General features: G+C 42.8%; 1 protein-coding gene and 1 non-coding gene across 2 annotated transcripts; both read right to left on the bottom strand.

The window, feature by feature from the left end:
- Positions 1 to 5,426: 5,426 nt before the first annotated feature.
- Positions 5,427 to 52,065, bottom strand: dkk2 (dickkopf WNT signaling pathway inhibitor 2). The gene is made up of 4 exons (XM_072583904.1): positions 51,717 to 52,065; positions 27,391 to 27,544; positions 14,501 to 14,650; positions 5,427 to 10,663 (listed from the first exon to the last, which is right to left on the bottom strand). The coding sequence occupies exons 1-4, from the start codon at positions 51,915 to 51,917 to the stop codon at positions 10,425 to 10,427; spliced, it is 744 nt and encodes a 247-aa protein (XP_072440005.1). The 5' UTR covers positions 51,918 to 52,065; the 3' UTR covers positions 5,427 to 10,424.
- A 3,180-nt stretch (positions 52,066 to 55,245) lies between these two features.
- Positions 55,246 to 55,319, bottom strand: trnai-aau (transfer RNA isoleucine (anticodon AAU)). Its single transcript has one exon. It is a non-coding gene; the product is annotated as a tRNA-Ile (tRNA).
- Between the last annotated feature and the right edge of the window lie 5,412 nt (positions 55,320 to 60,731).

The raw sequence follows: 60,731 nt of genomic DNA on the forward strand, positions 1-60,731 counted from the left end.
GTGCTCCGGTTTCCTCCCACAGTCCAAAGATGTGCAGGTCAGGTGAATTGGCCATGCTAAATTGCCCATAATGTTAGGTGCATTAGTCAGAGGGAAATGGGTCTGGGTGGGTTACTGTTCGGAAGGTCGGTTGGACTGGTTGGGCTGAAGGGCTTGTTTCCACACTGTAGGTAATCTTTAAAAAAAAACTTGATCATGGCTGATCATCCGACTCAATACCCTGCTCCCACTTTCTCCCCTTTGACCCCTTTAGCCCTCAGAACAGTTTCTAACTCTTTCTTGAAAACATTGAATGTTTTGGCCTCAACTGCTCTCTGGATGAATCCGAGACCTCTGAATGTCTACTCCATCACCCTGAGGCCTTCAAAATATTCTGACCGCCCCAAAGGGCCATCACATGATCTGTTAGGAACCTACATACCTTGCCACCCCCAACAAAATAAAGCTGCTAGTATCCAGTGTGAAATGACATAGGGTTTGCAGCACTAAATGAGGCCATTCAGCCCAGCTGGTCTGTGAATGTAGGAGCTAGGAGCAGCAGGATGCCATTCAGTCCCTTGAGACTGCTGTGTCAGCCAGTAAGTGTTTTGAATTTTATATTCCCCTCCCCGCTGATATCCTTCGATTCTTCACCTCACACGAGCCTCTTCGTCTCTGTCTTCAATGTATTCCTTCCTAGGCCCAGAGTTCTAAAGTCATTCGGAGAGAAAAATAAATTCCCCTCAAATTCTCCTGAAAGGGCCTCAGATTTTCAAACGGTGTCTCGTTCTGGATTCAGCCCAAGAGCAAACGTCCTTTCTATTCCCACCTTGACATGACTTTGCTGGATTACACTTTTCAATTAAGTCCCCCCTCACCCATGTAAACTCCCTTCTCTACCTTGGAATTCCACTTAAGTAATACTCTGTGCTTTCATTCTTTTCACCAAAGTCAACAGCTTCACGTCTTTCCACATTACACTTTACCTGACAAAAGTTTTGCCAATTCACTCAACCAGTCTCTAATCATCTGCAAGCTCCTTATGATCTCTCTACAACATGCTTTCCTACCTACCTTTGTATCATCTGTAAATTGAACTACCATACTTACCTCATTGAAGTCATTGATACAGATTGTAACAAGTTGAGACCTCAGCACCAACGCCTGCAGGATTCCATTCGTCGCTTACTGCCAATCAGACAGGGTCCCATTTAGACAGCCTCTGTTTCCTGCCAAAGAACCATGAAATTTTACAGCCCAGGAGCAGGCCCTTCGGCCCTGCAAGCCTGAGCCAATCCAAATCTACTGTCTAAACCCATCGCCCAATTCCTAAGCATCTGTATCCCTCTGCTCCCCACCTACTCGTGCATCTGTCCAGATGCACCTTAAATGAATCTACCGTGCCTGCGTCTACTACCTCTGCTGGTAACGCATTCCAAGCACCTACCACCCTCTGTGTAAAGTACTTTCCGCGTGTATCTCCCTTAAACTTTTCACCTCTTACCTTGAACGTGTAACCCCTCATTACTGAATCCCTCACCCTGGGAAACGAGCCAGCCAATCTTCTGTCTGTGCTCTGATGTTACCCCCCTACACCATAAGCTTCCTTTTGTGAGTGACCAAGCTGGTATTTAGGCCTCATTAAAGTCTCCTCAGCACTCAACTTCATCCAAATGCTCTCAGACTATAAAACCATAAGAAATAAGAACAGGAATAGACCATTCAGCCCCTCAAACCTGTTCCACTATTTAGTAGGATCATGGCTGATGAGACACTCTTTGCATCCACTTTCCTGTCCTATCCCTGTAACCCTTCATTCCTCTACTGATCAAGAATCTATCTATCTCAGTCTTAATTGTATAAACCAACTCTGCCCCCTCTGCTCTCTGTGCTAAGGAGTTCCAAAGACTCACAACCCCCTTGCCCTCCTGTACCCTTCAAAATGAGCCTCTCATTCCCACAATCATCTTGTCCCTTTCCACCACCAAACCTGAGGCCGAAGGATATTTTGTAAGTATGTCATCCACAAAACTTCTTTTGACTGCACAAATTATTTCTAACGCTCACCTTAAGGGTTTGTGTATTGCTGTTTTTCCAGCTAATCTTTATTCAGGGTTATTCAGGGCATTGCAACCATGTGAATGCTTGATCTTATATAAGCCCTCAGGGAGAGGCAGAGTGATTGTACATTCTGTTCTGTACAAATATAAGTCTATTTCGGGAGTGGATCAAAGGTGGGGCAGAATATTCCAAGTGGAGGATTGGGTAAGTTGGTGAAGGGCATTGGCTGAGAATCTTGCTCCATTTATGGGAGCAACTCCCCACAAGATGAGACCTGGCCCAATCTCAGCTACCATATTTCAAAAGACAAGCTTCTACAATGACCTGAGAAATGTTTTTCTTTATTTCAATGCCTCAGCATGGACACACATGTGCTAATTGTCACTGAGTGAGTTCAGTGAGTTCAGGCTGAGTCAGATTAGAAGGATTTACATACAGAATCCAGGCTGAGACTTGAGTACAGCACTGGGATTCAATACTGGGGGAGTGCAACATGGCCAGTGTGCTTTCTTTAAAGCAAGATGTTAAACCAGTCTGCTCTTTCAGGTGCTTGTAAAAGATCCCATAACAAAATGTTAGCAAGAGGAAAGAGGAATTCTCCTGAGTTTTTTTGACAATTGATAATAATTTCATGGTAACTGAGATTAGACTAGTTATGCTGGAGCGTCAGAGACTGAGGACTGACCTTATAAGATGTTTATTGAATCATGAGGGGCACAGACAGGGTGAATTGCCAAGCTGTTTTACCCCTGCATAGGGGAGTTCAAAACTGGAGGGAATAGGTTGAAGGTGACTGGGGATCTAAGGGGTAATGTTTTCATGCAGAGGTCGTGCGTGTAAGGAATGAGCTGCCAGAGGAAGTGGTGGAGGCTGGTACAATTACAGCATTTAAAAGGCACCTGGATGGGGACATGAATAGGAAGGGTTTAGAGGGATATGGGCCAAATTCTGGCACATGGGACTAGATTAATTGAAGATATCTTGTCACCATGGCCGAGTTGGACCGAAGGGTTTGTTACCGTGCTGTACATCTCTATGACTCTATGAATTCCTGCTTTTACTAATTGAATTTAAATTCCACCAACTGCCATGAGGGGCTTGGACCTATGTCAGTTTCAGGAGCACAATCACCTTCGAGGAGGTGGTAACAATGGCAATTTCTCCCATGGTTAATGTCCTCCCAAGCATTCACCTTGATTGGTGATTTACTTGTCTGATAACGATACCCCAGTCTACCATCACAGCTCGGAAAGGTTTGACACTGACCTCTTTGGTGCTAAAAGCACCAATGTTGCTGATGTCACAGGGAACAACTATTGCTGTTCCACTCCAATTTCTATCCTTGCCTTTCCTAACACTTACGGCAATGTAAAGTTACTGATTCCAGTCCTTTCTGGAGAAAAAGCAAGGACCTTTCGGTGTTTAAAGGAGTAGCACTAGTGGACTTGCTGGAAAGATCAGGTCATGTGGTAAATTAAGATTTCACACTGCTACAAAATAAATCTCAGGAGCAAAGAATTTAATGTTCCATTTTCTGCTTTTTAGAGAACTAAGAGTTCTCACTCATTGAGAGACCTGTAAACTATACCTATATTGAAAACAGAAACTGATACCTTTATTTCATGGGATCTTAACCTGGCTAGACCCTCTTCTAATGTGTTGTAAAATGGGAGACAACACTCACTCAGCAAGTAAACAGATAGCTGATAAAAAGGCTCTGTTAAATGGATAAATAAGCAGTTTAAAGGTATTAGCATGGCGCTTGACAGATGGCAGTGATTTGGAAACATCCACAAGGTACAGATGGCTTTGTGATCTATGATTACTAAACTTTTAGAAAATCCTTTTAATGTGTGATTTAAGTTGTCATTGTCACCATTATTGCTTTGATGGTTAATTTGATCAAACTCATAATCCCTAACAGTTGAGCTTCGACATCAGAAGAAAAATTCCCTTTAATCCATGAACATCTCAAGATTTCTAGTTATTTGTTTACCTCATAGTTAATAAATACTAGGACCTCCCAATAGAGCCTCAGTGATTTTCTTAATGCAATTTACTATCACAGCCTATATTTCCAGAAACTGTTAAGAAGATATGACAAGAAAAAGCTTTCTGAAAGTTGTTTATTAACTTCTTGTGGGCTGGTTCCATTTTTACTGCTTTTGTATATTCTTTTTCAGCGTGTTGTTCTAACCATAAGTAAATCTGACGAAGCAATTTAGCCAGATTTGGTCACATAATTATAGCTCTATGCAGGCTTTTGGTTTTCTATCTTCTGAAATGTTGGAAGAATGTAAAAGTATTTAATACATTTTCAATTTATGATTCATTAGAATTTGGGTTTAGATGTTTAGACCTATGAGAAATTAACCTCCAGTAATTACAAACACAAGTTCCAATTTGGGCTCAGCTGGAGTGCGATTGATCATTCAGTGAGGAAGCATGACCTCCTTTCAAATTATTGCCATGAAATCTTAAATCCATTCAATTTTCAGCCACAATTTTGTAACTTCTTTACAATGCAGCTGGGAGCTTCATGTGTCAGTTTCTGTTTTCATCACAGTACAGTTTACAGGTTTCTCAATGAGTGAGAACTCAGTTCTCTAAATAAGAGCATTTTCCTCTGTGTCATGTCATATGAAGTTCCCAACACTCATGAAAAGCTTGGTTGGAAGCATGCCTCCAATGAGTCTTCCATGTGAGAGTCTTTAAAATTCTCAAGCTAGATACTTTGAGGCCATTTCTGGGATGTTAGATTAGATTAGATTAGATTACTTACAGTGTGGAAACAGGCCCTTCGGCCCAACAAGTCCACACTGACCCGCCGAAGCACAACCCACCCATACCCCTACATTTACCCCTTTACCTAACACTACGGGCAATTTAGCATGGCCAATTCACCTGACCTGCACATCTTTGGACTGTGGGAGGAAACCCACGCAGACACGGAGAGAATGTGCAAACTCCACACAGTCACTGAACATAATTGTTTTGCTGGCCATACTTTGAACTCTACCAACTTTAATTCGGTCCATTCCATTTTGTCAATCTTCTTTTGTCACCACTGACTACAGTTTTGTGCTCCCCAATTTAGTATCCACATTGGGGGTAGGGGGGGTTGTCTAGCTCAGTTGGCTGAACAACTGGTTAGCAATGCTAACAACAGGTTCAATTCCCAAACTGATTGAGGTTTCCATTCAGGTTACACCTTCTTAACCTTATCCTTTGCCTGAGGTGTGGTGATCCACTACCAGTCATCTCTCTCTCTCTCTCTAACACAAGAGCAATCCTACGGTCCAAGATGACTTTAGATGCATTAAGATATAATAGTTCCTTTTCATAGCAACTAAAGAAATGTGTTATGTAAAAAGCAAAAAGCATAGTTGATGAACAATCATGATTTACTTTATTTAAAAAATTATGAATTGTCATATGTAAAATAAATCATTCTGAATACATGTAAAACTGCACTATACAAAAAATCGTTATTCATTCTAAAATTTGGAAAAATACAATAATTGAATATAATCAATTCCTGTTGAATGATATTAACAGCTCTTGAATGCAACACTGACAACGAATGTAAGAATTCTACAGCAAGACAGTTTGATTACGTTTTTTCAATGTTCAAATACCTTTGATGATTGAATTCAGTAAAATATTAAGATTTCTTCAATCCTCTGAAATCTGTGATGACTGCTTAAGAAAGTAAGTGCAAAACTTTAAGGATATTCTCTGATTATAATGGCTACTTTTTAAGCAATTAAGAAATTGGGCAATGAGATAACAGTTTTCATTTAACTTTGTTCAGCAAACTATGATTAATTGTTGCCACAAAGTGAATAAAAAACTAAAAGCTTTATTATAACATGCACTTGGTACTTCACCCACTAATTCTCCTGCTCTGAAATCTTTGCTTATGCGAACAAGTGTAATCTGATAATTTATTCATCTGCAATTCTACATCCCTGACAACTGTAACATCACTGAAATCAAGCTGGTGTTTATCATTTCCTAACTCTTCCTCACTTGTAATGGGCCAATTTTCCTTTAGAGTGGGACAACAGGGTGTTGTACCTGCATACTTTACTCAAAATAATAGTCAGTGGGATGCAGCAGAGATGAATCAAAGTCCTCTGGAAGAGTCAGATCTAGTTTGTACACATACAGGTCCCAAACCAGCTTGGAAACCCATGCCTGCACCCATTCAACCTATGGATGTCTGTATTACATTGACATAGTGCCATCTCTGAGTAACATACCGCAGACTGACTAATCACAAAGTTAATCATTATATCATCGACAGCACTGCTGTAGCTATTAGGAAATTAACTGCTGAAATGATTACAATGAAAATAATCTCATCAAGGGATACAGGTGAAGATAGATAAACAGTAAGAACAAAATTCAAGTGATTAATAAACAATTTGAACTCTTTTTTTAATGAGATGATTTTCTAGTAAACACTCCCATTATTCTCTACAACATGCTTTCAAATATTGTTTTGCTATTCATTCTTCTGTACTCACTGTTGTTATGTGTTAGAGTGAGAAGGGAAAACTAAAATAGCCTTCTTTATGTTACATCTATCGGAGAAAGCATTTTTCATCAATAATACATACTTCATTGCGCCCTTTATGTGCTTTAAACCCTCAGGGTGTCCTCCTATTAACAATATATTTTGATATTTGTAGGGAACTCTTAAACAAAACAAAAGCAAGTTACATGCAGTCGCAGCAAACCTGAACTGAGCATGCACTGCTAAAAAAGGAACTGGCTTGATTTTATTTCTTTAAGAAGGCCCCAAGTTTTGGCTTACAATACTGTACATAAAATCCTGTACAAATTTACATTGCCAAGGTTCAGCCGTCACTTACAGGTTTCATTTTTGCTTCTCTGTCTTGATAACACAGCCTGCGCCCTTTTCTATTTTTAGATTATAAATCGTGACTGACACCCGTCTTTTTTTTTCTTTGCTAAACCTGGCTCTTAAAATTTCACCCACTGCCCCGAACTGTAAGCATTGTGACAATTCCTCCTGTTGCATTAAAAAAAAGCTCCATATTCCCTGGCTACCGCAGGGGTGAAGTTACATTAAACATTAGCAGGTGTGTGCATATGATTGTATCTGTGAAGTCTAACTAGGTTATCTGATCCCAAGTCAACACCATTAGGGGAGGTTTCTATTCCCAGTACCTGCCAGTAATGTACACTTCAGACATACGGACCCTGATCCTGCATTCATTAATTTTATTACAGGAATTGTGCAAATTCCTGATATGTACTTATATCGTATGTTGGCATTCTTAAATGGAAAGTCTATTTTAAGATAACTTGGAGGCAACATTACTAATGCTGCATGGGGCTCCATGTATTCCTGATGAAGGGCCTTTGCCCGAAATGTCAATTTTACTGCTCCTTGGATGCTGCCTGAACTGCTGTGCTCTTCCAGCATATTCTAATCTAGATTCTGGTTTCCAGCATCTCCAGTCATTGTTTTTACCTGGCAGCTCACTTTCACAACAGAACTGAAAATGGAAAAGAAAATTTGGAATGGTGCATAATGGATTTCCGCTTTCCTAGCATCCCAGTTCTGCTACAGAAGAAAGCAATATTTTCTTTTTAGAGTTGTCATTCGTTTTATTGTGCGTTATTCTGCTTGTAACCGTTTTGTCTGTCTGAAACGATCAGGTCAAAATCTCGAAGGTTTCATGATGAAGATGCCAACATGAGTGCAAATTATGTTGCTGCTCTGTTGAATTGAAAATATTGAGATCAAATAGAACCTGCAGGAACAGAGGATGACTGAGGCCTTTTGAAAGATCAACCCCACTAACCTCCCTTGTCACTTCTCTTTCAACCCTTTCTGCCTCCAGGTAACACAACTGTTTCAAAGGGCTTGATCTGATTTTTAACATGTGCCCCATGTTAGTTGAATCGTTCACGTTGAACAAGAGGTAAGAATTGGAAAACAGATCAGTATAAACAGAATCACATGGCACAGAAGCTTTGTAAAAGCTATTCAAATAGATCAACTCATGCTGCTCGTTCCTCAGAGTTCTGCAAGACTTTCGATTTCAATTACGTATCCAGTTACCTTTTGAAGTTATTATTGAATCTTCTTTCAACATCCTTTCAGAAAATGCGTTCCAGATCATAACAACTAACTGTGTAAAATAATTTCACCTCATCTCCTTCCTCGTTCTTTTATCAATTACCTCCATCTGCATCTTCTGGTTGTCAATAGTGGAAATAATTTCTCCCTCTGTAGTCCACTTCTTAAATTTGAGACTATCTTTTAACCACTCCCTTAACGTTTTCTGCGCTAAGGAGAAAGATCATCTCTGGAATTCCACTGAAGCAGTTGAGGCTACCTCGTTGCATGTTTTTAAAGCAAAGATAGATAGATTTTGAACAGTAAAGGGATTAAGGCAAGTAAGTGGAGCTGAGTTCATGAAAAGATCAGCCATGATCTTATTAAACTGCAGAGCCGCCTCGACGGGCCAAGTGGCCTACTCCTGCTCCTAGTTCTTATCTTCTTATATTCGTATTACAGTGGGACTAGTGTCTCTACAGAATTGAAGTTGCTTATCACTGGGAGCATCTTTTTCAATGTCCTCTGCGCCCTTTCCAAGGTTTTAACATCTTTCCAAAATGATGTTGCCCAGAATGGGACACAATTCTTCAACTGGAAGTTAAGCCAGTGTTTTCTTAAAATTTTGCCATAAGTTTGTTTCTTTTGTACCCTGTGACTCTATTTATAAAGCCAAGGATCCCTTTTTATTTCAATATCCTTGTCAAATTATTTGGCCATATCCTAGAATCTGTGCCTGTGACCCTTTAGATCTCTGTAACATTTCTCCTCAGTCTTCATTCCAGAATACATTACTTCACTGCATTAAACTTGATTAAACATTTGTCCATCCTACCAATCTGTCTGTCTGCTCTGAGTCTGTCACCATCTCCTTCCCAGTATTTTAACCCATTTTACATAAATCTGTACAATATAAAGTAATGACAGATTTACTACAGCACAAAATAACATATGCCACCTTCAAATTGACCACAATGCCTTTCTTTACTTTGTTTTGCAAAATATATTCATTAGTTTAAGCATCATGGAAGAGAAATAAAGACTTTTATGGGAGGCTGAAAAAAGAATTTGATTAACAGGCCCTTTAGCCCATTTCAGTCAACATGACAAGACCTAATAACTTCAACCATGTAGTTAGTGATTAATTCAAAATGGCCTTCTCACATTTTGGTTGGCGTTATGTTAATGATACGTTAATATTTATTCCTAGTTGAGCTAAGTTAGCATATACTGTCCTCTAATTGTTTTTTTATTTTGTGGCATCATTGCTACCTTTTGTGAGACTTGTGAATTAATTCCGTGAACAACTGTGGGAATCCCAGGCTATTAAACAGAAATAGTGAGTACACTGAGGTACACAGCAGTCATGATCTGATTAAATGGTAAAGGAGGTGAAGGGGTTGAATGGTCGATTCCTCTTCCTATATTCCTCATGTCTGTGTTTGTCAATTATGTCACTGACAATGGAACTGTAAATTAACTTATATTTTCATGGTCTGGTATACACTGTCACTGTTGTAAGACATACACTGAATTATAAGCAGAGCGTTTCACTGTGTAATATTAACAATTACAGATCATACAGTTGAAATGAACACCATTTTGGGGCAACACCATTGACGAGTGGCTGATCTTCTCCAGTATGCTAGGAAAACAAAATGTGAGATGCAGATCAAAGGGACTGCAGTGGTTACAGAAGAAGGCTGAACCATTGCAGAGCTTGTGGTAGTCAATATACAGATGGCATTGCACTGATCACAAGAAGAAATCGTTCAAAATGCCAGTGTAGAACCAGTGAGGCAAGAGTGTGGAAAGACATTTGCAGAGACTTACTTTGTGTTATAATTATTTGAATCAAAAACTTGAATACCTTCAATGCCTCAATACCTTCACCACTGACTGAAACAGTTCAAAACTACCATCAGCTCAAGGAGCAGCTAGGGAGGGGCTAAAAACGGCCACCTTTTCTGCAACGCCTACATCCTGAGAATTATGCTTTTTCATATACTTTATAAATGGAATAGTAAATGAAAGACTAAACTCAACACTCCCCACTAAGGTTTCTGACTGTCTTCAATTAATTTGGATGTGCTAGGCTATCATAGAATGATCAGAATGGATGTGCTGTGGTCTTCAGACCTGGTGCTCTATGTTCTTTTGCAATAAGCATGGATGAACTCTGGTGAGAGAAATGGCACTTTAACAAATCCTGTATTATTTACACAATGTGCTCCGACAAAAGCACCTTGCTTCACAGTCTCAGGGCCACAGTGGAATCCCGACATACTCAGATTTTCTGGCAGATGTGCAACCTTGATTTGGCCTCTTTCCAGACTTTACAGGCTAGTCCTTTTGCACAGTCACAGCGTTGGAAAAGCTCCAAACCATGCGAACCCTTCCTCTTCTGCTTTGTACATACTTCCCCTTGGCGGAGGACTGGCTTACAGATCTTGGTCCAAAAGTGGCGAGCACAGCAGAACCCTTCTGCGCAGTCTGAGGAGCGCAAACACGAGTCCCCTTCGTGACCTGCGTAATAAGAATAACAACCAATGTGCACTTATTTGGCATCTTTAATATTGGAAAAGCAAAGCTTGGCCACATACATGAATAGAGTCAAGAGTGTGGTGCTGGAAAAGCTCAGCAGGTCAGGCAGCATCCAAAGAGCAGGATAATTGACATTTCGGGCAAAAGCCCTTCATCAGGAATTTCCTGCTCCTCAGATGCTGTCTGACCTGCTGTGCTTTTCCAGCACCACCCTCTTGACTCTAATCTCCAGTATCTGTAGCCTTCACTTTTGCCACAAACATGAATAGACAATTAGCACCAAAGAACCAAAAGGTGATATCTGCAGGGTTGGACCCAGTACTTTTTTTTTTATTTGTGTGACATGGACATGGCTGGATGGCCAGTGGTCAAAGAGCTTGAATGCGAAGGAGACTGTAAGGGGTTTAAGAAGTGAACTCCATAGCTTAGCAGCAGGTGTGGGACAACAATGTTGCCAATCCTGGGAGGAGAGGTGGGAATGCATCGGAGGTTAGGTTTGGGCAAATGGCTGACTGATCTCAGATATCTACCTCATCTGAAGTGTGGTCACCCCAGGGGAGTGAGATGGAAAGGGGGTATCGATAATAAAATGTTTCTCTGGCAGATAATGGGTGTTTATTGTTGTTGATAGTGCTTTGCATGGTCTTTTGGAAGGCCATGCATCCCACATCAATTGCATTACCCTAATCAGCTCTTCCTGTAACTTCATCAAAAATGTCAATTGAGTTAGTTGAATATGGTTTGTCTTTAACAAATCTTCTCTGGCTTTCTTTCATTGGCCAACTGACTGTTAACTTAATCCCAGGGTAAGTTATCCTTACACCCACTTTTGAACAATAATATAACATTTGCAATTCTCCAGGTATCTGGAAGTACCTAGTGAGGTGTTGGAGGACTGGAGGGTGGCTAATGCGTTGTCTTCTGCCTGGGAGTTATAGACATGTGAGCCTGACATTGGCGGTAGGTAAGCTGTCAGAGGTGATTATGAATGATAGGATTTACATGCATTTGGAGAGGCAAGGACTAATTAGGGATAGTCAGCATGGTTTTGTTTGAGGGAAACTGTGTCTCATAAATTTGATTGAGTCTTTTGAGGAAGTAACTAAAAGGATTGATGAGGGTAAAGCAGTAGATGTTGTTTACACAGACTTTAGTAAACCGTTTGATTAAGTAGACCAATTAGTAAAGTTCGATCACATGGGATTCAGAGGGAGCTTGCCAATTGGATACAAAATTGACTTAACAGTAGGAGTCAGGAATCCTGATGAAGGGCTTATGCCTGAAATGTCGACTCTCCTGCTCCTCAGATGCTGCCTGACCTGCTGTGCTTTTCCAGCACCACACTTTTTGATTCTGACTCTCCAGCATCTGCAGGCCTCACTTTCTCCTAGCTGATGGTAGGAAACAGAGGGTGGTGGCGTTTTTCAGACTGGAGGCCTGTGACCAGTAGTACTTTTGTTAGTCATTTGTATAAACAGTTTGGATGAGAATATCGGAAGCTGGTTAGTGAGTTTGCAGATGACACCAACATTGGTGGTGTACTTGAAAGTGAAGAAGGTTATCTAAGATTATAAAGAGACTTTGATCAATTAGGTCAATGGACTGAGGAGTGGCAGATAGAGTTTAATTTGGATAAATGCAAGGTAGTGCATTTTGGTAAAACAAACAAGGGTAGACCTTATGCAATTAATGGTAGGGCCCTGGGTAGTGTTGCAGAACAGACAGACATATGGGTTCAGGTACTTAATTCTTTTTTAAATTTACATCACAGGTAAACAGGGTGCTTAAGAAGGCATTTAGCTTGCTTGCCCTCATTGCTCAGGCCTTTGAGTATAGGAGTTGGCACGCCATGTTGAGATTGTACTAGATATTGGTGAGACTTCTTGAGTACTGTGTGCAGTTCTGATTGCCCTGCTATAGAAAGGATATTATTAAATTGGAGAGGATTTGGAAAAGATTTACCATGACGTTTCAGGGAATGGAGGGTTTGAGTTATAAAAATAGGCTGGATAGGGTGGGACTTTTCTCACTAGATTGTTGGTGTCTGAGGGGTGACCTTAGAAAGGTTTATAAAATCAGGAGGAGCATGGTTAAGGTGAACATAGAGGGTCTTTCCCCACAGCATGGGGCAATTCAAAATTAGGACAAAATCTTAACTGTCTCGAAATAGGATTATTAAAGTACTGAAACGCACGACCACATCAATGAAGAATCAAAAACAGCAGTTAATAATAGGGGGATGAACAAAGCTGGGGCAAAGAAGTGGGTTAAAAGTCTCTCTCTGCAATGCAGCGGTAGGAACGTGTGAGAAGGGAACTGGAGAGAGTTGGAAAGTCAAAGACACAGCCAATAACAGCAAAGTGTTAGATTAGGCAGGGCACCTCCAAGAGAGAAATGTCATAGGAACGTGGAGCTCATAGGTGATTGTAAACTAGGAGGGAGTTCCACAGATAGGAGGGATTTGAACATAAAAATGAACTTTAAATTGAAGGCATTGAGGATGTAGATCAGGTAAGACAGGAAAAAATGAGTCTCTATCACTTGATCTGGGATGGAAGCAGAGGTAGGGAAGCACAGAAAAGGAGAGGTACATTGAAGTGGTGAAGTCTGGAGTTGACAAAGGCAAGGGTGAGTGTTTCAGTCATAGGACCAAGTGCTGGTACAAAGCTGAAATGAGTTGGTCCTTATGAATGAAAGAATATGTGTCAGAAACTCAGCTGAGGGTCAAATAGGAGGGTGAGGTTGGAGGAAGCTTGGTTGAGCTGGTTAACTCTTCCCCCAACAACACTTTTCAACACAAACTTTGGAAAACTGCTGCTGACCATTGCACTGGTGTGCAGTACTCCACCAATGCGAATCAGCGAATCGATCAGTCTGCGTTGATCATTTTCATCTAAACTCTTCAGGAAATGATCAACAGTAGCTGAGCAAGTCTTTCATTTGCTGGATTTAAATTTAAAGCTTGAGTATGTAAATAAAGAAATTGGAAACCAGGAGTCTAAATCTAACAATGCTGGCAAAAGCTTGACATCTGAATTCTTCTAATACGTGAACACATTTGACCAGATTGGGAGGAACAAGTGGCTTCTTCTGAGGTTCCCTTGGAGTTTTGACAAGCTTGTCACCAAGCCAAACATCCTTGCTATTTCACTTATTGTTATTCATGGAAGCCACTAATGGCCCAGTGCGTGACTGCTGCAACTTAACAGAGCAATAGGAGAACAGAACTATATTAGCAATGTACAGGGGAACCTGCCAAGTGTAGATTATGGGGTTGAAGAAAAAGTCTTTGGGTTGACTGAAAACCATTGCAAAAACCCACAATTATCTTTGGCTAGATTCAGCCTCAGGCACCTTCATTACCCTTCAGAAGTTGCTGTCGTGAATTTCAAGGGCTGTACTAAATGTACAGATGAAAAATGTTATTCTCATCCTTTCCTCTATTTCCCCCCAGCTTACCTCAGAGTGCCTGAGTCAGAATATACTGTAAGTGACACTGTATCATACAGAATGATTTGATCCAAAGATATACTGGTTAGGTGGATTAGCCATGGGAAGTGCAGGGCTACAGGGATAGGGTAGAGGGGGAGGGTCTGAGTGGCAAGTTCTTCAGAGGGTTGATATGGACTCAATGGGCTGAAGGGCCTGCTTCCACACCGTAGGGATTCTATGATTACTACATGGGCAGCACAAAGCAGCTGGTATTGGGTTCTAGATCTGACTGAAGTCGTTCTCACTCCACATTATTGCTGGAGATGGTAAGGTGTGATATTTTCCCACATGTTGCTGATTCTGCTGAAAGATGATGGTGCCACTAACCTTTCTCCCGTGATGGTTTCGCCTGTGTGTTTCCCACAATCTGCCAATATGTGCCCTTGGATCCATGGTGGGTTCCCTTCTTGGTGTGCTCTTGTATGTCCCCGGGGAGGGTTCTGCGACTGGTGCCTTCAAGAAGTGGTACACAGATACCTGAGGGAAAGGATAACAATAGCTGCAACTACATCAGGCATTACACACTCATGGTTAAAGATTAGCTGCAATTAATTGATCAAGGTGGAGGAGGGCAGATTTAGCTTTAACTTGTCCGATTTGCACAGAAGTGTCTCTCAGTCTCTTACACCTTCAGCACAAGAATACTTAATTCCCTATATCTGCTGCATGGTAGATTGTTAATGCTTCCTCTGTGGATATTTGCACATGTATCTATCTGTACTTGTAGACATGCATGTGGGTGTTTAAATACACTTGTATGTGAGTATGTGTGTGTATCTGTGTTTATGTGTCTCTGAATTTGTGTGTTCATTTGTGTGTGTGTGTGTTTGCATTTATGTATTTAATTATTTGTGTCTGATTGTGTGTGTGAATTTGTGTCTCTGTTTGTGTCTGTGTTTGTATGTGGCTGATTGATTGATTGTGTCAGAGGGGGATAATACTTAGTCACATCAAGAACATGCATGTGACGCCTTTTATCATCGGGGTGGGGGAACATGGTTTGTGCTCCAACTGCCATTCAGTTCTGGCTGACCAGGAAACCTTTCCTCTTTTAGCGCCTACCAATGGAGCATTAGAAAGGGTAACAGTTTGATAACCAACATGTCTGGTTGTGTTATGTCAAAACAGAGTTAGTGTTTCAGGTTTTCAACTACAACTGGAAAGAGTTACAGACTTGGGAATTTGTAATCCAGTGCAGAGAGTGGGATGGGAGACATGGAAACAACAGAAGGGAAGATCTGTGATCGGATGGGAGGCAGGAAAAGGCAAAGAGTTGGTGGGAATGGGAAAAGTTATAAAACAAAAGGTGGGTCAAATGGGAATGACATTGACTGCTGCTTGAAAAGCTGGGATCAGAGGTTGTGGTGTGCTGTTATTTTCTAAACAACCTGCTCATGTCAGTTATTGCTAATCATTGGAATGCTGGGGCTTGGACCCAGGCTCAAGGTTAGAGTGGTGCTGGAAAAGCACAGCAGATCAGGCAGCATCTGAGGAGTAGGAAACTCAATGTTTCGGGCAAGAGCCCTTCATCAGAACCCAGGCTGCCTAGATGAGAGGTGGAGACACTATCAGCGCACCCTAAAACCCTCACTAAAGTTGTTGAATGCAATGTGAAATCTGGGAGGTTGCAAACTACTAATTTTGTGCTAATTGGTCTGTTCCTTGAACCTGCATTGAGGAACAGTGTAGCAAGCAACAATTGGAGAGATCAGAATGGGAGGGGTTGCAGGATTAAGATTTAAACACATCTGGGTACATGTCCTTATGTGTACGTATATCTGTATAGCTGTGATTAAGGACGTGTGCGTGTGTACCTGCACAGTTCAGGAGTGGTTGTAATAAGGAAGCAAGGGACAAAAAAATTGCTGGGGATGAAGAGGAGAGGCTGACAGCTCACCAAGAAAGGTCAGCAATATCAGGCCTGCCTTGCAGCTATAATGCATCGTGGTTGGGCTAAACTGATGGATTTTGGGACTTCTGCTCTGCAGTGGGAGGAAGTCTCACTTATTGAACAGGGCTCATGCCCGAAACGTCAATTCTCCTGCTCCTTGGATGCTGCCTGACCTGCTGCGCTTTTCCAGCAACACATTTTCAGCTCACTTATTGAACAGCCAAGCAATCTGATTGGCTACTCCTGCAGTCCCAACAGTGCCAAAGCTCCGTAGTGGATGCTGTCGGAATTACAGATTGTATCCATCTTCAGCGGCTCAGTGGGATAACTTTCAACTCCAAGTCAGAAGCTTAGATGCTTCAATTTGGAACAGTAAGTGCATACAGTCAGTTCTTCTCTCATTCAACAATTGCCTTCTTGTGCAACTCCACATTATAGAAAAATCAGGTTTTAGGAACAGCACTTAAAGTGTTGACGCTGTAATTGCACTAAACGCTCGCACTTTAGAAACAGCGTCCCCGATTTGTGAATCGCTTTACAGCAAATTTGCATTCACAAAATGCAATGTAATGTAGGTCATCTCTCCAGTCAACACAGAAGGACTGACATCTTTTTGATGAGATGTTAAAATCAGTCCCCATCAGCACTCTCAATCCAAAGCAGAAGACAACATCTCCATGGAGACCTGGCCAACATTAATTCTACACAAACATCACTGAAACGATTTGTATTACTGTTTGTTAGATCTTGCTGTGTAAAAGTTGACAGCCACAACATTCAGTTGGCTGGAAGATTCTGAGCTTGTTAAAGGCACTAACTCAAAAGAAGTTCTTGCTTTATCTTCAACAAGTAGGTACTAGTTACAGTTAAGAATGTGGTGCTGGAACATCGATTCTCCTGCTCCTCAGATGCTGCCTGACCTGCTGGGCTTTTCCAGCACCACACTCTCGACTCTGATCTCCAGCAATGCAGTCCTCACTTTCTTCTAGTTACAGTTAAGATTTCTTTTCACTAAGTAGAATGGAATGATTATGTGGGAGTCACAAATCATAAGACATCAGCTGGTAGAAGTCCCTTGAGAATCTTACACAACTGGCCTGAACAATAATAACGTGAGAAGTTCTTATCATTAAATAAATGCTGTATCTCCCTCTCTTTTCCAGTGGCTCTCACAGTTCCATAGCATCGGTAGGATCTGAGTAAGCTTCTCAATCATATTCTATTGAAATAAATTACATCAATCAAAACTATGCAACTTGTCCAAATTTGCACTATTTGAGTATGCCTGACCTTTTTAATGGTTGTTGCTACTGCAAATTATGCTTTTTTTAGATTTTGATTTTGAGTTGATTTACTATTGTCACATGTACTGAGATATGGTGAAATGTATTGTTTTGCATGTTAACCAGACAAATCATACAATAGCGTAATCGAACAGAATGCAGAATATAATGTTACAGCTATAGAGAAGGTGCAGAGAAAGATCAACTCTAATACATGAGAGGTCTGTTCATAAATCTGATAACAGTGGATAAGGAGCTGTTCTTGAATCTGTTGGTATGTGTTTCCAAACTTTTGTATCTTCTGCCCGATGGGACTCTTGCTCCAAAAAGTTCAATTCTAAAGATATATACAGAACTAGTTCAGATTCCCGATGTATAAAGTTGTCCTGCCATCAGTATGGTCATGAAATAAAAAGAAATAATGCCTCCATGTTCTTTTAACAAAACGTAACCATAGCTTCTGTTAAAATCATGTTTGCCAAAATGGTGTACAAAATAAATAAAATGCAGATGTTTGTTTAGGAGCTTGATCTAAATGGGATACAAAGTGGCACAGGGCCATGCATTGGAACTTGGCAAGTTGAAGAATTTGCTTCAAAACTGGTTCGATGGGTCAAATGGCCTCATTCTATATCGCAATGTCAACAATTCTAAATGATTTTCCAGAGCACAAAATGACTTAGTCCTTGATTCCAGTCCATTGGTTAAGTTGAGGTTCGTGTTTTATGAGGTCACATGACTTCAGACTTGCTGCTTCCAGACATAAAACGAAGAAGAAGATCAGGGGCAGGCTGTGGTGGGCTGTGCACTGTGTGTCAACTCTTAGATGACATTGGTTAGAGCGACATGAAGTCACAAGGCAACGTGGTTGCAATGATTACAAAATAAATTACAAAGCAGGGTGGTTTTGGTACTGGTACTGTGTGGCACACAATTTCCCAGGAGAAATAAAACAGTAACAAACCAACAATAGTTTAAAATAAACACACTGGTGATACTGGAGCTCCATTTTGAGTTATGCAAGATACTTTGGACTCTTGTGTACCATTTGCATGTTTTACTGTTCTTTTCCCTTCTGAGAAGGATTTATGCACCCAGTGTCACTATCATGAACTCCTGAACTTGGAAACGGAGTAGTTAAACATCAAACGCACATCCAAAGAGCAGGTTCTGAAATCGCTCTGTGTTTAAAAGCTCATTAAGGGGCATTGGTCTCAGGAGGTAACACTGGAACAGACAATGACAAACCACTCCATTTTCTATACTCTCTGAATTCAATGGAAATCTGAACTGAGAGTCATAGTCATAGACTCATATAGCATAGAAACAGACGCATCGATCCAACCAATTCACGTTAATCATGTTCCCAAACTAAACTAGTCCCATCTGCCTGTATTTGGCCCATGTCCCTCCAAACCTTTCCTATTCATGTACTCTTTTAAATGTTGTGACTGTACCTGCATCCATCAATCCATAAGGCAGTTCATTCCACACATTAACCACTCTCTGTGTAAAATGTTGCCTCTCACAAACTTTTAAAATCTTTCTCCTCTCACCTTAAATGTATGTCCTCTAGTTTTGAACTCTCCCATCCTAGGGAAAAGGCCCTTTCCACTCTGCTTATCTCCACTCCTCATGATTTTATAAACCTCGATAAAGTCACCCCTCAAGCTCCTACGCTCCAGTGAAAACATCCCAGTCTATTTTTATATCTCAGCCCCTCCATTCCTAGCAACATCCTGGTAAATCTTTTCTGAACCCTCTCCAGTTTAATAATATTCTTCTTAGAACTGCACTCAGTACTGTAGAAGATGCCTCACCAATGTCCTGTCCAACCTCAACACACCATCCGTAGACTGTCGAATTACTATAATCTTGTGTTACCTATTCCCCTACTATTCTTTTCTATTAGACTGTTTTCCTATTAAATGGATCAGACTAGATGAAACTGATGATAAATGCAATGTACTCACACTTATTCAAAGTAAGCTTAACATCAACATTCTGAATTTCAATCCCAAAGTTCATATCCTGAGGTTACTTTGTGTCTTCCAAACAGACCTCTCTCTGCAGTTTTGAGTTTCTGGGCAGCTCTCCGCGACCTCAAAATAGAGAAACCTGAACCAGGTGTAGGGATTTGCATTGAATCCCAAATACTAAGGTCCAACCTGGCATTCATTAGACTGCTTTGGACAAACCTGGAATCAGATGTGTTGCCTTTTCAGCTATACAGGGTCAAATTTGATTTGGGGCGGGGATGGGAGGAGATGTGACTCCAACACAATTGCCGCAGAGAATTTGAAACTTATTTTAATTCCCAGTGTGTTAGTTGGTTAACACCCAGAAGACAGGGAGCTGAGATTATAGGATCTTATATTTAGTTTGGACAAACTTAACTAGTTGAATGACATAACGGTCCATCCCGGGCTTCAATTATTTACTCTCTACATTAATGACTTGAAGAAGGGAGGAGAGTGTAATGTATCCAAATTTGCTGACGATATAAAAATAGGTGGGAGGGTATGTTGTGAACATAAAGAATCTGGAAGGGGATGTCGGTTGGTTGAGTGAGTGGGCAAAATCTTGCCAGATGGAGTGTAATGTAGGAATTGTGAGGTCATTTACTTTGGTGGGAAGGATCCGAAGCCAGACTATCATTTAAACAGAGAGAGACCCCATAAAGGTCCAGCACAGAGGGATCAGGGTGCTCTTGTGCATGAAACACAAAATGTTAGCATGCAGGCACAGCAAGTAATTAAAAAGGCGAACAAAATTTTGGCCTTTTTTGCTATAGTTTAAAAAGACCAGTCTTTTTCAAGCTGTGCAGGGTGTTTATATGGCAGCACCGGGAGTACTGTGTACAGTTTTGGCCCCTGTATTTAAAAAAAGGATTTACTGGTATTGGATGTAGTGCCAAAGAGATTCACTAGAATCATCGAATTCCTTCAGTGTGGAAGGAGACCATTCGGCCAATTAAGTCCACACTGATCCTCCAAAAAGCACCTCACTCTACTCTACCCCCATAACCCTGCATTTGCCATGGCTAACCCACCTAGCCTGCACATCCCTGGACAATTTAGCATGGCCTATCCACTTAACTTGGACTGTGGGAGGAAACTGGAGCACCTGCCGGAAAACCTACACAGACACAGGGAGAATATGCAAACTCTACACAGACAGTTGCCCAAGGCTGGAATCAAACCCAGGTGTCTGACACTGTGAGGCATCAGTGCTAACCACTGAGCCACTGTGCCACTCTAAGGCTGATCCCTAGGATAAAGGGCTTGACTTATCAAGAATGGCTAAACATGTTTGACCTTGATTCATTAGAGTTTAGTAGAACAAAGTGTGATCTTATTGAAAATGCAAGATTCTGAGGGAGTTTGACAGGGTCGATGTTGAGGAAATCTTTCCACAGTGGGGTCATGTGGAACTTGGGAACATAGTTACAGATCACAGGGACACTCATTTAAATCAGCGATGCAAAGAAATGCCCTCTGAGGAGGGAGTTAGATTTTTAAAACATTGAAGAGTTGAGGCCTGATCTGATAGAATGCTGGGTAGGCTTGTGCAGATGGATGTGATATTCCTGCTCCTAATACTCACGCGTAAATATTTCTCATTGCCACACAAAATTACTCCATTTGTTTTTAAAGTTTCTCCATTTTCGATCTATTATGGTATGAAAAGAAATCAGTTCAAGGAAACACCCATCAGCCTCCTGCCCAAAACAGCAACTGTCCAACATGACAACAGCTATATTTGAGAAATATAGCTGCTCCCACGCTATTTATAATTGCCAAGCTTTCCATCGTATTAAAAAGTCCTGGCCTAGTTCATGGTTGTTTTTTTATTTGATCGATGGCCATTCCATAGGTGAGGTTTTTGGAAGGATGTACAAGTCTCTTTAACCCTGCTACTCATAACACTGGTGGTTCATCTAGCATTGCCAAGTGTATCTGTGAAACCTCTGATAGGTTCTGACACATGGGTTCCTACGTTGAGGGCTACCAGTCTGCTCCATCTGTGCAATTTTTTGGCCTTTTATTTCCTGGCTTATTTTCTTTTAATGCACTCAGGAATTTCCTGGCTCCTATTCCCCTTTGAACATTAATCCTATCCCATATGAATCATCCTGTCCACTCATCATCCAATTACTCTCTCAAAGTTCATCAGCTTTGTTCACCTCACGTGCCTTCAGTACACACAATTCCTCTCATAGCGCAGCAGTTGAAAGGTCTTCATCTCTGCCACTCCCGAAGCAGTTTTTGTTTCCATTCTGCAAGGCTCTGGCTTGTTTCTCTTTCTCACGGGTTACAATAGAGTTTTCAGTGTTTATTTCTGATTGTTTCAGTTATAGCTCTGCTAATATTCGCGGCCTAAGTATTGTCTCTCATCCCAAGTGGAGGCCCCATCTCTCAAAGCTGTGAAGTGGGGCTTAACCCTCTGACTCAATGGCCAGAGTGTGAACATGAAGGAAAGACTGGCATGCAAAGGTTAAAATAATATGTCAAGATCTAAACCAAACCCATCTGCCACTTAGCAATATGTTCCAGCTCACAATATCCAGCTGCACCAAAGCATTACTAAAGCGTTACGAATCAGCGTAATGTTATAACTGCTATTTGATTGATAATGATATTGCTTGACTTGAGGCATGTTTCTACTTTGCTGCTGTTGTGTGTTAGGCAGACAGAAGCAAGATGGAACTGGAAACAACAGCAACAGCAAAGACAGATGAGCTATGAATCAAAACCTGGTGGTTTCTGTGGATACAGAAGATGTGCAGAAATCGCATTAGGTTAAGAGTTGTCAGAAGTTGTTTTTCTTTTCCCCAATGCTTCAACAATAAAGTGACAAACAGTAGGCAACAACATGGAGTGGGAGAAAGTTCCATAGAATTTTTTTTTATATTCATGCAGCATCACTGGCTGGGCCAGCATTTCTTGCTCGTCTGAAAACTACCGCTTGAACTGAGTGACTTACTGGGACCATTTCAGAAGACAGATTAGAGTCAGTCACATCGGTGTGGGTCTGGAGTCACATGTGGGCCAGGTCAGGTAGGAACAACAGATTTCCTTCCCTAAAGTTAGCCTTTTGAGTCTGACATGATCTTTCGTCAGAGCTGTCCCCCAAAGGTTTCCCCAATTGTTAGCACAGATTCGTGATGATTAAAGAATGGAGAATGTTTTCAGTTTAGTTGGTGATGCTGCTGTCAGGATATGGAAGGGGTAGTGGGGGCATGTTCAACATCACTATACAGGTCGTTTGGTAGAGGAGTCGCTCAGCAGAAGTGTTCCCAGGATGGAGGGGTTACCCATGAAGAGAGATTGGGAAAATTGAGCCTGAGTCCTCTACAGTTTCAAAGAATGAGAGATGATTTCATTGAAACTTAAAACAATACTTAAAGGCATAGAATGGGGTGGATGCAGATAAGATGTTTCCCCAGTTGGGGAAATCTAGAACCAGGGGCATAATTATAAACAAAGGGGATGATTTTCCTCGGAGAGTTGGGAATCTTTGGAATTCTCGACCACAGAGGGCTGGAGTAGCTCAGTCTTTGAGTATGTTTAAAGTTAAGATGTATTAGTTCTGGTTACCAATGGCATGTCAGAGTCATGGGGATGGAATGGGGGTGAAGGGTTCAATCAGCCACAATTGCATTGAAGTGCAGGGTAGGCTCGATGGACTGAATGGCCTATTCCTATTCCTGTATTCCTATTGACTGGCTCTTGTTAGTGTTGAGGGGTGATAAACTGATTGCCTTCACACTGAGTGGTAGATTTATCTTCTTCTCCAAACAGGGACCTGACCTCAAAGAATTGGAGGCAGGAGTGCAGGAGGAGAGCGCTGATTTTCTGTGGTGCTATCTTCCAGCATGTATGCCGTAATGGTCACAGAGAATCAACAAATCCACCCTTGAAGATCAACCCAAGGTAACTGATCATTGCCGGACTTGTAAACTGAATGGTAACCGTTCACCAAGGGGTGACGTTGTCACCATCAGCAGGAATCTCTTAACTCCCATCCAGCAGTTCCTTGTCTAGAATGAGGGAGGGATACTGCCTGAGTGGTCCCGAAAGCTAAGCGCTTCAGTGTGAGCTGAAACCCATTTTTCATTAACCGAAGCCTTGAAAAGTCAGGAATTGCGAGGCAACGATATTTTCGCAGTGCCTGACACTTGAAAACAAATTCATGTGGTGTTCTTTGGGCAGAGTGGTTTCTGGCAAAACTGTAAAAATAAAGTGCCAGGGTACAGCAGTGATCACATCACTCAGCGTACTCCTTTGATGAGTCACAAATGTGAATGCACAGCTGCCAGGCTAAAACCCAGCTGTCACAACTCCATTAGACAGGACAGGCGACCACAGTCTCTTGTGCCCAATCAATTGTGTCTTTCACCAGTGGGAATTGGGTATCGTGTGAACTGCCACATAGAACTACCCAGTGTAGCAGAGAATAGCAACAAAATGTTGCCTTCCTTCATTATCTGTTTAAAACAGCATTTTCATATTGTCGTCCTGATCAGGAATTTCCCCAGAATGAGCCAGCATACTATGGCAAGGAAAGCAGTGTGCATTTTGGAAATGGGTGCGAGTTATTCAAACGGCCTACTCCATTAATGTTAAATGATCTAATGCTGAAGGAGACATGCCTCTCTCTAAGCAATTCTAGCTTAAGTAATTCCAGGGCCCTTGTGCACCTTTCTGATTGAAAACTAATCTTTGATCTTGGCTCTGCACATACTTTATGGGTGGAACTTATGGCTGCCTGATCTGCCATGCATCATGGTTCAAAAAATGGAGAAGTACAGACAGAATGAGAACATCCGAATCACAACCTGAGAATTTTGCACCTTTCCCCAGAAGTCTTAAATGGCCATTGAATGGTGACTACCTTATTTCAATGCATCTCACTAAAGGCCCAACTCACCTTATTTATACGACTATTCCAATTCCCGTTTCGTTCCCCAAGAAACTGGATGGTGCAAATTCCCAACAAATAAACCGGAGCAATTAGCTGGAAGCTGCAGCTCACCAAAACCTCATCCCAGTCAGCATCCCGACTGCTTCTTCACGACAACACCCCTGCATGCTCCTTGGCTGGCATCCTTCATCCCCCCCCCATGTCAGCACTGGCAACCCACCAGCCTGACCACGTCGCCATGCCAGCTCTCCGGCCAACTCTCACACCACGTCAGTCCATCAACCCTTTAGGGACACCAAGCACTTGTATATTTCTTCCTGAACACTTTGGGAACACACAGTCATCTCATACACCTGCACAGGAACCATCTCATGGCTCTCAGCCCGCTTTCTCAGTAATCACTGTCAGCCCGTGTGTGGCTCTCCCTGCTTTCTTAACACAGACGGGTTTTCTATGCTCAGTCACAGGCTGCCAGCTTGTATTACTTTGTTAACTCAGAGGGCAGGGAGGGTTGGCAGTTTCAGAGGGTGAGAGGCATTAAGTGGAGCCATGTAATAGTGAGAGGTGCAATCTATGGTCTTGGTGAGTGGGGGGTGCAGTACCAGAATTAGAGTGAGTGATGGCCCTATAAGCGGGAGGTCGGACTGAGAAGATGGTGACAGCTATTCTTGTGGAGCACAGAAGGTCACTGACTTTTTTCTGCTTCCCTTGGGATACAGCACCAACCTGGGTTCCAATCTGTTCTCAGGCTGGTGGGGTCTGGTAGGGTGGCTGTCTGTGGGGGTCCACAGGGTAAAGGACTCCCCTCCTTTCCTCATCTCGTTCACTATCACCTCCAGGTCCCTGTCTGTGATGCAGGGAGTGAGCTCTCCTTTCCTCTGGGCCTGGTGCTGAGTGTAGGGGATTGAGCAGCACGGTGGGAGGGGCAGTTCCTGGCTTGCAGCATCTGGAGTGGTGTGCGTGGCTGGGATTCCAATACAGTGTCGGTGGATTCAACACTGAGCGCTCCCGGCAGCGATATCTGCTTCCACTCATGGGCCACAAAATTCCCTGAAAAAGCCACCCAGGAGCGCAGTTACATTACCGCTGAGGTGTAAGGTGGAGGATTGTGTGTGAAAAGTCACTCTGAGCCAAGGAGAACCATGAATGTCACTCGGCAGAACACTTCAAGTGGAATTGGGTGTTTTCTGCCTCAACCTTTCATTTGAAGCCATGTATTCTATTAGTTGCAAGAAGCTGACAGAGTATTATGAAGGTAAAATGTAACATCACTGCACCTGTTTGTTAGGGCTATAAACAGGAGCAGAAAGATCCAAACTTTATTAGAGTAAAACAGTTTGATCAACTGATGACAAGAAGCCCTTGCCTTGAACAAAGATGTACTTTATTGTGTGATGGTGCTCAGATGTATTGGTATGATAGACATTATGTGGAGTGGCCAGTGTTGCACTAGGGTGGACAAAGTTTAAAATCACACTACACCAGGTTATAGTCCAACAGGTTTATTTGGACGCACTAGCTCTCGGAGCGCTGCTCCTTCATCAGGTAGCTGTGGAGCAGGACCATAAAACACAGAATTTATAGCAAAAGATTACAGTGCCATGTTGAATATATCATTTCAGTTGCACAACACTGTAATCTTTTACGATAAATTCTGTGTCTTATGGTCCTGCTTCACAACCACCTGATGAAGGAGCAGCGCTCCAAAAGCTAGTGCTTCCAAATAAACCTGTTGGACTATAACCTGGCATTGTATGATAGACGTTGTGACAGAGACTGGGGAAGACCTCAATATTTAGTCTGACTCCCTCAAGATCTCAAGCTGTTCCTCCCACCCTAGGGTCCATGTGGCATCATTACATTGGATGGGTGCTTAATGAACTCAATATTAACTCTTTGATTGCCATAGACCCTTAAACAACAGAAACAACCAGATATTCTGCTTGGTTTAGGGATAGGTATTGACCAGGACACCAGGGATAAAAGCCCTCTCCTCTCCGACTGGTGCTGTGGTTTGTTTCATAGCTACCAAAGAGGGGCGTACAATTAGCATCTCGTGCTAAGGGGAACACCCCTGTCAGTGCTGCACTGGTGGAATGGCCTGAATTGTGAACTCAAATTCCTGCAGTGAAATTTGAACTTCGACCTTCTAATGTGGAAGTAAGGCTGTTAAACCTGAGCCTTTTTATATATTCTTTCACAGGATGTGGGTGTCGCTGGTTGGGTCAACATTTATTGCCCATCCATAGACACCTTGAGATGGTGATAGTGCGCTGCCTTCTTGAACCGCTGCAGTCCATTTAGGGTGGGCCGAGAGGGAGTTCCGGATTTTGCCCCAGTGACAGGGCAGGAATGGCAGGTTCTAACACGATGGTGAGCGGCTTGGAGGGGAACTTGCAGGTGGTGGTGTTCCCATGTATCTGCTGTGCTTGTCCTCCTAAATGATTGTAATTGTGCGTTTGGAAGGTGCTGTCTAAGGATTTGTCTGAATTTCTACAGTGTATCTTGTAGCCAGTACACACTACTGCTACTGAGCATCAATGGTGGAGGGAGTGGATGTTTGTGGATGTGGTACCAATCATGTGGGCTGCTTTATCCTGAATTGTTAGAGACAAAAACACTACAAGTGCTGGAATCCAAAGTAGACAAGCAGGAGGTTGGAGGAACACAGCAAGCCAGGCAGCGTCAGGAGAAGTCAACATTTCAGGTATAACCCTTCTTCAGGAATCTATCCTGAATAATGTCAAGCTTCCTGAGCTTTGTTGGAGCTGCATTCGGCAGGGAGTATACCATCACACTCCTGACTTCTGCCTTGTAAATGTTGGACAGGCATTGAGCAGTCAGGAGGTGAGTTAATCGCGACAGGATTCCAAGCCTATGACCTGCTCTGGCAACCGCAGTACTCATATAAATAGTACCAACTCAGTTTCTGATGGTTCAGAACATAGCTGATCTCTCTTGATGGAAGAACACTCGTTTTGTACCCCTCCCCACTCCCTTGATGATCAAATCAACCCTTCAATTCCTGCCCAGTGGATTCAGTTAAGATTAACATCTGCCATGTTTAAATACTTCTTTCTCTTGACCAGGCCCCAGTGAAGTAAAAACCAATGTACCGTTACTGCAGTAGTTTCCTGGGCAGCACATTGAGTCTCTATGACATCGTTTCTTCCTTCTCCTGCAGGATACACAGGATGGGTAGCCTTGATGGTGTGAATGATGACAGTACCCACTGGGTCCACACTCTTTATCATTGCTGCATGCCTGATTCTGAAACACACAAAACAGAAACACAACCTATAAGCCTTTTTATAAAGCAGTGGGTTAGTATGAGACAATCATTCAGATTGAGGGAAGGCCATTAGGGTGGGGAATGGGGAAGGGATGATCATGTAAAACCTACTCAGCAGTTGTGCCCTGAAGGGAAAGGTATCAGGTTTTAATGTGCTTTTGGTTGCAAATACTGGCTGTACTCGGTGAGCTACCTCACATTATCGAGTGCCTCTGAAAGCTAGCTTTGTCTGAAGTCATTTTCACACAGATATCCTCTTCTTATCTCAGTCACAGCATCATGCACCTTAAACAATGTCCCCTTGCTTCACAGTAACCATTGGGAGACTTTGCTCACTGCTCACTGCTAGGTGTGACAGAGCACAGAGGAAAGGGAGATGATTAACATGGCAGCAGTATAAGCTGTGGTTGACCATTACAAATACCAGGTAGCTTATTTGTACAACACAGTTAAAGATAATTCACCCACATTGAGACAATCATTGAACAACAATATGTACAGGATGTGCCAGAAACTCAGTCCTCAAGTGTTCTGTATAATGAACAAATAATTATGGGTTCCCTTACTATCTTTTATATTAAAACCACATATGACTGAATAAACTTCCTGTCAACTTTATAATAAAATCTTCAGTACAGATATAAACATGCATTATTGAGTCCTGGTTATCAGAGATTGCTCTGTAGCACTGTTACTGGTGGGATAGTGTAATTACAATGTGATAATTTCACACAAAAGGAATTGGCATTGAGATAGCATCACTGAAAAGCACAGCACAACCCAAAGAGATTTATAGAAATGAAGTACTTTTTAAAATGTTGTTACTTCTATAACGAGTTTTGAGAAGATTTGCAACTCAGGTTGAGGTTCTGGGTGTAGATTTGCTCACTGAGCTGGAAGGTTCATTTTCAGACATTTCATCACCATACTAGGTGACATCTTCAGTGAGCCTTCAGACAAAGCATTGCTGATGATTCCTGCTTTCTATTTATATGTTTGGGTTTCTTGGGGTTGGTGATGTCATTTCTTGTGGTGATGCAATTTTCGATGGTGATGTCATTTCCACCAACAGCTGCTGGCCAATCAGAGGCTGGCAATTCATGTGCTCAGCAGCACCACAGGAGAGAGACTGTGGTAACTGCAGGAAAAAAACATTTGATGAAGTTCCAGGATCATGAAGAGTCTGGTTAACTAATAGTTGGGATTGGGGTGGAGAGGATTCATGAAGTGGAATTCAGGGCGGAGAGGGAGGACAGTGGGTTCAGTAGCAAGGGCAGGCTTGTTGGATATCGGCTCTGCCCCATTTCCCAGTGGAGCACGGATTACCTTTGATCAAGAGTTCACCTGGCATCAGGGCAGGCAGGTCAACCATGGGTCTTCCCAACCAGAAACTTAATTCCAGTGGAATCACCATAATGACCGACTTCAGAGAAACCGGCACCCTCCCAAATTAAATGCCTTTCATGTCTCTACATTTGCCACCTCCAAGATCAGAACATTCCATTAGTGCATTCTGGTCTAAATGTTCCCAATTTGTAAAATCCCTAAGAAAAAATTAACACTATGCGTCTCTCCACTTCATGGAAGATTGACCAGTTATTTTTTAAAAATATCCCTTGCCACTCTTTGGGTACTTTCAGAAAGTGTTGAAATGTTTACAATATACAGTAATGACTTAGAGGAAAGAAGCAAATACACTGTAGCCAAATTTGCAGATATCATAAAAATAGGTGGAAAGGTAAGTTGCAAAGAGGGACACAAACAGTTTACAGAGATATTATTAGGTTAAGAAACTGGGCAAGAAGTTGGCAAATGGAGTTTAATGTGGAAAAATGTGAGGTTTGTTCATTTTAGAAGACAGAACAAAATTACAGAGTATTATTTAAATTGAGAAAAGCTGCAGAAAACTGTGACTTTGGTGGTACTTGTGCAGAAAACACAGAAAGCTAGCACACAAGTACAGCAGGGAATCAGGAAGGCTAATGGAATATTGGCTCTTATTTCCAGGGGGTTGGAGTATGAGAGTAGGGAAGTCTTACTGCAACTGTACAAGGTGCTGGTAAGACTACATCTGGAGTTTTGTGAGCAGTCTTAGTCCTGTGAAGGAAAGATATCATTTAATTGTAGGCAGTTCAGAGAAGGTTCACAAAGATGATCACTGGTATGGGGGAGTTGCCTTGTGAGCGAAGGTCAAACAGGTTGGGACTCTACTCACTGGAGTTTACAAAAATTAGAGGTGATCTCATGGAAGCATTTAGAATTCTTGAAGGATTTGACGGGGAAACATTCGGGGGGGCATTTCCCCTCATGGAAGAGCCGAAGACCAGAGGGCATAGTCTCAGAATAAAAAGGCGCCGATTTAAGGCTGAGATGAGGAGGGATTTCTTCTCTTGGGGGATTGTGAGTGGCTGGAACTCCTTACCACAGAGAGCAGTGGGGGCAGAGTCCTTGTGTAGTTTTAAGGCTGAGATAGATAGATTCTTGATCAGTCAGAGAATTGAGGGTTATGGAGGAAAGGTAGGAAAGTGGACTTGAGGACTGTCAGTTTAGCCATAATCCTATTGAAGGATCAAGAGGCAGAACAGTCTATTCCTGTACCTATTTCTTACTATCTTCTTTTCATCCTCATAGTTTTACACATCCCATTATTGCACTTCTGAAAGTTCCTGCAAATTATTTTATTCATTATTTTGTTATTTTTAATCATAAGATTTTTGATGTAATGGTCAGTGTAAGCCTAAGGCACTTCTTTTCGTTGTGCTTGTTCAAGGGATGTGGGCATTGCTGGCAAAGGCAGTATTCATTGCCCATCCCTAATTGCCCTTCTGCTATGCTACTTCCTTGAGCTGTCACCATACACAATGGGAGTTTCAGGATTTTGCACCAGCCACACTGAAAGAACGAAGCTATATTTCCAAGTCAGGATGGTGAGTGGTTTGATGGGGAACTTGCAGCCAGTGGTGATCCCATGTATCTGCTGTGCTTGTTCAACTAGCTGGTAGATCTCAGGGTTTCCAAGGTCGCTGTTGAAATAGCCTTGGTGATTTGCTGTAGTGCATCTTCTAGATGGTTAACACTGCTGCCACTATGCTCCATTGGTAGAGGGACTGATTGATTATGGTTACAGATTGGGATTACAGTCAAGTAGACTCCTGGATGGTGGTGAGTTTCCTGAATATTTTGGAGCTCAACTTATCCAGGCAAGTGAATCTAACAATGAAACAAATATCAAAATATACATCAGATTGAGGGGCACTGGATGACTCTAAACCCTTGGTTTAATTTGTTTTAATTTTTTAAAAACATTGATCAGATCTATTTTATAATCTTTCTATTAAAATGTTATGATAGCAGACAGAATGGGAGCTGGATGGCTTAATTGGGAAGATCATGGCGGATCTTATTGATGATTCAGCTCCACTTACCTGCCTGCTCACCATAACCCATAATTCCTTTTTGGTTCAAAAATCTACCTTTTTGTTTTTAAGGCAATCAACAAGGAAGCCTCAGCTGCTTCACTGGGCAGGGAATTCCATAGATTGACAACCCTCTGGGTGAAGATGTTCCACCGTAACTCCACCCTGAATGTTCTCCCCCTTATTTTGAGGCTATGCCCTCTGGTACTAGTTTCATCCACCAGTGCAAACAACCTCCCATCTTTTATCTTATCTATTCCCTTCATAATTTGATATGTTTCTACAATATATCCCCCTCATTCTTCTGAATTCCAATGAGTATAGTCCCAGTCTAGATTAGATTAGATTACATTACAGTGAGGAAACAGGCCCTTTGGCCCAACAAGTCCACACCGACCCGCCGAAGCGCAACCCACCCATTCCCCTACATTTACCCCTTACCTAATACTACGGGCAATTTAGCATGGCCAATTCACCTGACCTGCACATCTTTGGACTGTGGGAGGAAACCGTCTACTCAATCTCTCCTCAATAAGCCTTAACTCCGGAATCAACCTGGTGAACCCCCTCTGCACCCCCTCCAGTGCCAGTACACCCTTTCTCAAGTAAGGAGATCAAAACTGTATATGGTACTCCAGATGTGGCCTCTCCAGCACCCTATACAACATAACCTCCCTGATGTTAAGTTCCACTCCTTCAGCAACAAGTGACAACATACCATTTGCTGTCTTAATTACCTGCTGCACCTGCAAATCGACTTTTTGGGATTCATTCTGAGGGCAATGTGATGTCCAAAATTGTGAGGAGGGAGCTCAATGACAGAGGATATCCAAAGATTTTCAGTCGCAATATCCATGAGTGTGCATACCACCACTTTAAACATTGCACAGAAAATACACTTTCAGAAATGATTAAGTCGCAATTCTGCCTCGACTTTCTGACTCTGATAGTCTGGCCTTTTCTCAAGGACAAAAGTCAGGGATTTACCTAACAACTACCAATCCAGAGAGATGTTCCCTCAACATCAAACTCTACTTGTCTCAAAGATGTTTTACTTCCCGCAGGGAACTTCCCCAGATCACTTCCATAGGGAATAGCCAAGTAACAATTACGCTCAGGTCAAATGCTGCTCCATTTTAGCAACCAGACTATCCCTGACCATGAGTCTAGGGATCAGTTAGCTTGTTACAGAAAAGAATTAAATATTGTATTCCAATTCAAAGATTCAAAGGGAACTCATAAACCAATTTCTTTCTTATTTCATGACTGCGTAATCATTTTAACATCACTCTCACATGCTTATGTTATAGAGGCTGTATAATGTAGCTCCTGAGGATCCACTTCATTCAAAATGCATTCAACCTTTTGAAGAAAAGTGAGACTGTAGTACACCAAACTGCAGGAAGTAGTCGACAGGCCGGGGTTCAGGTTCCACCCAATTGTGACATATGTGAAGCATCTTTGAACTGATTGATTCGGAAGTATCGAGTTAGGTTCAGTACTCCTGTCTCTAAGCTGAAAGGCTTCAATACCAATGCTTAAAACTCAAACACATGTTCCAGGCTACTGCATTACATCTGTTATGATGCAGATAAGTTCAACTAAGGCCCTGTCTGCTGGTTCTGGCTCAAATCACAGAATCCCTGCTCCAGTATATAGAAGCAGGTTATTTGGCCACCAAGTCCACGTTGATCCTCTGAAGAGCATCCACCCAGACCTACCACTCCCCCTACTCCGTCCTGTCACCGGGCATTACCCTCGGCTAATTCACCTAGCCTGCATACCCCCGGACACTATGGGCAATTTCCCACAGGTAACCCACTCAGCCTGCACATCTTTGAAGTGTGGAAGGAAACTGGAGCACCCAGAACAAACCCACGCAAACACAGGGCGAATGTGCAACTCCACACCGACAGCTGCTCAAGGTTGACATAAAAGTTTGTGTCACTACTCAAATGAGAGAAGGGAGCATTTGTAAAGGGACCAACTGATAAACTCGCGACCGATGCTTATGAAACTTTGCTGTATGCAAATTAGCCACTTCACAACAGCAGTAATAATATTCCAAACATTGTGTGAAGTACTTTGAGAGGTCTTGAGGATGTAAATAGTGCTTTATCGATGCAAACTTATTTCTTTCAAGACTAAAAATAAGTTAAGTATTATAAAATATAATCATTCGAGATAAAAATTAACCAATATTGGAGAAGAAATGTCTTCACTCAGAGAGGGGTGAGCCTGTAGAATTCACCACCGCAGACAGCAGTCAAAGCAAAATACTGTATGGAGTTGGATATAGCACTCGGAGCAAAGGATCAAAGGACATGGATGAAAAGCAGGAACAAGCGAATGAATTGGATGATTGAACAACGCAGCAGGCTTGAAGAAAAAGAATGGGCTACTCCTGTTTCTATTTAGTCTGTTTCCACGTTTCTATAAACTCTGGAACTTTTACAGTATTAGGATTATCCCCACCTGTTGAATAATCGTTACACTAGAGTTGTCTTGGCTTTTTTTTTGCATTTATTTCATAATGCTCCGAAAGGAAGATTGCACTAGAAATAACCGATATACCACTGAGGCTTTGACAAAAAGGTGACTCAGAATGAGTATATTAACAGGCCTTTTCCTGTTTAGGTTGATGTACTGATTCGCTTGTTTGGAAACAGTGCAATCTATACCAGCCCAAGTTTCTTGTTCACAATCCCCTCACTAATTTCAATAGGATTGAATTCCTATTGAAAATGAACAGTTCCACTGGTAAATAGTTCCTTTCTTTAGCAGCATCCTACCCCAAAAAGCTGAAGCAATGTCATGTTTAGTGGTGCTGTCCAATGCTTTGCTTCCCTTTCAGAAGCTCTCACATTTCTTCCGTCGAACAAGCCTGTCTTTCTTTCTGAAGCTTATGAAATTTACCCCTCCCCTCAGTCCCCATCCCTGCCTTCCCAGGTTCTCTCCCTTGGACTCATCTCCAATATGGCTGAGCGAGTAGGCGAACAACTCATCAATTCCTCGCACCTGCGTCAATGCTGCGGTATGCCGTCCACATGGAGTTGGGGCAGTCCTTTTGGTGGCTTTGGTGGCTGCTTTCGTCGGAATCAGTCTGGGTTTTCTTGTGGCACCTTCAGTCCGTCTGTGACTCCATGCAGCGTTTTCCTCAGCATTGTGATGGAGCCTGTCCAAAATTCCATCGGGGATTCAGGTCCTTGAGCCCAGAGCTGTGAAATGGACTAAGTGGACTTTGTCTTAAATTCCGTTCTTTTAATTTTTTTTTCTTTATTCTATCATCATGAACTTTCTATTTCTTTATTTTTCTAATTTATTAGTGTGATTTTGCACCTTTGAAAGTCTGTAATGCTAGACTTTTTATGTCTTTATTTTTCTAACTTTCTTTCCTAAGAATTCATACCCAAGAATCTGTATTTGGATTCCTTTTTATCTAAGGTGGAAACTTTTCACTGTACTCATGTGTGGAGGTTCCGGTGTTGGACTGGAATGGACAAAGTCAGAAATCACACAATACCAGGTTATAGTCGAACAGGTTTGTTACCAGGAACGAAAGCTTGTGATTGTAAATAAACCTGTTGGTCTACAACCATGGCGTTGTGTGACCTCTGACTTTGTCCTCATGTCAGTGCATGTGACAATAAAGCTAAGTCAATTAAAATTCAATTCAAATTCTTCGGGAATACTTTTCCTCCTCCTCTTTGAGTACACGTGCGGTCTGCTCTGGATTCCATACCAACGTTGTATGGGTCAGGTGAGAAACGTATTCAAGTGGGCAAGGGAGAACAGGAATGACATGAGAAAAACATGAGAAAAACATGCCTTAACTCTTGGAACATGAGTACTCCCACACCACCTTAACCTCCACTCAGAAATCCATGGCTTCACTGATAATGATTAATTAGTATAGATCCGAGCAATTCAAAGCACAATAATCCCATAATTTAATTGGGTCTTTGAGAAATTTTTAAAAAGCACTCTAGCTTTCCTGCCCAGGTGACCAGGCCCTGACTTCCGATGAGAAATATCGATGTGGACATATCCAGGAATGGCCAGGTCAAGCTGCTGTTTATCTGGTCAAAGTCAGCCTGCTCTTGCCTATGGGTCAAGCATGGATTTGGCAATTTGAACCAGGCAACTGAACTTATCTTGAGCCTGTAGCATCACAATCAACCAGCAGCTTTGGACAGTGAGAAAAATAAAGAAAAATCCAGTTAATGTGGAAAGTGGTATTCCATTAAAGTCGAGTGTCATTTTCACCTTCATCAGCTGCACACCAGATAAGGAGAAAGTGAGGACTGCAGGTGCTGGAGATCAGAGTCAAAAACTGTGTAGCTGGAAAAACACAGCAGGTCAGGCAGCATCCGAGGAGCAGGAGAGTCAATGTTTCGGGCATAAGCCTTTCATCAGGAATAGGAATCAGATAAGCCAGTTTCTCTCCTGTGGTGGAACAATGTCTGTACATTCTATCGGATGTGAGGCACAGAGTTCAGTCAGGGTCTTCTCTGGGTCTTCTCTGGGTGGATATGATGCCATCACTAATCCCAGTTCTAGAGCTAGTCTAAGACCTATTAATACTAAATGGTGAAGGTTGGCCAAGTCTTTGGAAGAAGAGACATATTCTTGAGTAGCATGAAGGTTATTACATAATTGTAAGAAAACAGGTTCCAGTTGAGTTTCCACACTGGCTGAAGTTACCATGAAAATCCTACCTCCTTAAACTCACCCCTCACTTGAGGCATGGTAACTGTCAGATTAAGCTCACCACCAGGTTATCCCTCTCTAATGAGAGAGCAGTCCTCTGGTCCTCTAGGACTATACCAACGTTTACCTTTTACAGCACACGAAGATAACTTCATTACAAAGCAAGAAAACCTGTATATGAAAACCTGCAGCTTGGTCTCAGCTGTGTGTTGACTGATTACAGAGACTGTCATATGTATCTTAGTGGGGTAGAGCTAGCCAGAGATTTCTTATTAACCCTTTCAGGCCAACCACCTCATACAACAAGTCAATTAGTCCCTTGATCCTATCCTTCAATCATGCTGAACGAGCACTCCTGCCCAATTTTAATCAATATCAAAATAAAACTTCAGTGGCTCCTGTAATTCTGGGAGATGCCACCCACAAAGCCAATTTCCTGAGCATGGGGGCAATGACACTGTATGGAGAGTTCTAGTTCAATTCATTGAATGATAAAATGGTTAGAAGAGAAGTTTGAAAATACTATTCATTTTCCACTCTTCACGTCACCAATAGTGACTGAGAATTCAGCTGGCAGTCCCTAGAATTCCCTCCCTAATCCCCTCCACCTCTCCTTTAATATTTACCTTAAAAACCTATCTTTTGATCAAGAGATTGGTTGCTTCCCTTGATTTCCCTCTGGCAAACATCCAGATTTTCTTTGGGAAAGTGATTTGGGATATTTGTTGCTTCTGAAGAGGAGTTTAGAGTGGCAACTGTTGTATCTGTTACAGGTATAATCCCATTACAATTGTTTTACATCAATACTCATTGCATAAAAGTTAGTTTATTTCTTGAAAACCCAATAGACAATATGAAACAGATGCAAGTTTGCATAATAATAGCTGTAATTTCAATAATGATAGTGGACAGCCAGGATATGATATGAAATGATATGATATGATGTGATATATGATATGATGTGATATATGATATGATGTGATATACGATATGATATGGTATGATGTGATATATGATACAATATGATGTAATATACAATATGATATGGTATGATGTAATATATGACATGATGTGATATATGAAATGATATGATGTGATATGATATGGTATGATGTGATATATGATATGATATGATGTGATATATGATAATGGTATGATGTGATATGATATAATGTGATATATGATATGATATTATATGGTATGATGTGATATATGATATGATGTGATATTGGTTATGATGTGATATATGATATGATGTGATGTGATATGATATGGTATGATGCGATATATGATATGATATGATGTGATATATGAAATGATATGATGTGATATATGTTATGATATGATATGATGTGATATATGATATGATATATTTCTCTGCCATCTGAAGACAGACATCAACCATCTCCAAATTATCATTCTTGTTCCCCCTCCCTATTTAAAGGAGTGACCATAGCTATGCTAGAAATGCGCTTCTCCACCTTAGCACCCATCTCTCTTCCCTTCAATGTTCATCCAATTCCACTTTGAAAGCTACTGTCCTATCGTGCAATGCATTCCAGCTTCTAACTGATCACTAACATGATCAAGATCTGAAGATGTGCATGTTAGATGAATTGGCCATGCTAAATTGTCCAAAATATTCCAGGTTGTGTAGGTTGGGTGCATTAGTCAGGGGTTACATGTAGGGGAGTGGGCTTGGGTCGGATACTCTTCGGTGGGTCAGTGTGGACTTACTGGGCCGAGAGGCCTGTTCCCACACTGTAGGGGTGCTAATTCTAATTCTAATGTATAAAATTAGATAGGGTGGACAGGAAAAGACTTTGCCCTGGGTGAAGGGAGCAATTTTCCCCTGGATGGAGGGATGAATGAGGACTGGGCAGATTTAAGCTAAGAGGCAGGAGGTTTACAGAGAATGTGAGAAAATATTCTTTCTACCCAGTAGTTGTGGGAATCAAGGAGTCACAGCCTGTCTGGGTGTTGAGGCATAAGCCCTCACAACAGTTATGAAGTATTTAGATGTGCACTTGCAATGCGAAGGCATTCAAGTTTATGGTCCAAGTGTTGGTAAACAGGAGTCACGTAGTTAGGTTCTTGTTTTTGACTGGCTCAGTCTCAATGGGCCAAAGGGCCCTTTGCTGTGCTGTAGGCTTCTATGACTATGGGGGGACGTTGATGCAGTGGTAATGTCAAAAGACTGGTAATTCAAAGACCAAGAGTAAATGGATTCCAATGGCATCTGATGGAGTTTTCATCAAATATAGAATTAAAAACTGTACTTAGTAATGGTAGCCATGTAACTATCATCAACTGTTTTTAAAAGCTCTTTTGGCTTATTGATATCTTTTCGTGAGGGAAATCTGCCATCTTCACCTGGTCTGGTCCACATGTGACTCCAAACACAAAGAAATGTGGTTGATTCTTAACTGCACTTTGAAAGGGTCTAGCAAAGGCACACATTTCAATCGGGATGGGCACAAATATTGGCCTTACCAATGACCATAAAGGAGGTAAAACCTCATTGTACAGGCTGCACCTATTGTAAATGCCACCACCAGGCGGAGTAATGAGCACATACACATACACTTGCAGCATAATGTCACTGCCCAGCACCAGACAAGCATGCTGCCAACATGGTTCTGTGTATGAATTTTGTTAGACATTTTAAATCAGTGTCCTCTGGTTATTGACTCTTATTGTAAGCACTCTGTACATCTAAACACTTCTACGATTTTAAACACCTCTATTACATCTTCTAAACATCTCTGCTCCACAGTTTCTCTAGTTTATTCATTGACGCACTGATCTTATGCCTCTCTGAACTGCATGAGGTAAGGAATTGAGTAACTCCCTTCTGTCTCGCCAACACCTATCTTTCTCTATTTCTTCATTTTTCTGCCTTTATATTCTATGTTTTGGTTTATTTCTGTGTAGTTTAAGAGTGGTGCCAGAGAGTGGCCGCACTATACAACATTTTTCACTGGTTTTTGTGACAAGATACATGTGACAATAAAAATTAAATCAAACCAACCTTATATCTACACTCTGAAATGATCCAGCTCCAACAACACTTAAGGAACTGAACACCAAGCAGATGATTGGTACTCCACCCACCACCTTTAACAATAAATCTCCTCATCACTGATGCATAAGGACTGTGGGGTGTTCAATTTAAATGTTGCACTCAGTAACCAAAAGCTTTTTCTGACAGCTTCTTTGGAACCGGCAACATCTACCAACTAGAAGGCTAGCGATATCCAGTATTGCTGTTGATAGGTGCACACACCATCCTAATTTCGAATGAAATCCCTGTTCCTTCACTGTCGTTGGGTCAAACTCCAGGAGCTTCCTTCCTAATAGCACTGTAGGCAGACTCACCCCACCACAGACTGGCTAGCTACCTGAAAGAGCAGCACTCTGAAAGCTTATAGATTAGATTAGATTACTTACAGTGTGGAAACAGGCCCTTCGGCCCAACAAGTCCACACCGACCCGCCAAAGTGTAACCCACCCATTCCTGTACATTTACCCCTTTTACCTAACACTACGGGCAATTTAGCATGGCCAATTCACCTGACCTGCACATTTTTGGATTGTGGGAGGAAACTGGAGCACCTGGAGCAAACCCACGCAGACACGGGGAGAACGTGCAAACTCCACACAGTCAGTCACCTGAGGCGGGAATTGAACCCGGGTCTCTGGCGCTGTGAGGCAGCAGTACTAACCACTGTGCCACCGTGCCGCCGTGCCGCCCACTAACAAACCTGATGCTGTGTGATTTTTAACTTTGTCCACCCCAGTCCAATACTGGCACTTCCACATCCTGTTCAGGAAAGCAGTGCACCTCCTCAAAAGCAGTTAGGGATCGGCAACAAACGTTGACAATGCCAGTAATGCCCGCATCCCATTAATATGGAAAAAAAACATTTTATCATGAAACTTCTCAGCTCCCCTTAGTGCCTGGGGAATGCATCCAGTAAGGAACAGCCATATAAAGCCACATAAGGCCAGGGAAATCTCGACTTCAGTCCTTAGTCTTCACTGGGGCAGCTGATTTCTGCTGAAGTGGAAGTAGTGGAGCCTATAATTGGCTTAATTGCTTATGCAAAAAGGATAAAATCTGCCTGATTGCTACAGCAAAAATTCCAAAAATGTTGAAAGAAGGTGGACACCAGATATGAATGGGGGTTGCAATAACACCCCAAGCAGTTGAATAACTACAACCCTAATTTAAGAGTCGAATTGGGAAGGGAGAGAGGCTAGTCAGTACATCTGTGAATTGTGCCATGGGAAAGGGTAGGAATTGCTGGAAAATGTGAGTACATGGTTTTAGATTAGATTACTTATAGAGTGGAAACAGGCCCTTTGGCCCAACAAGTCCACACCAACCCTCCATAGAGCAACCCACCCAGACCCATTCCTCTACACCTAACACTATGGGTAATTGAGCATGGCCAGTTCACCTAACCTGCACATTTTTGGACTGTGGGAAGAAACTGGAGGAAACCCACGCAGACACGGGGAGAATGTGCAAACTCCACACAGACAGTTGCCCGAGGTGGGAATTGAACCCAGGTCTCTGGCGCTGTGAGGCAGCAGTGCTAACCACCGTGCCGCCCACGTTTTGCATACTGAAATCCCACACCTGATTCAGTTTGGAAACCTGCTCATCTTCGAGCCTTTGTGGGGCAGTGTTTGTGCCCCTGCCTCTGGGCGAGGAGGTCTGGGCCCAAGGCCGACCTGCTCCTGAGGCGTCTAACAACATCTCTGAATATAGACGATGCAGAAAATATCTACAGCACTCATCCTCATGCAAGTGAAAAGTAATATGTTTGCAAGCTGTGTGGAGAGCCATGTATAATAGCACATAAACACCAGCATGGTAAACTGTCTGGTACAAGTCTGATCCTGTGCAAGATACAAGGGAGCAAGGTTGTTGCTGGTGACCAGGAGTTGAAACCCATCAATCCCTCGAGGTGACAGGACTGAACTGAATTGGCAGCTTTGTGACTGCATTGTGCGGGGGTGGAACGGAAGGGCGTAGAATAGGGGAACACTGATCAAACTTGGGAATACTTCCCCATGTAAACACGCTGCCTTCTAACTCCTGCTCAAGAAATAAAAGATCACAGATAATGTTCTGACTGATAAGCATCCCCTACCTTTACACCCACTCCAGGCAATGTTGAAAGTGCATGGCTTTTAGATGTTTAAACCTCCCTCATTATCTCATATTACTTTCAGTTTTTAAGAACATTGCCTTTAGTCACATTTGATTCCCTGCCTGTCTCCTCCTGTCTCATTTATTTTGCACAGAAAGTGAAACAAGACATTTTAATATCATTTTCTCTGGCTCATCACTGTTTATAGCACAGTTATTAGTTTGCTATTAGTTATCCTTTGGAACCTAGTCAATCGCAGATGCTATTGACTGTTTATTCACTCCACTTCTGTTTACGAAATGACTCCCTCCCAAGTCGATCTCTTCCTACTATGAAACAGTAAGGACCGCGGATGCTGGAAGCCGGAGTCGATTGATGTGAAGCTAAAACAGCACAGCCGGTCAGGCAGCATGCCATGAGTAGGAAAGTCAACATCTTGGGCCGAAATCCTTCGTTAGTCCTGATGAAGGGTTTAAGCCTGAAACACTGACCTTCCTGCTCGTCAGACGCTGTCTGATCAGCTGTGCTCTTCCAGCTTCCCATCGATTGACTGATCTCTTCCTACATTTGATTGTCTGCCATTCCGTCCCATTCACGCCACCTTTTCAATCCTGTCATGGCTTTTTCCCAATAAGTCTCTTTCCTCTCTATCCCAACTTTTCACACAACTATAGAAAGCAAGATTCCAGTGCAGCATTCATCTCCCACTGGACCACACCACGATCACATCAGAGCCAGGCCTTCTGACCACGCAAAAGAAGATTTGCACAAATGTTCCTTTTTGAACAATCATTTGTTTATGATGAGATTCAAGGGTGGCACAGGCAGCTCCTGCCAATTCAACATAACAGGATGTGGGCAGCACGGTGGCACAGTGGTTAGCACTGCTGCCTCACAGCACCAGAGACCTGGGTTCAATTCCCACCTCAGGCAATTGTTTGTGTGGAGTTTGCACATTCTCCCTGTGTCTGTGTGGGTTTGCTCCGGTTCCCTCCCACAATCCAAAAATGTGCAGGTTAGGTGAATTGGCCATGCTAAATTGCCTGTAGTGTTAGGTGAAGGTGTAAATATAGGGGAATGAGTCTGGGTGGGTTGCTGACTTGTCGGGCCGAAGGGCCTGTTTCCACACTGTAAGTAATCTAAGTAAATTATCTAGTGTGTTGAACTGAGCAACATAAATATTATGCAGCAAAGTGAAACTGGGATGTTTGAAAGAAACAAAAGGATGAGATACTTCAAACTTGGGCAGAGAACATTTGACCTGTGTATGTGGTCTAACATCAGATTGATCTGACAGTGTTAATTTGACCCACTTGCTTTTCAATCATTGGTATATGTTAGACAAATTCTGCACTCAGCAGATTCCCTTCCATATGGTCCATATGGAACTATAATGAAAGGCTTGGAACACCAGGGCTGTTTTCACTAAAACAGGGAGATTAAAAAGTGGTGGGCAGAAAAGTTAATTATGATGAAGGAATGGGGCAGATTGTTTTCAGTGGTTGAGAGGTGTGTGTGCATGTGGGTGGGATAGTGTTATGGAATGAAAATGAAGCTTATTCATGGTCAGAATCCTCCACCAGAATCTCTTAATGTAGGGAGGCTGCTGTGCTGCAAATGTTCACTCCTAAGAGTGTTGCAGGCTTGGCTAGCGTTTATTGTCCAACTCCAGTCCCCCTTGAGAAGGTGATGGTGAGCTGTTTTCAGGAACCGCTACCATCCAAGGACTGTAGGTTGACCCACAATGCTCTTAGAGAGGGAATTCCAGGATTTAGACCCAGCAGCTCTTAAGAAATGGTGATTAATACGTTCCAAAGTCAGGGGCTTGGAGGGGAACTTGCAGGTGGTGGTATTTCCATGTATCTACTGCCCTGTCCTTCTAGATAGAAGTGGTCATGAATTTGGAAGATGCTGTTGAAGGATCTTCAATGAATTTTTGGAGTGCATCTTGTAGATAGTTCACACTGCTGTGACTGAGTGCTGCTGGTGGAGGGAGTAGATGCTTGTGGATGTGGTGCCAATCAAGTGGACCACTTGTCCTGGATGGTGTCAAGCTTCTTGAGTGTTGTTGGAGCTGCCCCATCCAGGCAAGTGGGGAATATTCCATCACACTCCTGACTTTTGCCTTGCAGATGGTGGACAGACTCGGGGAGTCAGGAGGGGAGTTACTTGCTGCAGCATTCCTAACCTCTGACCTGTGACCTGTCTTTGTGTTTATGTGGGGAGTCCTGGTGAATTTCTGGCCAATGGTAACCCCAAGACTGTTGATAGAGGGAGATTCAGTGATGGTAATACCATTGAATGTCAAGGGGAGATAGTTATATTTGTCTCTTATTGGAAATAGTCTTAGCCTAGCATTTGTGTGGCACCAGTGTTACAGCCCAAGCCTGGATATTGTCCAGATTTCGTTGCATTTCAACGTGACAACTCAAGAATGGTGCTGAATATTCCACAATCATCAGTGAACATTCCCACTTCTGACCTTGGGATGAAGGGGAAGTCATTGATTAAACAGCTGAAGATGGTTCATAAACCATAAGACCATAGGACCATACGACATAGAAGCAGAAATTAGGCCATTCAGCCCATCAAGTCTGCTCCACCATTCAATCATGACTGATAAGTTTCTTATCCCTATTCTCCTGCTTTCTTTCCATAACCCCTGATCTCCCTGACAATCAAGAGCCTATTTATCTCAATCTTAAATATCCTCAATAACCTGGCCTCCACAGCCTTCTGTGCCAGTGAATTCCATAGATTCCCCACTCTCTGGCTGAAGAAGTTTCTCCTTATCTCTGTTCTAAAAGGTCTTCTCTTTACTCTAAGGCTGTGCACTCGGGGCCTGGTCTCTCGTACCAATGGAAACATCTTCCCAGCATCCACTCTGTCCAGGCCATTCAGTATTCTGTATGCTTCAATTAGATGCCCCTCACCCTTCTAAACTCCATTGAGTATAGACCCAGATTCCTCAAACATTCCTCATCTAATAAACTGTTCATTCCTGGGACCATTCTCATGAACGTTCTCTGAACATGCTCCAGGGCCAGTACAATTTTCCTGAGATATGGGGCCCAAAACCGCACACAATACTCCAAATGTGGTCTGACCAGATCCTTATAGAGCCTCAGAAGTATATCCCTGGTTTTATATTCAAGTCCTCTCAAAGTAAATGCCATCATTAATTTTCCTTACTAACTACTGACACAACCTGCAAGTTTACCTTGAGAGAATCCTCGTCTAGAACTTCCAAGTCTCTTTGCACTGCAGACTTCTGAATTTTCTCCCCATTTAAAAAATAATCACTGTCTCTATTCTTCCGACCAAAGTTCATGACCTCACACTTGTCCATGTTGTATTCCATCTGCCACTTCTTTGCCCACCCTCTTGAGGAACTCCAGCAGTGATGTCCTGGGGCTGAGATGACTGACTTCCAACAACCACAACCATCTTCCAATGTGTAGGGTATGACTCCAGCCAGAGGAGAGTTTGCTACCTGATACCTATTGATTCCAGTTTTGTTCGGGCTCCTTGATGCCATACTCGGTGGATTGTCAAGGGCTGTCACTCTCACCTCACCTCTGGAATTCAGCTCTTTTGTCCATGTTTGAACCAAGGCTGTAATGGGGTCAGGAGCTGAGTGGCCCTGGGGGAACCCAAACTGGACGTCACTGAGCAGGTAATTGCTGAGCAGGTGCTGCTTGATAATATCGTTGATGATACCTTCCATCACTCTACTGATGATTGAGAGGAGACCGATGGGCGGTAATTGACTGGGTTGGATTTGTCCTGCTTTTTGTGTACGGGACATATTGGGGCAATTTCCCATAGTGTTGGGTAGATACCAGTGTTGTAACTGTATTGGAACAGCTTGGCTAGTGGGGCGGCAAATTTTGGAGCACAATCCTTCAGCACTAATGCTGGCATGTTGTCAGGGCCTATCGTCTTTGCAAAATCCAGTGACTCCAAATGTTTCCCAGTATCAGATGGAGTGAATTGAATTGACTGAAGACTGGAATTTGTGATGCTGGGGACCACTGGAGGAGGGGGAGATGGATCATCCACTTCACACTTCTGACTGAAGATTGCTGCGAATGAGATAGTGGTTGGGGGATCATTACTTGGGATCTATCTCTGATATGCTGCTTAACTGTTTGGCCTCTGAGTAGTCCTGTTTGTGGGCAGCATGGTGGCACAGTGGTTAGCACTGTTGCCTCACAGCGCCAGAGACCCGGGTTCAATTCCTGCCTCAGGCGACTGACTGTGTGGAGTTTGCACATTCTCCCCGTGTCTGCGTGGGTTTCCTCCGGGTGCTCCGGTTTCCTCCCACAGTCCAAAAATGTGCAGGTTAGGTGAATTGGCCTTGCTAAATTGCCCATAGTGTTAGGTGCAGGGGTAAATGTAGGGGAATGGGTCTGGGTGGGTTGCGCTTTGGCGGGTCGGTGTGGACTTTGTTGGGCCGAAGGGCCTGTTTCCACACTGTAAGTAATCTAATCTAATAGCTTCATCAGTTTGACACCTCATTTTCAGGTATGCCTGATGCTGCTCCTGGCATGCCCTCCTGCACACTGCATTGAACCAGGGTTGATCCCCTGGCTTGATGGTAATGGTTGTATGGGGGATATGCCGGGCTATGAGATTGTGGATTGCGCTGGAGTACAATTGTGCTGCAGTTGATAGCCCACAGTGCCTCATGGATACCTAGGGTTGAGTTGCTAGACCTGTTCAAAGTCATCCCATTTCGTACGGTGATAGTGGCACACAACAAAATGGAGGTATTCTTAATATGAAGGCGGGACTTTGTCTCCACAAGGGCTGTGAGGTAGTCAGTTTTACCGATACTGTCATGGACAGATGCATCTGCAGCTGGCAGATTGGGTGAGAACAAGGCAAGTATGTTTTTCCCTCTTATTGGTTCCCTCATCATCTGCTGTAAACCCAGTCTAGCAGCTACGTCCTTTAGAACCCAACCAACTCGATCAGTGGTGCTGCCCAGCCACTCTTGGTGGTGGACATTGAAATCCACCCACCCAGAATACATTATATGCCCTTGCCACCCTCAGTGCTTCCTCCAAGTGTTGTTCAACATGGAGAAGTACTCATTGATCACCTGAGGAAACAATTCCCTTGCCCATGTTTAACTTGAAGCCATGAGATTTCATGAGGTCTGGAGTCAATGTTGAGGACTTCCAGGGCAAATCCCTCCTAACTGGTATCGTACTATGGTGTTCTACCTCTGCCAGGTCTGTCCTGCCAGCGGAACCCAGAACATATCCAGGGATGGTGATGGCAGTGTCTGGGACATCATCTGTAAGGTGTGATTTCGTGCATATGGCTATGTCAAGCTGTTGCTTGACTAGTCAGTGAGACAGTTCTCCCAATTTTGGCACTAGCCTCCAGATGTTAGTAAGGTAGACTTGGCAGGGTCAACCAGGCCATTTCTGCCATTGTTTTTTCTAGTGCCCATGTTGATACTCCATCTGGCTTCATTTCTTTGTTGAGACTTTGTATCAATAGATACCATTTCAGGGTATTTCAGACCAGGCAGTAGAGAATCAATCATGTTGCTGTCGCTCTGAAGTCAAACCAGGGAAGGATGGCAGATTTCCTTCCCTGAAAGAGCATTAGTGAACAAAATGGGATTCTCCCAACAATTAATTCATGGTCATCAGTATATTGTTAATTCCAAGTTTTTAAAAATTGAATTCAAATTCCTACCATGCCTTAACAGGATTTGAACATGGGTCCTCAGCACATTAACAAAAAAGAAATTGCTGGAAAAGGTCTGGAAGCACCAGTGAAGAGAAATCAGAGTTAAGGTCCAGTGTGACCTTTCATCAGAACAGAAGGATGTTCTTCTGAAGAAAGATCACTTTCCCTCCACAGATGTTGTCAGATTTGTGAATTTCTCCAGCATTCTCGATGTTTGTTTCGATATCCATTCCAGCTATAAGGCCTCCTCACCCCACATTTGCAAAGTGTTTATCCTTAACCAATTGTCTGTCTCTGACAGTGAAAACTGTTTTAGACCTTGGCAACACCAGTTTGTTGTACTTGAGATACTGTACGCAATATTTTACCAGTCTCTAAAGCAAAGAGATGATTCTTTGTGCTCAAGGGATTAGTGATGAAGTCAGTGTGCTAGTTACACTTGATATCATAGTGATATGGTGCACTTTCTGACTTAACTGCTCTCTCCTTTACTAAGAAGAGAGAGTTAAGCTCCTCTTTAAAACACAATGATGCATGGGCCTTTAAGATAGCAGATTTGCTGTTACCTTTGATTTGTGAACTTCATTCCAATCAACTAAGATTTTAATGCACATTAACACCTTCTGATGTGGGTTCACACAACAGTGCTCAATGTAAGTCATCAATCCACTTCCAGATTGTATTTTTGACAGTAATTGTCAGTCCTGCCTCTGGGTAGTACTCATGCCTCTGGGCAGGAAGACTGTCAGCTCAAGTTCCAGTCTAGAATCATGAACATTTAATACAGGATATTCCTCACAATACTAATTGGTTCTGCATTGTCAGAGGTGACATCTTTCAGGTGAGGTGTTAAAGCAAGGGCTTCTCAGCCCTTTCAGATGAATGTAAAGATCCCATGGCATAACTTAGAGTCATAGAGTCATAGAGATGTACAGCATGGAAACAGACCCTTCGGTCCAACCCGTCCATGCCGACCAGATATCCCAATCTAGTTCCACCTGCTAGCACCTGGCCCATATCCCTCCAAACCCTTCCTATTCATATACCTATCCAAATGCCTCTTAAATGTTGTCATTGTACCAGCCTCCACCACTTCCTATGGCAGCTCATTCCATACACGTACCACCCTCTGAGTGAAAAAGTTGCCCTTTAGGTCTCTTTTATATCTTCCCCTCTCACCCTAAACCTATGCCCTCTAGTTCTGGACTCCTCGACCCCAGGGAAAAGACTTTGCCAATTTATCCTATCCATGCCCCTCATAATTTTGTAAACCTCTGTAAGGTCACCCCTCAGCCTTCGACGCTCCAGGGAAAACAGTCCCAGCCTGTTCAGTGTCTCCCTGTAGACTTGAGGAAGAACACAGGAGCTCTCCCTGGTGTTCTTGCCAATTTACATCCCTCAACACCCTAAAAAGATTATTTGGACCTTTATTTAAGTGCTGTTTATGGAACATTACTGTGTGATAGTTGACCTTTATGCTTCCTAGATTGCAAAAGTGACATTTTAAAAGTTACTTCATTGTAGATTGAGAAAGATGGTTTGTAAATACAAATTGTTTCATTTTGTGTAATTCAACAAAGAATATGTGGCCTCATTGCATCAGTGGTTTTCCACTTACCTCCCGAAGAATATTTGTAAGATTACTCATTTTAATTCCTCACATATCGAAACAAGTATACTAGCATCCTAGGCAAGTGTGCTACCAACTGAATCAGAGCTGACACCTAGGGGTACATTTCATCATCGCTGCTTGGGTGGTAATCTGCTGCTTGCCATGTGTCTAGGGCAGTGATCTTCAAATTCTTCCCAGAAAGAAAGTTGGCAAATTTCCCATGATTCCACACACCACAAACATTGCTTCGCTCCTGACCCACCCCAGCACTAACATCTGAAATTCAGTATTAACCCATCCGAAAGAACACAGAAGCATGGTCTCTGTGAGTGTACTAGCACGTTAGTAAACACAGTAAAAAAACTGCAGAACTGTAGTGATAAAACCAGAAGACCTCAAACACCACAGGCATCCCTCAAGAGATTCCAGTTTTTAAAACCTATGATTCAGAAGATCAAGGTTCAACTTGAATTGATAAAACAAAGACAGTTGAAGATGATGGGCTTGATGTTTGCTTGTTAATGTCAAATGCCAAAACCATAATATTTAAGAGAATAATTTGTTCAATTTTACCTTTAATAATAGTCAAATTACATTTCTAAGTTTCAATAAAGTAACAGAAAAGTAGACATGAATCCTTATTATTAACAGTATTTTCACCAATCTTCCAGAGGATTCACAGTTATCATGTTTGCTCCAGTTTTTAGCTTTTATCATCGAAATGCAATGATATTACTCCTTTGCATGTAAAAACATTGCACAAACCAAAATAATGGTTCAAAGAATAAAATGCTCACACATTTGTAAGGTACCTTTCACAATCTCAAGATGTCTTAACATGCATCAAAGCCAATGATGTATTTTGAAATGTCATCCCTCTTATGATGTAGGAAATGTGGCAGTCAATTTGTGTACAGCAAGCTCTCACTTGATAATAACTATAAAATTAGTTGTTAGAAGAATGACAGATATTGGTCAGATCGCTACAGGAGACTTGCCTATTGTTTATTGAATGGTGTCACAGAACATTCACGTCTAACTGAGAGAGCAGGATTTTCATCTCATCCACACAACAGCACCATCTTGCAGCTCTGAAGTACCAGCCTAGGTTATGTGAGCAAAGCTCTATAGTGGGGACTTAATCTTCTGATGTAGAGGTAAAAACTTCACGAACAAAACCACAACTGAAACTGAGAAATCACCAAAATAAACATTGCCAAAAGAAGAAGCTACACATACCAGGTAACATTATGTGCCATTAATAGCAGAATTATTAAAATTGAAGTAACATTGCATGGCATAGAAAATTCTCCAACCTTACAATGCGCACAATTTTCAGATGTTAAACTTTCCCCGTAATCTTAAAGGGGTTTTGTTTATTCAGAAAACTAGATGCACAAAAAGTCAAACTGCTTGTATCATGCACTATTACAGAGAATTATTTTAAAATCGCTTAGAAACAGAATGTTGATCCAAACAGTCCAAATTAGTGATTATCCTCGATACCATTAACAATAATCTTCAGCTTGGGTGTCTATTTCTTTACCAATTTATCCTATCATTGTTTCTTATCCTACCTGTTGACATGGGTTTTGACTGAGATTTCTCCAGCCCCCTCACTGCTACTTTGGCCAAAGCAACAAGTGGTATTTATATAGCACTCATAAATGAATAAATATCTCAAAGGCTTCACTCACATCAACAGGGGGGTCCTTCACAAGTTAAATTGGGTTAAACCTTAATTTCATCACCTTGGTGGCTTCAGTCCTTGATTCTGGTGGCACTCCCTAATCCTTTCTGGATGACAGTGTCCCCTTGTCGTCCGTTCTCCCCATGTTGAATTTCAATTTGTTTTACACCTTCTCAACAATGGAAGGGAGAGTGTCTTCTTTTTATGACTCCATCCACTCTGAACAATCCCTTCATGATCTTCAATCTGCTCATCAAATCACTCTGTTCTTTTCTTCTCTATTCTAAGCCTGCAACCTTTCAGCACATTTGTGGGGAGCAAAAATAGTTTTTGCGAATATATTCTAACAGGACAAAATCATTCTTATCTGATATTTATTGTGCACTGACCTTATTCTAGTAACATCCACAATCTCTGTTTAAGCAACCCGGGAGCTGATTTCCCTCAATTTAAAGCATGACACGTTTAAGCTAGTCAAATGGGGAATATGGCATTCTCTTTACCTGTCCACAGTGCATGGTCAGAAATAAAACAATTCAAGTCCTCGCAAGCCGAACAAGAAAGAAGGCAGTTCAATTCCTGGTCTTGGTCAGAGTGGAGAAAGTGAGGACTGCAGATGCTGGAGATCAGAGCTGAAAAATGTGTTGCTGGAAAAGCGCAGCAGGTCAGGCAGCATCCAAGGAACAGGAGAATCGACCTTTCGGGCATCAGCCCTTCTTCCAGGGCAGCTACCCTCAGGATCTGAGGCTGAGGACTGTAACCAAGCCTGCTGGATGCTTCAAGCTACAGATTTGCAGAATTATGTCTGCACAGATGGAGGCCATTTAGCCCATTCTGCCTGCACCAGCTCTTCAAATGAACATTGTTAACCAATGCCAATCTCCTGCTTTAAATCTCCATACACCTGCAGACTTTTTCTGTTCACAAAAACCCCCATCCAATGCCCCCTGGAGTGCTTGAATTGGACCTGCTTTCACCACATTTCCACGCAGCCATTCCACATTCTAACCACTCGCTGAGTGAAAAAAAAAGGATTTTCTCACATCACCCTTGGTTCATTTGCACATCACATTAAATCTATGCCTTTCTCACTCCCATTCCTTTTACAATCAGGAGTGACTTCCCCCTATCTATTCTATCCAGCTGCTCATGATTCTGAATCTCCTCTCAACCTTCTCTCTAGGGAGAACCGTCCCCAGCTTCTTCAATCTATCCTCATCACTGATGTTTCTCATGCCTGGAACCTTTCTTGCAAATGGTTTCTGCACTCTCTCTCTCCAATACACCTTACCCATAACATGACCAAGAACTGGACTCAATACTCCAGCCCAGGTCTAACAATTGTCAAGTTCAACATCTCCTGTGTGCTCCAGTGACACTCTGCTCCTATTAATAAAGGAGCAAATTACTACAGAGCTTGGAATATGTACTGAAAACAAAAACAATGCTGGAAATCACAGGCAGGTATTAATAAAGGAGCAAATTACTACAGAGCTTGGAATATGTACTGAAAACAAAAACAATGCTGGAAATCACAGGCAGGTATTAATAAAGGAGCAAATTACTACAGAGCTTGGAATATGTACTGAAAACAAAAACAATGCTGGAAATCACAGGCAGGTATTAATAAAGGAGCAAATTACTACAGAGCTTGGAATATGTACTGAAAACAAAAACAATGCTGGAAATCACAGCGGGTCAGGCAGCATCTGTGATTTCCAGCATTTTTTTTGTTTTCAGTCCTGGGGATAAAGCAGACAGTCCATGGGAAACTCCTTTTTGCCAATCTCAGTGAGTCCCAGAAGGGAAGGGAGTTGCTGCTTTTGCAGATGGTGTCAGTCTGTCACTCACCTGGTTGGCGATGGGGTTCTTCTTACTCAGCCTGCTGCCGGGCTGCAAGCCGACAGACCGGTTGACCGGGGGTATCTGCTCGGCTGCTTGCCCACTCGCCGGAGATTTGATGGAGTTGATTTTGGATCTGGCGGTGTGAACGCTCGGGGAGCCCAGGATAAGCAAGGTAGCCCAGAGAACCAGACAGCCGGCAGGAGTCATCCTCCACTGGACACGCGGGGAGAGAGGGAATGACTAAGGAACGACTTTACAAAGAAAAGGGCTTAAACAAGAAAATTAAAATCTCTTAAAGACTGGGAGAAGCGCTGCTGGTCTCTCCCCCCCCCCTTCCCCTCCCCACTGTTTTAAGTAATCGCTATTTCTCTGAACTGCATTTGCTTGGAAAGCACTCGCTGTTTCTCAGTCTGTGTCCCCTCCTTCTCCCAGCCCCTCTACTTATACAAGACCTCCGTCTCATTCCCTCCCCCCACACCCCCCAATCCAGGAGATGACAGAAACCGAGAGAGGGAGGGGGTGTTCGCATCCAGGCATCTCTCCCCTCCCCACTAACCCCCCTCCTCCACATCCCAGTACAAAATAACACCCTCCCTCCCTCTACAAAGATCCACAGACAGACTCGAGAGAGAGAGAGAGAGAGAGCAGGAGACGGGAACAATTACTGAGAACTGGGGCAACAGGAGCATTACTGACAGCACTACATTGTAGAGTTTATCCTCTGGGGTTAATTCTCTCTCATCCTGGTCGAATCTCCAGGCACCCTGCAGGAGGGAGAGACTCCCTCCTCTGGGAGTTGTTTGATTTCATTAACGCTGCTGAGAGAGCTGGGGGTCCCATTGATCGGGACAAGAGGGTTCAAAGTTTGGAAAAAGGTTTGTGTAATCGTCCAGGGATATTGTCAAATACAATGTATTGATGCCGGCGTTTGTGGTTCTCTCTCTCTCTCACACACACACACACACACACCCCATCCTCTGTCTAATTCCGCTTTCAAACTGCAAGGGAAACAACTCATTACAAAGTTCATCGAGGGCGACCCCTCCAGTCTTTGGAAACCAAATAACAAAGCAAAACAAACACGACCAGAATTCAAAAATAGTTTGCAAACTTTATCTGCAGCGTTTATTGGAAGAGCGTGCAGAAGGAGAAGCGTTGAGAAAGTGTTTCAGTGAGAAGCAAGTCTCCTCGTGATCTTCCCCCTGGGGAACAGGTAGAGAGAGAGAGAGAGAGAGCTGGGTAATAGACTAACGCATTTCCGTCTTCCTTTTGCTTTTGATGCAGGTCAGTCGGCCTGAAACATTAACGCTTGTCCCTCTCTCTGGGACTGGCAAACCAGCCGAACATTTATCTGGTCTACAGCATGGAAACAGGCCCTTCGGCCCAGCTTTCACAATTTAAACTAGTCCAATTTGTCTGCGTTTGGTCCATATCCCTCCATCCCTATCACATCCGTGTTACTGTCTAAATGTTTCTTACAAACGAAGTTGTGCTACCTCCACCACCTCCACTAGCAGCGAGTTCCAGACATTCACCATCCCCTTTATGATAAAAGATTGCCCGTTTGAATCCTTTTGTGTCTCTCTCCTCTGAGTTCAGAAAAGATTTCCAAGGATGTTGCCAGGGTTGGAGGATTTGAGCTATAGGGAGAGGCTGAACAGGCTGGGGCTGTTTTCCCTGGAGCGTCGGAGGCTGAGGGGTGACCTTATAGAGATTTACAAAATTATGAGGGGCATGGATAGGATAAATAGGCAAAGTCTTTTTCCTAGGGTCAGGGAGTCCAGAACTAGAGGGCATAGGGTTAAGGTGAGAGGGGAAAGATATAAAAGAGACCTAAGGGGCAACTTTTTCACTCAGAGGGTATTACGTGTATGGAATGAGCTGCCAGAGGATGTGGTGGAGGCTGGTACAATTGCAACATTTAAAAGGCATTTGGATGGGTATATGAATAGGAAGGGTTTGGAGGGATATGGGCCGGGTGCTGGCAGGTGGGACTAGATTGGGTTGGGATATCTGGTCAGCATGGACGGGTTGGACTGAAGGGTCTGTTTCCATGCTGTACATCTCTATGACTATGATTCTCACCTTAAACCTATGCCGTCTCGTTTTAGACTCTCCCATCATGGGAAAAGCTGCATTTCCTGTTTGTTTTCTGTTTTTAATTTCAGATTTCCAGTATCTCCAGGCATTTTGTTATTGTAATAAGTCAGTGCTGTCCAACAGTGGAAAATTGGAAGCCTACATATGAATAAAAGCAACTCATCAATAAAATGAGTATTAGTCATTGGTCTTATTGTGAAAACAGAATCTAGATGCAGCAGCAGGCCATTCTGCCCTTTGAGTCTGCTCTATTATTCAGAATAATCATGGCTGATCATCCAACTCGGTCCCCTCTTCCCACTTTCTTAGACTGTATCCTCAGACTGTGACCCCTGGTCCTGCACTCCCTGGTCAACTGAAAACTTCTTTGTGCAATTACCTATCTAGACCTGTTAGAACTTCCAAGAAGCCCATGATAAGTCCAAAGATGTGCAGGTTAGGTGGATTGGCCATGCTAAATTGTCCACAGTGTCCAGGAATGCATAGGCTAAGAGGATTAGCCCTGGGGAATGCAGGAAGGGTGAGATGCGTCTCGGAGGGTTGGTGTGGACTCAATGGGCTGAATGGCCTGTAGGGATTCTATAATTTTAGAGACTTCTATGAGATTTGTTGAGGTGTTTGCTTTCTGTTTGGGATAGCATTCTTCCAGACTCCAGTGAATATAGTCCTAAACTCAATACTCTATCTCTATACATTTGTTGGTGAAGTAATAAGAGGGCAAGCAAAGTGTGCCAGTGAACTTCGGTGTATTTTGCCTTCTGGCTTACTGAAGGATGTTAGATGTTTGCCATTTTAAGCATGGAATCCATGTATCTGGATTGTGCAGACAACTCTGGCTTTGATGGTACTACTCCTGAGTCCAAGTCAGAAGATGCAAGACTTACACTTACACTTGGCGGGTGGATTCTGATTTCCAGCTGGACATCCAGCAATCATTTGTTTAGTGAGTTAATGCTTGTTTAGATTAGATTAGATTACTTACAGTGTGGAAACAGGCCCTTCGGCCCAACAAGTCCACACCGCCCCGCCGAAGCGCAACCCACCCATACCCCTACATCTACCCCTTACCTAACACTTTATCACGGCCAATTCACCTGACCTGCACATCTTTGGATTGTGGGAGGAAACCGGAGCACCCGGAGGAAACCCACGCAGACAATGGGGAGAATGTGCAAACTCCACACAGTCAGTCGCCTGAGGCGGGAATTGAACCCGGGTCTCTGGCGCTGTGAGGCAGCAGTGCTAACCACTGTGCCACCGTGCCGCCCTACAATTGAGACTGATTGTTTTGCTGCAGACAACACCCACCAGTCGTCACGGGTACGGCGATCAAGTCGTGCGTCTATCCCTGTCTAATGTTTTATTGCGCAGATGACGCTTCTTGCTTTGTGGAGCACGCTGTTTGGAAACACAGCAACCACACAAGCGCTGCACATGGTCAGTGTGGGGATCGAACCCACAACCTTGGCGTTATTAGCACCACGCTCTAACCAGCTGAACTAACCGACCAACACATGTGTTACACCTGACGGGAATAGTGCGCTGGAAATCAAGGTCCACTATTTCCAGTTTTGAGGAAGGGTTACCAGATTTCTCTTCATACATGCTGCCAGCCCTGCTGAGCTTAATCTGCTTTTATTTCACTACTTCCAGAGTCATCACTAAAATTGAAAATTTATAAATATGAAGAACTCCCCAAGTTACCTGATTTTCAGACCCAGGTTGACAGAAAACATGAATCAGATTTCTTTATTAAACAAGAATTACCATTCATTACAAGAATCGAGCTGCAAGTAAGCAATTGTGAACTATCAAGTCATAACTCGACTACTTCCAACTCTAACCCTTCATAATCCCCTCTTGCATGTGTGCACAGACGGATACAGTGGCACTGTGGCTCAGTGGTTAGCACTGCCGCCTCACAGAGCCAGGGACCTGGGCTTGATTCCACCCTCGGGCAACTGTCTGAGTGGGGTTTGATTAGATTAGATTACTTACAGTGTGGAAACAGGCCCTTCGGCCCAACAAGTCCACACCGCCCCGCCGAAGCGCAACCCACCCATACCCCTACATCTACCCCTTACCTAACACTACAGGCAATTTATCACGGCCAATTCACCTGACCTGCACATCTTTGGACTGTGAGAGGAAACTGGAGCACCCAGAGGAAACCCACGCAGACACGGGGAGGACTTTTGCATATTCTCTCCGTGTCTGTGTGGATTTCCTTGACACAAGGTGCCCTTGGGTCTTCACACAGTCCAAAGATATGCAGGTTGGGTGGATTGACCATACTATATTGCCCATAGTGTACAGACTAGGTGGGTTAGCCATGAGAAATTCAGGGATTGGGTGGGTCCAGGTGGAATGCTCTTCAGAGGATCAGTATGGACTGAAAGGGCTGAATTCCACACTGTAAGGGATTCTCTTTTATATGATAGTGAAAGATAGGGGTAGGAGGAAGAATGGAAAAGTAGTTCAATGCTCTGTGCCAGTAAAACCCACTGAGATGATTCTTGCGCTGATCAGAGTGCTGCTTCTTCATCTTTATTTTCATAACAGTATCACAAACTTTAAAAGGACACAGGGTGACCGATTCACACTTTTAAATGGTCTCAAATTCATTAATTACAAGTCACAGCTTACAGTAACTGCTGAAAGAGAAATAATTTGGTTTCCTTCAGGCTTAAAGTAGTTTTACTGCAGAGAACAGAGAGATCTCCTGAGCTGATACAGGTCTGATATCTTCTCATTATCATGTTTGCAGCCCCAACCTGTTCAGCTACTGATGAACCAATCACATAATTGTTGGTAGGCGGAAGGCCTTTGTCATCAACAACTGGTCACAAGTCTATAGATCGATCAGTTACTGGAGCTGGCTTGGCTCCAGCTCATGTGCACCTTCTCCCACTACTGTTTGAACTAGCAGCTGTGTAAACAGTGCTTGCAGTGAGTACCAGGTTACTTGCTTTCAAAACATGCAACAATCCTTCACTTGAAAATAGTTGTATTCCCATTTCAGTCCTCAATTAAAATAAAGAAAGTTAAAAAGACAAAATCTTTACACTTGTAGCTTATGTATTATAGTTGACAGACAGTAATTTCTTTGAGATAGTGGAATGCAACTTAATAAACACTTGTTTCGCAGTGTTTATAGGTCACAGTGTCACAGCAGCAACTCTTTGAGCTCTCCTACCTTCAATCAAGATCATGGTCAGCAAAGATTAAAAGGGAAATAAAAGCAAACACATTGTCATCGCTGCTTTCTGCACATGGCAAGATTTAGATGCATTTTTTTTGCCTAAAGAAAAATCACTTGTTATCTTACTGTTCAGATAGTTATTTTGATCAAGAAAACAAGAACGTAGTAACACAGTGCTAAAGTCGTTGGACTAACAATATGGGATAATAACTGGGAGCAGAATTTCATGTGTCCTGCTCAGGTATTTGCAGGCCACAGGGTACTGGCCATACAAGGTTTCCCTGCTGCGGCTTTCCCTCTTGCTTGCCCTATAGATTTCTGTTGGTTTTCAAGGACCGGCAAGGCTTAAGGTTTCCCACCCATCTCCCCCACCACATCCCCTCCCCCTCCCCACACAAGCACACACCAAGCTGAGGCCCTTTGGTGGCCAATTGTTGGGGACTTAAGAGCTGCTTCCACCCCTCCCCCAACTTAGAGGTTGACGGAAGGGCTCGGGGGCAGAGAAGCATTAAATGCTGTGACCATCTCTTCAGACAGTGGGCTGAGGTGCTCCTTCCCCCTCCTTGTGAAATTTCCTGCCCAGTGGGACTGGGGGAGGGATGGGTTGAAAGGTAGAATTTATGTTGAGACTATGTGGCAGAGTGTGAAGATGATTACTTTGGACTTTCCTCTACTTAGCTGAATGAAATTGAATCTCATCCAAGTCTGGAGGCTAGACAAACAATGTGAGAGCACAGTCAGGGAGTTACTGGGAGGATGTTTCCAATTGTGGGAAAAAACGGGAACTAAGGGGGTCACAGTTAAGAATACAAGGTCTCCCTTTTTAAAACAGAAACGAGGATAGTTTCTCTCTCCCACAGGGTTGTTCACTTCTCTGTGGAATGCTCTCAGTCAGAAAAGAGTGCAGACTGTGCCATTCAAGACAAGAGTTAGATCGATTTTTGATAGATAAGGGAGTCAAGGCCTCAGAGAGTGCAGAGAAGAAAGCTGAGTTGAGGTCCACAACCAGATCAGTCATGAGATTATTGAGTGTTGGAGCAGGATCAAAAGGGTCAAACACTGCATCTATGTTGCTGTGAGAGAAGTAGTGGAATGCTAATAGAGTTATAGAGTCATGGAGATGTACAGCATGGAAACAGACCCTTCGGTCCAACCTGTCCATGCCAACCACATATCCCAACCCAATCTAGTCCCACCTGCCAGCACCCGGCCCATATCCCTCCAAACCCTTCCTATTCATATACCCATCCAAATGCCTCTCAAATGTTGCAATTGTCCCAGCCTCCACCACTTCCTCTGGTAGCTCATTCCATACACGCACCACCCTCTGTGTGAAAAAGTTGCCCCTTAGTTCTCTTTTAGATCTTTCCCCTCTCACCTAAACCCATGCCCTCTAGTTCTGGACTCCCCCACCCCAGGGAAAATACTTTGTCTATTTACCCTATCCATGCCCCTCATAATTTTGTAAACCTCTATAAGGTCACCCCTCAGCCTCCGACGCTCCAGGGAAAACAGCCCCAGCCTGTTCAGCCTCTCCCTGCAGCTCAGATCCTCCAACTCTGGCAACATCCTTGTAAATCTTTCCTGAACCCTTTCAGGTTTCACAACATCTTTCCAATAGGAAGGAGACCAGAATTGCACGCAATATTCCAACAGTGGCCTAACCAATGTCCTGTACAACCGCAACATGACCTCCCAACTCCTGTACTCAATAACATCACCACAGGAAATGACATCACCAACCCAAAGAAACCCAAAAACATAAATCGAAGCGGGAATTTTCAGCAGTGCTTTGCCTGAGGCCCACTGAAGATGTTACCTAGTAGGGTAACGAAACCTTCCAGCTCAGCGAGCAAACCTACATCCAAAACCTCAACCTGAACTACAAATCTTCTCAAAACTCACAAAGAGAAGTTAAAGTTCAAGCGTACCTTTCAATAAAAGTCTGTTCTAATGAGATGTTACGCTGTAAAGTCTTAATCTTTATTGCTCTGTATTTTATTTTATCTCACTGTGGGTCTTTTGAAGAGATAACGTTTAACTTGAATGAATGGAGTCCTTATAAGATACCTGACAAGAAAAAAAACATAGGCACTGAGCCAAAACCAAGGAAAGCTAAACTTTCCACCCAATCAGTAATCTTTCCACCCTTTGTATAAATTGTTGTGATCGTTTGAATTGGCATACTTGCATTTACCCTGATAAATACAAGACAAAATCTTTGATCGCCCATCTCTCTTTTCGGCAGAACTGAAGTTCAAGTAGATGTGAGAACCAAACATTTAGCTCAAGAGATGAGTTTCAAGGAGGGTCATAAAGGATGAGAAAGATGTGAAGGTACGAAAGGGATTGAGGAAGAATTGCAAAACACAGGGCTGAAGACTTGACTACCAATGAAGTTAGTGAGGCCAGTGTGGGAGAAGTGAAGAATTCTAGGCGAATGATTGGCTGGATGAGGAGCAAAGCAATGGAGGGACTAAACAGATGCAGGAGACTATGGGGGACCTGGAAACAATGTAGATCGCTGAGGACCAGTGCAATGGTTAAGTGAAACTTAGTGCAGGATAGCATATGGAAAGCAGAGTCTTGGATAAACTGCAGTTCAGGAGGTAGGGACTGGGAGGCCAGCCAGGAAAGCTTTGTATTAACTAAATCTGAAGGTATTAAAGGCGTTTATGAGGGTTTCAGAAGCAGATGGATTGAGCTGGAGTGGACAAAGGTAATATTATGGAAACAGTGAAGAACTGTGACTGAGATGAGAATGTTTTTGAGAGATAGCAGGATATTTACAAGCATCGAAGAGAAACAGGGATTGTCTTGAGGCAGCTGTCAGTGAGGGCAGAATCCTCAATACTCAGGTCATTTCTACCAAAACAACAAAGTTGCCAAAGAAAATTTGTAGTGTGTGAAGTTAAGGCTATTACTCATATTCTTGAGCGAAGCCAAGCTCAGACTTATTAGCAAGTTTGTAGACTGAAACACAGTGACCATGGCACTAAACCATAACAAAGTGATGCATAGTGAGCCACTTTAATTGTGTTTATCTGATATTAGTGCTAAGAGAACTCTCTTGGCTTGTTACTGCTACTCAGTTTAGCAAAGTGCTGAAGCCTGGCCCATTATGTAAACCCTCTTCAGGTAAGTCCGTCATTAAGAGGCCAACTTCATATAAGTTAAACAAACATTAAATTTATTTCCCTTCCTTTAAGTTGGTTTGTAAAATATTACTCATTAATTATTGCACTGAACCCTCCCAATGCAGAATTCCTTTCCCCTCCAGCTTACCAGATGTATTTCCTTTCAGAAGGTTAAACTCCATTACAATAGCACAGAGGGATTTCGGATGAATTTACTGAGACGTAGTGGAGCTCTGTATTTCCAAGAACAAAATGGGGAATAATAAGAGGCAGACAAATGGTAAAGTCGACAGAAGTTGTTAATTTATCCTTATGGAAGATCTTTCAAGTCATTCACTGATCGCGTCCTGGATAGTTAACTCTCTCATATAGTTTAGTTTCCATTGGTATACAAAGTTTAAAAAGAAAATCAAGTTATTGGCAAAAATGTGAATTTATTCATTTGCAGATGTAGATGTCATTGGAAAGGGCAGCATTTACTGCCCAACCCAAATTTCCCAGAAGGCAGTTCAGAGGTATTGACATTGCCGTGGGTCTGGAGTCACACATAGGTCAGACCAAGTAAATATAGCAATTTTACTC

This window comes from Chiloscyllium punctatum, chromosome 14, assembly GCF_047496795.1.
Source record: "Chiloscyllium punctatum isolate Juve2018m chromosome 14, sChiPun1.3, whole genome shotgun sequence".
NCBI lineage: Eukaryota > Metazoa > Chordata > Chondrichthyes > Orectolobiformes > Hemiscylliidae > Chiloscyllium > Chiloscyllium punctatum.

Coding starts and splice junctions, on each gene's coding strand:
- dkk2 (XM_072583904.1), bottom strand. CDS start 51,917: ATGACTCCTGCCGGCTGTCTGGTTCTCTGGGCTACCTTGCTTATCCTG. Junction 27,545..51,716: donor AGAACCCCATCGCCAACCAG/GTGAGTGACAGA, acceptor TGTGTGTTTCAG/AATCAGGCATGCAGCAATGA. Junction 10,664..14,500: donor GAAACCATCACGGGAGAAAG/GTTAGTGGCACC, acceptor CTTATTACGCAG/GTCACGAAGGGGACTCGTGT.